General features: G+C 40.3%; 1 protein-coding gene and 1 long non-coding RNA gene across 4 annotated transcripts; one reads left to right on the forward strand and one right to left on the reverse strand.

The window, feature by feature from the left end:
* Window positions 1–14,180: 14,180 nt before the first annotated feature.
* Window positions 14,181–49,846, reverse strand: ZNF157 (zinc finger protein 157). 3 transcript variants are annotated; one of them, XM_079123537.1, is made up of 5 exons: window positions 49,604–49,846; window positions 40,992–41,179; window positions 16,865–16,991; window positions 16,491–16,586; window positions 14,181–15,797 (listed from the first exon to the last, which is right to left on the reverse strand). In XM_079123537.1, the coding sequence occupies exons 2-5, from the start codon at window positions 41,160–41,162 to the stop codon at window positions 14,572–14,574; spliced, it is 1,620 nt and encodes a 539-aa protein (XP_078979663.1). In that variant the 5' UTR covers window positions 41,163–41,179; window positions 49,604–49,846; the 3' UTR covers window positions 14,181–14,571. The 3 variants fall into 3 exon arrangements, with proteins under 3 accessions (XP_078979663.1, XP_078979665.1, XP_078979664.1); XM_079123539.1 differs by having other exon boundaries at window positions 16,491–16,672; XM_079123538.1 differs by lacking the exon at window positions 49,604–49,846 and adding an exon at window positions 49,454–49,583.
* Window positions 16,225–23,645, forward strand: LOC306651008. Its single transcript, XR_013761083.1, has 3 exons — window positions 16,225–16,714; window positions 19,751–19,822; window positions 22,061–23,645. It is a non-coding gene; the product is annotated as an uncharacterized lncRNA (long non-coding RNA).
* Window positions 49,847–58,834: the final 8,988 nt, after the last annotated feature.

The following is a 58,834-nucleotide window of genomic DNA, read 5'->3' on the forward strand; positions in this document are numbered from 1 at the left end:
TTCCCATTAGAAATCACTCTCCATTTTTATATTGCTCCCCCCGTAGCCCTAGACAACCACTAATCTACTTTTTGACTTTATAGATTTACTTACTCTGGATATTTCATATAAATGTAATAATATAATATGTGGTCTTTTGTGACTGGTTTCTTTTGGCGAACATGTTTTCAAAGATCACTCATGTCATAGCATTTATCAGTACATAATTCCTTTTTTCATGTATGTATGGTTCTGGAGACTAAGTCAAGAATGCTTAGGCAAGTGCTGTACGACTGAGCTACATCCCCACCCCTTTTTATTTTATTTTGAAACAGGGTCTCATTATGTTGCCAAGGCTGGCCTTGAACTTGCGATCCTCCTGCCTCAGCCCCCGAGTCACTGGTTTGTACCTCCATACCTGGTCATCATTCCGTTTTAGCATTAATTAATATTCCATCGTATGCATATGCCACATTCTGTTTATCTGTTCATCAGTTAATGAACATCTGTGTTGTTTCTACTTTTTGTCAACTATGAATAATGCTGCTGTGAATATCTGTGTACAAGTTTTTGTTGGGTGTATGTTTCCCTTTCTCTCAGGTGGATATCAAAGAGTGGAACTGCTAGATTACATGGCAACTGTATGGTTAATGTTCTGAAAAAAACAACAAATGCCAAACTGTTTTCCAAAATGGCTGCACTGCTTTACATCCTATCAACAATGTAAAAGTGTTCCAATTTCTATGTATCCTCACCAACACTTGTTATTGTCTCATTCTTTATTCTATCCATCCTAGTGGGTGTGAAGTGGTATCTCATTGTTTTTTTTTTTTTTTTGATTTTTTTTTTTTTTTTTTTTTTTTGGCTGGGGGTACTGGGGATTGAACTCAACCACTGAACCACATCCCAATCTTATTTTGTATTTTATTTAGAGACAGGGTCTCACTGAGTTGCTTAGCACCTTGCTTTTGCTGAGGCTGGCTTTGAACTTGAGATCTTCCTGCCTCAGCCTCTCAAGCCACTGGGATTACAGGTGTGGGCCACCATGCCCAGCTGTGTTTTGTTTTGTTTGTTGTGCTAGGGATGGAACCCAGGGCCTGCTTTATGCAAAGCAAGTGATTTACATTGAACTACATCCCCAAGCCTGATTATTTTTTATTTTCATTCCCCTAATGGCTAATGACATTCGGTATCTATTTATGTGCTTACTGTGCATTCATATATCTTCTTTGGGGAAGTATTGACTTAGATCCTTTGCCCATTTTTAGTTGGGTTATTTATGCTTTTATTATCCTAGTTTGAGTAATTTATGTATACTGGATACAAATCTCTAACCAGATATATGATTCACAAATTTATAGTAAAGTTTTAAATTGTGATGAAGTCCCATTTATCTATTTTTTGTTTTATGGAATTTTTTTTGGTATCACATCTAAGAAGCCATTCAGGGGCAGCATTGGAATGCCGATCTGGCTCTGGTATTCTTATTCTTAACTATTATACTACACTGAATATCTAGAAATTAAATCACTGTTAGTAATATTGTACTTTAAATTCTTATCATGAGAGTTTCATGTTTTGGTCTGAAAAATACCCATGGGGCAAAGACATTCCATAAGCATCCTCCAACCCTAGCACAGACCTCTGAAGTATACTGGGTAGGGATGTGATGCCATTTTTGAAGGAGGACTGGTACCCAGGTTACCCACTGAGATGGATCCCATCTCACATCTCTTATGTCTGTGACCGCCCCCTACATGTGCTACCTCTCAGCTATCACAGAGTCTCTGCCAAAGAGACTCGCACACAGACACGCTGAATGCTGGAGAGTACTCACTCTTAATGAATTTTCTAAAAGGGTAATGGAAGGAAACATAGTGACTCCAGGGCTATAGATGTCCTGCCAGGAGGCCACACCAGGGCTCTGAAGCAGACAGCCTCTCTATAGGAATTGCTTCCCTGTGGCAAGGATCTTACTGGGACTAAGATGCTCCTTCTACAGCCTGCAATTTCCACTTGCTCTTTAATGTCCCCAGCCACATCCAGTGGATACAGTTGTCCCCCTTATCCATGGTTTTACTTTCCACATTTTCAGTTATCTACAGTCAATCACAGTCTGGAAATAGTAAATGGAAAATTCCAGAAATAAATATTTCTTAAGTTTTAAATTGCCTGCCATTTTGAGTAACATGATGAAATATTACACTGTAGTGCTTGTTACAGTTTATTGTTATGTGTCCTATTTTATTGCTATTATTAATCTCTTACTGTGTTTAACTTATAAATTAAATTTTATCATATGTATGTATAAGAAAAACACAGTATATATAGAGTTTGACACCATCTGCAGTTTCAGGCATCTGCTAGGGGTTGTGGCATGTATTCCCTGCACATAACAGAAGACTAGGGGCTGGGGTTGTGGCTCAGTGGTGGAGCACTTGTCTAGCATGCATGAAGCACTAGGTTCGAGCCTCAGTACCACACATAAATAAATAAATAAAAATAAAGGTCCATCCTTAAAAAAAAAAAAGAAGACTACTCTACAACAGTCTTTGGGGTTGAAAAATAGTTGAGGAGACCAGAAAACATCAGTAGGAAATCTGAATATTGCCAGGATTGGGGTAACAAGGGTAAGGGAACCTATTCTAGCTATTAGGGAGCAGCTACAAAGAGGAGGAGTTCAGGACTGAAAACACATACCAGGAAACTGGAAAATAGTCATGGGGTTCAAAGACCAGTTATGTAGTAACATGAACAGTCACTATGATTATCAAATAGCCAGAGGGGCCAGAGAACATTCCTTTAGTTAGAGGACAGGCAGAGAGATGATATAACAACCAAATGGAAGAGAAAACCATCCCCAAATGTCGTGTAACAGCGAGAAATACCTAATCGGTCAGCCAGAGAAAACAGGGAACTGTGTCTAGGACTGAGGGAAGAGTCAGAGAAACAAGAAAATAGCTGGAGGCACACAGGCAAAGCATTCAGATCTGAGGAACAGCAGGACTGTCAAACATCCGGAGAGACCACAATAGTCCTCCTATTTGGAAAACAGTCAAAAGGCCTACAAAACAGCCAGAGGCAAAGAGGATAGACCCCCACAGCCTAAAAGACAAGGAACCCTTCCTGAAGCTTAGTGAACAGTCAGAGAAACAAGAAAATAGCCTGAAGAACAGGGGAACCACCAGAGTCAGAGGAAAAATTACAGTGATGGAAAGAATAGCCAACAACCCAGCCTACAGAGATCAGGCAACACTGAGTGGTCCTAAGATAGAGTCACCAGAAGCTGTGTGGCATCACCATAGAGATCAAGGTCACAGTTCTGATGACCAGCGATGATTCAGCAATGATGAGAACTGACATAGTATCAGCACACATGGCTATGGGAACTCATGGGAGCTAGAAACATTGTAATGGTGGCTAATATGGCATCGCTTGAAACCCTAATGGACTTTAATGAAGGATAGCCTCCAATGCACTCCTGGTATTATGATGCAGTCATGAGATCAGTATACTGCACTAGGGGACAATGGAGCATTAACACACACCCGGATGAGGCCAGTGAATGACATGATATTGTAATGGAGACTAAACTACTTTAGAGGTGGCTGATGGCTAAGAAGCAAAGTGATTAAGGGATAATGTGGGAACAGCAGACACTGGGCTGATTTTTGTTGTCATCGTTGTTTTGTTCTGTTTTGGTTTTTGGAACCAGGAATTGAACCCAGGGGCACTTAACCATGGAGCCACATCCCTATCCCTTTAAAAAAAATATTTTATTTATAGACAGGGTTTCACTAAATTACTTAGGGTCTCACTAAGTTGCTAAAGCTAGCTCTGAACTCTGTGATCCTCGTGGCTCAGCTGATTTTTTATGATGTTCAAAGACCCTGTACTTATCACCAAGATTAGCAGACATCGTGAAGGCATTAATGTAGAATTGTGAATGAGAATCATAAGGCAAACATTCTATAGGAGTGGCTAGTAGTCAGCAGTCATGGCATCAGGCCTAATAGTGACAGGCTCTGAGGTAGGGCAGCATCACTATGCTGGGGCATCATTGCATCCAGACACACTAACAGCAGCTAGTGGAGGATCAACAGGCACAGTGATGGAGAGCATTGCATGGTCAGCAAATGCTGTGATTGGGCTTTGTAAGGATCAAAGACACTTTTCGTGACTGCTGGGTGACCAGCAAGGTGAGGCTAATGTGGACTCAGCAAATACTGTGCTGGGAACTCATGGAGGTTGAAGTCTCTGCTCTTGTGACTAATTGGGAATCAGCTGACAGAGTGATGGTAAGCTAGGGTACAATCAGCAAATACATTGCTGTATCCTTGTGGGTGTCAAAGAAACTATATAGTTGCCTGATGGAGGATCAACAGAAACCATGATAGGGACTAATGAGGGGTCAGTAGACTTTAGGAGGTGAATGATACAACCCCCATAGTTAAGGGGGGTACTCTTCAGACACAATGACTGGACTACCATATGGACCAAAAATATAGTGATAGTCCCTGAAGGGGGTCATACTATGTACTGATGACAAATATGTCAGATCAGCAGAAACACTGATGGAGTGTAATGTACTATCAGAAGACACAGTAATGGGGGCTGATTTAGGGAAAATAGACACCACCATGTCCTCAAGGTTAAAGAACCTTTAAACCTGGCAAACGTGAGATCAGATGACAGAGGGACAAGGTCATATGAGTTCTGCAGACACCAGGACTCAGAAGGATCAAATTCACCATACCGGTGCCTAACGGGGAACAGTAGACAGACCTTGATGCAAGAATACTATAGAAGACATACATACTGTAGATGCATATGCAGGGATGGGATCTAATGTAGGGTGAGCAGACGCTGTGATGACAACTCAGTGGGTTAAATACTTCATACTCACAGCAATGGGGCATCAGAGGACAAAATGGTGAGGGCTACCATAAGGTCAACAAACACTACATTAAGTTTGAAGGAAGGCAATAAGACACATGGCTATGAGCTGATGGGAGGTCACTGTAACCATTTTGTTTTTTTGGTTTTTATTTTTTAATTATTTTTTATTTTTTTATTTTTATGGACTGCATTGTGAGTCATTGTACACAAATGGGGTACATCATTTCATTTCTATGGTTGTTCACGATGTAGATTCAAACCATTCGTGTAATCATACATGTACATAGGGTAGTGATGTCTGTCTCAGTCCACCATTTTTCATGCCCCCCTCCCTCTGATTTCCTTCTACATAATCTAAAGTTCCTCCATTCTTCTGTCACTCCCCACCCCCCTGCCCCCATTATATATCATCATCCACTTATCAGGGAAAATATTTGGCCTTTGGTTTTGGGGATTGGCTTATTTCACTTAGCATGATATTTTCCAATTCCATCCATTTATTTGAAAATGCCATAATAATAATATTTCTTATGGCTGAATAATATTCCATTGTGTATATATACCACAGTTTCTTTACCCATTCATCTGTTGAAGGGCACCTAGGTTGGTTCCACAATCTAGCTATTGTGAATTGAGCTGCTATAAACACTGGTGTGGCTGCGTTACTGTAGTATGCTGATTTTAAGTTCTTTGGGTATAAACCAAGGAGTGGGTCAAATGGTGGGTCCATTCCAAGTTTTCTGAGGATTCTCCACACTGCTTTCCAGAGTGGCTGCAGCAATTTGCAACTCCACCAGCAATGTAAAAGTGTGCCTTTCCCCCATATCCACACCAACATCTATTATTGTTGTGTTCTTGATAAAAGCCATTCTAATTGGAGTAAGATGAAATCTTAGAATTGTTTTAATTTGCATTTCTCTAATTACTAGAGATGTTGAACACTTTTTCATATATTTATTAATCGCCTGTATGTCTTTTTCCATAAAGTGTTTGTTCAGTTCCTTGGTCCATTTATTGATTGGGTCCTTTGTATTTTTAGTGTAAAGTTTTGTAAGTTCTTTAAAAATTTTGGAGATAAGTGCTCTATCTGAAGTGCATGTGGAAAAGATTTTCTCCTCTATTTTCACATTATTGATTGTATCCTTTGCTGAGAAAAAGCTTTTTAGTTTGAATCTATCCCATTTATTAATTCTTGCTTTGATTTCTTATGCTTTGGGGGTCTTGTTGAGGAAGTCTGATCCTAAGTCAACACGATAAAGATTTGGGCCTACTTTGTCTTCTATTTGATGCAGGGTCTCTGGTCTAATTCCTAAGTCCTTGATCCATTTTGAGTTGAGTTTTGTGCAGGGTGAGAGATAGAGGTTTAATTTCATTTTACTGCATACAGATTTCCAGTTTGCCCAGCACTATTTGTTGATCTTTTCTCCATTGTATGTTTTTGGCTCTTTTGTCTAGTACAAGGTGAGTGTATTTATGTGGGTTCATCTCTGTGTCTTCTATTCTGTACCATTGGTCTGCCTGCCTATTTTGGTGCCAATACGAAGTTGTTTTTGTTACTGTTACTCTGTACTATAGTTTAAGGTCTGGTATTGTGATACCTCCTGCTTCACTTTTCCTGCTCAGGATTGTTTTGGCTATTCGAGGTCTCTTATTCTTCCAGATGAAGTTCATGATTGCTTTCTCTATTTCTATGAGGAATGTCATTGGAATTTTAATTGGAATTGCATTGAATCTGTATAACCCAATTTTGTAGAATGGCCATTTTGACAATATTAATTCTGCCTATCCAAGAACATGGGAGATCTTTCCATCTTCTAAGGTTTTCAATTTCTTTCTTTAGTGTTCTGTAGTTTTCATTGTAGAGGTCTTTCACCTCTTTTGCTAGAATGATTCCCAAGTATTTTATTTTTTTGAGGCTATTGTGAATTGAGTGGTTTCCCTAATTTCTCTTTCAGAGAATTCATCACTTATGAATAGAAAAGCATTAGATTTATGTGTATTGATTTTATATCCTGCTACTTTGCTGAATTCATTTATTATTTCTAGAAGTTTTCTAGTGGAGTTTTTTGGATCTTCTAAATATAGAATCATGTCATTGGCAAATAGTGACAGCTTGAATTCTTCTTTTCCTATTTGTATCCCTTTAATTTCTTCAGTCTGTCTAATTGCTCTGGCTAGTGTTTCAAGGACAACGTTTAACAGAAGTGGTGAAAGAGGGCATCCCTGCCTTGTTCCAGTTTTTAGAGGGAATGCTTTCAGTTTTTCTCCATTAAGAATGATGTTGGCCATGGGCTTAGCGTAGATGGCCTTTACAATGTTAAGGAATGTTCCTACTATTCCTATTTTTTCTAGTGTTTTAAGCATGAAGGGGTGCTGTATTTTATCAAACACTTTCTCAGCATCTATTGAAATAATCATATGGTTTTTAGCTTTAAGCCTATTGATGCGATGAATTACATTTATTGATTTCCAGATGTTGAACCAACTTTGCATCCCTGAGATAAACCCCACTTGATCATGGTGCACTATCTTTTAATTTGTTTTTGTATGTGATTTGCCAGTATTTTGTTAAGGATTTTTGCATCTATGTTCATCAGGGATATTGGTCTAAAGTTTTCTTTCCTTGATGAGTCTTTGTCTGATTTGGGTATCAGAGCGATACTAGCCTATAGAATGAATTTGGAAGGGTTCCCTCCTTTTCTATTTCCTGGAATACATTGAGGAGTATTGGTATTAGTTCTTCTTTAAAGGTCTTGTAGAATTTGGCTGAGAATCCATCTGGTCCTGGGCTTTTCTTGGTAGACTTTTGATGGCTTCTTCTATTTCAGTGCTTGAAATTGATATGTTTAAATTGTGTATGTCTTCCTGATTCAGTTTGGGAGGATCATATGTCTCTAAAAATTTGTCAATGTCTTCTATATTTTCTATTTTGTTGGAGTATAGATTTTCAAATTAGCTTCTAATTATGTTATGTATTTCAATGGTGTCTGTCATAATCTTTCCTTTTTCATCACAAATTCTAGTAATTTGAGTTTTCTCTCTCCTCTTCATTAGCGTGGCTAAGGGTTTATCAATTTGGTTTACTTTTTCAAAGAACCAACTTTTTGTTTTGTCAGTTTTTTGAATTGTTTCTCTTGTTTCAATTTCATTGATTTCAGCTCTGATTTTAATTATTTCCTGTCTTCTACTATTTTTGGTGTTGATCTGTTCTTCTTTTTCTAGGGCTTTGAGATTTATTAGGTCATTTAGTTGACTTTTAATTTTTTTAATGTATGAGCTCAATGCAATGAACTTTCCTCTTAGTACTGCTTTCAGAGTTTCCCAGAGATTTTGATATGTTGTCATTGTTCTCATTTACCTCTATGATTTTTTAATTTCTTCCCTGATGTCTTCTGTTATCATTGCATCATTCAATAGCATATTATTTAGTCTCCAGGTGTCAGAGTAGTTTTTGTTTGTTATTTTATAGTTGATTTCTAATTGTATTCCATTATGGTCTGATAGGATACAAGGTAGTATCTCTGTTTTTTTGTATTTACTAATGGCTTCTTTGTGGCATAGCATATGGTCTGTTTTGGAGAAGGATCCATGAGCAGCTGAGAAGAAAGTATATTTGCTCAATGATTGATGAAATACTCTGTAAATGTCCATTAAGTCTATATCGATTGTACTATTTAGTTCTATAGTTTCTTGTTCAGTTTTTGGAAGATCTATTCAGAGCAGTGTGTTAAATTCCCCCAGTATTATTGTGTTTTGGTCTATTTGATTCTTAATATTGAGAAGTGTTTGTTTGATGTACATAGATGCTCCATTGTTTGGGGTATAAATATTTAAAATATTTAAAATATCTGCTGATTTATGCTTCCCTTAAGTAGTATGAAATGTCCTTCTTTATCCCTTCTGACTAACTTAGGTTTGAAGTCCACTTTATCTGATATGAGGGTGGATACCCCTGCTTTTCTACTGGGTCCATGTGCATGGTATGTTTTTCCCCATCCTTTCACCTTTAGTCTGTGGATGTCTTTTTCCATGTGAGTCTCTTGAAGGCAGCATATTGTTGGGTCTTTCTTTGTAATCCAATCTTCCAGTCTATGACTTTTGATTATTTAATTTAGGCCATTAACATTCAGTATTATTATTGTGGTATGATTTGTATTCCTGGTTATTTTGGCTTATTTTTGGTTTTTAACTTGACTTGGTTTCTCCTTTGATTGGCTTTTCCTTTAGGGTAGTTCCTCCCTTCGCTGACTTGTATTGTTATTTTTCACTTCCTCCTCACCAAATATTTTGCTGAGAATGTTCTGTAGTGCAGGCTTTCTATTTGTAAATTCTTTTAACGTTTGTTTATCATGGAAATATTTTATTTCATCATCAAATCTGAAGGTTAGTTTTGCTGGTTATAGGATTCTTGGTTGGCATCCGTGTTCTTTCAGAGCTTGAAATATATTGTTCCAGGCCCTTCTTGCTTTTAGGGTCGGGCTCAGAAATCTGCTGATAACCATATTGGTTTCCTCTTACAAGTAATCTGATGCTTTTCTCTCACAGTCTTTAAAATCCTTTATTTTGTATGTGAGGTATTTTCATTATAATGTGACTTGGTGTGGATCTATTGTAATTTTTTGCACCCGGTGTTCTATAAGTCTCTTGTATTTGATTTTCCATTTCACTTTTCAGGTTTGGGAAATTTTCTGATATTATTTCATTGAACAGGTTGTTCATTCCTTTGGTTTGTATCTCTGTGCCTTTCTCAATTCCAATAATTCTTATATTTGGTCTTTTCATGATATCCCATAATTCTTGGAGGTTCCATTTCATTATTTCTTACCATCTTCTCTGTTTGGGCAACTTTATTTTCAAGATTAAATATTTTGTCTTCATTGTCTGAGATTCTGTCTTCCACCTTCCACGAGATCCATTCTGTTGGCGATGCTTTCTATTGAGTTTTTAATTTGATATATTGTTTCTTTCATTTCAAGTATATCTGTTTGTTTTTTTCAAAATCTCTATCTCTTCATTGAAGTGTACTTTTGCTTCCTGCATTTGCTCTTTTAACTGTTTATTGGAGTGATCATGCATTGCCTGCATTTGCTCTCTTATCTCATCTTTTGCTTTGTGGATCATTTTAATTATCCAGATTCTGAGCTCCTTTTGTATCATTTCTACTGCCATGCTGTCATTGAATTCTATCAAAATAGCATCTTGATTTGTTAGGGAAACTTTCTTCACCCGTTTTTTCATATTGTTTCTGTATATTCCCCTCTAGCAGTGAAGATCTGAGGTTGAAGTTTCCCCCATGCAGGCTTATTGTGACCCTGCAGTTTTCCAGTACCTCTCCTTTGAGGGGGGAGATCAATATTAGCAGCATCCAATACAAAGAAAATGCAGCCCTGAACCAGATAGCCCCTATAAAGACTTTAACATTATTGTAATAAACAGGATGAGTTCAATTATTATTTACCATATTTCTAGTGGCCAATGAAGAGGATGGGGAAGGGTGTAGGATGTAAGTGAGTAAATAGAGATACCTGTCAAAGGGACTCCTGTCTCCTGTAGGTGTCTCAGGAAGGGAGCTGCCCCTCCAATGATGGTGGCCACGCCCTCAGGAATATTTCAAAATGTCTGCACTAGCCTCCAAAGAAGCTGGGGAGATGCAGCACAGGGCATGCCGAATCAGTGCAGGGGCAGGGGTAGGACGGGTGCAGTGTCTGGCATTTGTCTGCAGTGGTCACTATGGCCATTTTGAATCTAAAGAACAGCAAGCCACAAAACCAGCTTGAGGGAGAATCACCAGTCTTATCAGAGGACTGATAAAACTTGATGTCAGCTAATGGGGGTCAGCAAGAATTGTAATGGAAGCTCATAAGGATGGCAAGACATGGTGCTAGGAGCTAATGGGGGTGTGGCAGATTCTGCTAGGGTGTGATCAAACAAGGTTTTGTGGGCTAATGGTAAGTCAGCAGACATTGTGCTCTGGTCTGCAGAGCTAATGGGGTTTTAGTGGACACTGGGATGGTAAGTCATGGAGGTAAAAACTACTGGGGTGGGGCTAATGTTAAGTTGGGAATAGATTGTGATTAGGCTACACTGTGGAGTGGAGGAGTGCTATGGTAGTTAATGGAGGGTCGCATATCCCAGCAGGGGCCTCAGAAAAGGTCATTTCCAGGGATAAAGACAATTCTGAAGCCTTAAGAGGATGGGGTTTTCCCACTGTCAGAGTTTTTCATCTGCTTTAGTGGCTACAGTTCCTAATTTTCTCCCAGGAAACCCAAGTCTGACTCCTGATATGAGAACAGAACACTTTTTATTGTTTTGTTTTCAAATTTTAATTGAGACATAATTTATATACAATGCATATATCTTAAGCTTGCCCATTTGATGACTATTGTATACACCCATCAACACACACTCCAATCAAGATATGGAATATTTTTGTCAACCCAAGATGTTCCCTCTTATCCCTTATGAGTTAATATCCACCCCCAGAGGCACTCATTGATCTGTTTTCTGTTCTCAACTAAAATACAAAATAGGACTGGGGATGTGGCTGAGTGGTCAAGTGCCCCTGAGTTCAATCCCAGGTACCCCCCACAAAAAAGAATTGATGAAATGGCATTTTGATACACTTAATACTTAGTAAACAAGAATAAAGGCATACTGTGTAGAAAATACAGGAATGATATGTTCAATATATGTTCACTATATGCTGTAGTGTGGGGTATTTGAGGATCAAGTGAAATGCCGTGTGTCATCATAATCATGGAAGATTCAGGAAAAAAGCAAAGCATTGATCTACTATGGCATAATGTCACCAAAGGCTAAAGGTAAAGTATTCGTTTTTCTTTTAAAAGGTATCATAAGAAAACATTCTCAGGCTGGGTGCAGTGGCTCATGCCTGTAATCCTAGCAGCTCAGGAGGCTTAAGCAGGAAGATCACAAGTTCAAGGCCAGCCTTGGTAATGTAAGAGGTCCTTTCTCAAAATAGAAAATTTTTAATAAGAGCCGAGGATGTAGCTCAGTGGTAAACACCCCTGGCTTTAATCTCCAGTACCAAATACAAAACAAAATAAAACTCAGAAAAAGTTGAGAAGGTACCACAATCAGACACCCACTAGAGGACACTCTATAAGGGTATTTTTCAGGCAAAGAGGAAAATTATCCTGGATGGAATGCAGAAAGTAAAGAAGAGGAACCAAGATGGCAAATGTGTGAATAAAAGGAATATTGTCAATATAAAAAAGATGTTTATAAGGAGATGTGTGCCACACATACACCATAACACATCATTATATTTTGAAATACACATATCTGTGTGTGTGTATGGGTAAAGTTACTATTAAAAATTTAGAGGACTAATATTAAGTGCTGGTGATGATGGAAACTTGTCAGACTTAGCCTGAGAATATAAAATAATCCAATTCAAAGGGAAAAATTCAATACTTAATAAAGTTGACAAACTTTGATACACATCAATCAGGGCCCAGTCAAGACACAGAAACCACACCACTATTTTCATGGAGAAAACTTATTTTAAGTAACTTAATTACTTATGAAATTGGGTTATTCCCACAGGTAACTTAAGAGACAAAAAGAAAAACTTTATCAGGGAGGTAGTAATTGCAGAAAGCAAGCAGGTTAGGAGAGTAACAAAAGTATGACATTGGAATTATTACAAATCAGAAGGGTGGAAGAGGAGTCCGATGTGGCTGGGAATCATGCCTCTAAGGAGGTTGCATGAGCCAGATGATGCCTATGTCTCAAAGCGGGTGGGGTCCCATAAAGTTGAATCTGTGGGAATGGGGAAACCTCAAGTTGGAAAAAAAACTGCTTCTATGACAAGGAATTCTGCTGCCTAGTGAAGAAGCAGTGCTGGGTGGACACACAGAAGAAGGGGGGAGCTAACAGGAAGGAGCAAAAGGACCAAGTTCCTTTTTTCTCCTCCAACCCCAAAATTTATATCTAATATCTCTTTTTGGCAGAGAGCAATTGGCAATGCAGAAATGTGGTTTTTAGACTCACAAAGCACAATCTAGAAGGGTGGGTTTGGAGCTGGGACACAAGAGCTTTAATAACTGCTGGCCGAGGTGACACATGCCTATAATCCCAGCTACGTGGGAGACTGAGGCAGGAGAAGCACAAGTTTGAGGCCGATCTGGGTAGTTTAGAGAGACCCTGTCTCAGAACAAAACAAAAAGGGCTGGGGATATAGTTCAGTGGTAAAGTGCCCCTGGGTTCAATCCCAAGTACCAAAAAAAAAAAAAAAAAAGCTTAGTAACTGGCACATTGCTACACCCTATGAACCATCAATTCCACTTCTAGGTTTAGTCACAAAACACAGAAACAATACAATGTTTATCACAAGGAGAATGGAGAGAGGAATATATAAGCCAGACTTACATTTAACAACATGGATAGATCTTGAGAAGGTAGCAGCACCATATGAAAAAAAAAGTCAGCTACCAAACTTTATCTGCAGTGTGACACCATTTGTGTAATGATTTAACAAGACCATGTAGTATTATACATTGCAGCCTTCATTCTGTACAAAACGAAATCTCAAGGGAGATTGAAATTCTAAATGTTGGAAAAAACTCTGAAGAGGAAAATATAAGTGAATAGCATCACTTTGAAACTAATGAGAGAAAAACATAAAACTTCAGCAGAAGAATTAACAAAATGAACCAGCCACAGTCTGGGAGAAGACATCACAATACACATGACTGAAAAAGGATTTTTATAATCTCATATATTAAACACCATTTAAGCCAGGAAATAAAAGATGAACAGCCTATTAGAAAACTGTGAGCATGCCAGGCACAGTGGCACAGGCCTGTTATCCCAGCACTTTGTGAGGCTGAGGAAAGAGGATCACAAGTTTGAAGCCACCATTAGCAATTTAGTGAATTCCTGTCTCGAAATAAAAAAATAAAAAGAACTTGGGATGTGGCTTAGTGGTTAAGCACCCCTGGGTTCAATCCCTGGTACAAATAGAAAGGAGAGGAGAGGCGAGGAGAGGAGAGGACAGGAGAGGAGAGGAGAGGAGAGGGGAGGAGAGCAGAGGAGGGGAGGGGAGGGGAGGGGAGAGGAGGGAAGGAAGGAAGGAAGGAAGGAAGGAAGGAAGGAAGGAAGGAAGGAAGGAAGGAAGGAAGGAAGGAAGGAGAAAGAAAGAGAAAAAAGAAAAGAAAAAAAAAAAAAAAAGAAAAAAAAAAAGAAAGAAAGAAAGAAAGAAAGAAAGAAAGAAAGAAAGAAAGAGAGAAAGAAAGAAAGAAAGAAAGAAAGAAAGAAAGAAAGAGAAAGAAGTGAGCACCAGCTACTTGGGAGGCTAAGGCAGGATGATTGCAAGTTCGAGGCCAGCCTCAGCAGCTGAGAGAGACCCTGCCTCAAATTAAGAAGGGCTGGGGTTGTGGCTCAGTGGTAAAGTGCCCATGGGTTCAATCCCCAGTACCAAATAATCAGCAAGGAAAGAATGTGAACAGTCTATGCATGGAAGGAAAACTCAGAAGGGTAAAACGGGTAAGATATTCCACTTCATCACCAACTGGGGAAATACAAATGAAAATAACAATGAGCTGCCCCCCAGGGAGATCAGGAGCTAGTTTTTTACATCAAGTTAGGTGCCACACTGTGACAGGGGTATTCTGAGTGCTCTAGTATTCAGATGCCCCAAGGGGCTTGATCCAGTGGTGTGGGGAGTCTTTACGGAGGGGTTTTCTCCATTGCACATGGCAAGGGCCGGCCTAAGTGAGTTCTCTGGTGTTCTGTGAGGTGTGCTTTCCGGCAGAAAGCCTTCCCACACTCTTGACATTCAAAAGGTCTCTCTCCCGTGTGAATTCGCTGATGCTCAATGAGGCGCGATTTCACGTAGAAGGCATTTCCACATTCGCTGCATTCATAAGGTTTCTCTCCTGTGTGAGTTCTCCGGTGTTGCCGAAGGGACTTCCTCATACTAAAGATCTTCCCACACTCAGTGCATTCATAGGGTTTCTCCCCTGAATGCCTTCGCTGGTGCTCGATGAGGCGTGCCTTCACATAGAAGGCGTAACCACATTTGTTGCATTGGTAAGGCTTCTCTCCCGTGTGAATTCTCTGATGGACCCCGAGAGAGGAGTGCACGCTGAAAGATTTCCCACATTCATTGCACTGATAGGGTTTCTCACCTGTGTGGGTCCTCTGATGATTATTGAGAGTCATCTTCATTCGGAAGAATTTCCCACATTCCGCACATTCGTAAGGTTTCTCGCCTGTGTGAATACTCTGATGCTGATTTAGGGATTTCTTTGCACGGAAGTTTTTCCCACATTCCCCACATTCATAGGGTTTCTCCCCCGTGTGAGTTCTCTGGTGCTGGGTGAGGGCTATCTTGACTCGAAATGTTTTCCCACATTCACTACACTTGTAGGGTTTCTCCCCCGTGTGGGTTCTCTGGTGAATGGTGAGAGTTGCCTTCTCGGAAAAGGTTTTCCCACATTCCCTACATTCGTAGGGTCTCTCACCTGTGTGTGTTCTCCCATGTAGAATGAGTTGTGACTTCCGGCCAAAAGATTTCCCACATTCAGGACATTCAAAGGGCTTCTCCCCTGTGTGAGTTTTCTGATGGGCAATGAGATATGATCTGGCGCTGAAGGTTTTTGCACAGTCGCCACATTCATAAGGTCTCTCCCCGGTGTGTTTTCGCAGATGTTCAACGAGGTTTGACTTCCTGCAGTATGCCTTCCCACATTCGTGACATTCAAAGCTTTTATCTCCAGTGTGTGTTCTTTTATGTTGAAGGAAGCCCGTGTCCTGGTGGAAGCCTTTCCCACATCCATTATATTCAACATTTTGATTCAGAGTTTGAATATTCTGATTCTGAAGCAGGCTGTTATCCAGCCTGAGGGCATTAGCCTCAATAGAGCTGTTGCCACACAGCAGCGACAGAGATCCTTTAAAAACAAACCAGAGTGTCACTTTTTCACCTAACACCCTCAAATGCCTTTTCCTGTCATAGTGTAAAATTAAACTCCTTAACATAGTCTTTAAAATTCTATATAATTTTGGCCCGCTGGTAACTCACCTCTTAACATTCTTTCCCTCTTTTGCCCTGAGCCTTTTTACAAGTCCCAGGAGATGTCACTTAGACTAGACTTGGCACTCAGTTCAATCTGCCCACAACATTAAAAAAATTATGTGGTTCAGGCACAGTGGGGCACACTTGTAATCCCAGCAATTCAGGAGGCTGAGGCAGGAACATCATGAGTTCAAAGCCAGCCTCAGAAATTTAGCAGGGTCCTGAGCAACCTGGCAAGACCCTGTCTCTAAATAAAACAAAAAGGGCTGGGGATGTGGCTCAGTGGTTAAGTGTTCCTGAGTTCAATCCCCAGTACCAAAAAAAAAATTTTTTTTAAGTATTGGATAATTTTATAAAAATCAAGATAAAACAGCAGTGAATTGTGACTGTGATATTGGGGTATGTAATTCAGATGTCTAAAGTAGGTGGACCATGTGTCCTTATTTTCAAAGAGCTCAGGCCTAGCAAAAGAGATTCCTAGAAAATATTGCACAAGGATACCCTTTGACCTGAATTCCTGGGATATCGCTCCCACTGTGTTCCATATGTCTGGTTCTTGCTCACTCACCTGAGTAACCATGGCCTGAGGATTCCTCCTCTAATATCCACAGCTCTTCTCCTCGCTCAAACTTGAAGATCATCTCTGGTTTGGCCACGCAGAGGCCTGTTAATGGGAAATGGCACAGGACGTGGGCCAAGATGTCTGAGCTTTGGGGCCTCTGATGAAGGAGGAAGGTGCATCTTCATGAGCTGCACAAGGAAGGGGGCCCATTTAAACCATTCATTGGGGAGGTGAGCACACACAATTCTTCCTGGTGCCCTAAACTGTCCTGTCAGGTGTGATCCTTGAATCTAAAACTAAAATATCACTAAACTCTACAGAGACTGCATGTGTTCTAGTGATCACATGCTACCAGGAGTTACAAAGACAAACATCCTCACCCACAGATGCCAGGTTGCTGTAGGTCTCCAGCATCACATCCTTGTGCATGGTCCTCTGAGCAGGATCCAGCCTGTGCCACTCCTGTCGGGTGAAATCCACAGCCACATCCTCGAATGACACGGATCCCTGTAACAACAATCTCCAGTGATCAGAATGGCATGCATAAATTTAAAAAAAGGTATGTGAGAACTGGTCCTTTCAATGGAACCTTATTGAGAGCATACTAGAAAGAGCCATACTGGATACCTGATTCAGTGTCTTACTTGATATTATACTTTGTGGGGGAAGGAACCCTGAAAGGCCATGCCACTGTGTTCATGTATTAATTCATGAAGAAAAGATTACTATACTACTGAATTAAGTTTGTGTGCCTGGTTCTGAGCAAGTTTCTGGGGAAATGAAAATGAAGAAGCCATGGAATCTGCACACAGTGAGTTCACACAAGCAACTCAGTGAGACCCTGTCTCTAAATGAAATACAAAAAAGCGCTGGGGATGTGGCTTAGTGGTTAAGCACTCCTGGGTTCAATTCCTGGCACCAAAAAAAAGAAAGAAAGAAAGAAAAAAGAGATGCTGAGAATAGCAGAATGAGAGACAATGGATCAAGGGAGAAGAAAGTGATAGATCTTGGGGCCAAGCAGGAGCATTTATGGAACATACCAATGGAAATGTCCAGCTGGAATTTAGGAGAGAAGGCTGGCATAGAGCAAGGTTTGGGAGACAAGATCATTTCACTATTAGCTGAAGCCACCAGAATGAATTGGGGAGCTAAGAAAGATCAAGGATTGGAGAGAAGCATCAAATACAGATTCTGAGAGGACACCAGTATGCCATGAAGATTACAAGGCAAATTTTTGAATGGTAGGGACAGAACCAGGAAAGTGTGGTGTCTTGGAACATAAACCAGGAGACAGTTTCAGATAACAGTGCTACTTCCAGTTTAAGATAGATAGTGTGACTCAGTGGTAGAGTGCTTGCCTAACATTCCCAAAGTCTTGGGTTCCACCCTCAGCACTTCCATAAGAAAAGGATAATGGATAAGAACATATCCATTTACCTCCCCTATCTTTAAAAGCTAAAAGAAGACCTTTGCACTGGGGGTGTAGCCAATGGTAGAGAGCTTGCCTAGCATGCATGAGGCCCAGGTTCCATCCTACCACCACCAAAAAAATTTATGATCTTAGGAGTAAAATGGAGGTCCCCTGTGAGACAGAAAGACTAGGAAAAATCCTGTTTTTTTTTTTTTTTTTTTTTTTGCTTCATGCAGTCCTGCCCACAACAAAGCCTAGTCTCAACACTGCAACCCAGCAGCAGGAGTCACCTTGAACTAAAGAGAGTCCTATTCTCTGATCAGAGACTATAGGAAAGACCACCATTGCTTTTATCCTATTCTATCAATGGCTGGCTCTGAAAGCAAACCTAGTTGGGAAATCATGGGTGCCAGAGTAGAAAGACTAAATCTCTAGCTGTCTAGCCATCCCAGGGCACTACAGTGGGAGGAGGTGCAGGGGCAGGGTAGAGACTGCACCTAATAACAGCTTCAAAATATGTGGAGAAAAATGGAAAGAATTGGAGCTGGAGATGGAGCTTAGGGTTAGGGTACTTGTCTAGCATGGGCAAGGGCCTGGGTTCAATCCCTAGAAAAGAAAAAAAAAATGAAAAGAACAGGATGGAGAAGTGAACAACCACAATGATGACTGGAGACTTCAGCAACTCTCTCAGGAGTAAGAAGAACCAGTAGACAGAAAATCAGCAAGGATATGGAGAAATTGAACACCACCAATCAACCAAATGACTTTATAGAACACTGCACTCAGAAGACAGGTCCTTCAAGTACACATGGAATATTCACCAACATAGACCATATCCAAGATCATAAAACAATCCGCAATAAATTTAAAAGAATTGAAACCATCCCAAGTTTACTCTCTCACAATAAGGGAATTAAACTAGATATCAATAATAGAAAGATGCCTGGAAAATTCCTAAATATTCAGAAACTGAAGAAGATATTTTTCCATGCACAAGGCCCTGGGTTCAATCCCCAGTACTTAAAAAATCACACACACTTCCCACTGATTGTGGTAGGATGCTACTCAGGAGGCTGAGGCAGGAGGATTGCTTGAACCCAGGAGTTTGAGACCTGCCTGGACTACATAGTGAGACCCTGTCTCTAGAAACAAACAAAAGAACACACTTCTAAATAATTCATGGTCCAAAAATAAAGTCTCAAGGTAAATAAGAATACTTTGTACTGAAAGAAAATTAAAATATGACATATCAGTATTTGTGGGATATAGCTAACTTAGTGCTGAGATGGAAATTTATACCAAGAAATACAGTGAAAAATTCTGAAATCAAAAATCTAAGCTTATTTCTTATAAAACTAGAAATGAGAGTAAGATAAACTCAATGCAAGCAGAAGAAAGAAAATGATAGGCAAGTGAAATTAAATATAGGGGAAACAATAGAGAGAAATTAATGACACCAAAAGTTCATTTTTAAAAAAGATTGATGAAATTGATTAACTTCTTTCTGGACTAAGAAACAACAAAAAAAAGAGAGATCAATTATTCATATCAGAAGTAGAAGAGGAAATATCACCATATATTCCATAGACACTGAAATGAGAAAAGGAGATGAACACCTCTATTCACATAAATTAACAACTTAGATGAAATGGGCCATTCCTATGAAATCCATAAAATACCAAAACTCACTCAAGAAGAAACAGATAACTTAGAGAAGTATCTATTAAAATTGAATTCATAGTTTAAAACCTCCGGAAAAAAAGAAATCCCCAGGCCCAGATGGTTTCGCTGATCAATTCTACCAGCTATGTAAGGAAGACACATTCTACATAATCCCTTCTTTTCTATTTTCTAGAAGAACACTTCTCAACTCATTTCTCTCCCCAACCTCTGCTGCCAATTAAATCCAGGACCTCACACGTGCCAGGTAGGCAATTTACTCCTATTGAGCCACATCCCCAGCCCTCAATTCTCAACTCATTTGCGGGGGGGTCAAATTATCCTGATTATAAAACCAAAGACATGACAAGAAAATTGCAGTCTAATATCCCTCATAAACACAGAAGAAACCTCAACAGAAAGTAAATGAAATCCAGAAACATGTAAAAACATATAGTCTGATGAGTTGAAGTTTAACCAAAAAGTGCAAGGCTGGCAGAACTTTTAAAAATCAATATAACCTACCAATTTAAGAAATGAAGGGCTTGGGGTGTAACTCAGTGGTGGAGTGCTTGCCTAGCATTCAATTCCCAGTTGGGGAGGATTGCTTAATTCTGTAAAGTGAGATTATGAGAAATTTTCCAATTAAAAATTTCTAATTCTGATCATTTGTTTAAGATAGTATCTATCAGGTTTCTCAATTATAAAGTTACCATTTTTCCATATATAATTAATGAGCAGTCAGTGGAGACATACTGAGATTATGTAAATATTTTATTCTTTATTAAATGTTCATCTAATAGTTCTGCATCTCTCAAAGATTTTTGCTTGACTCTATTATTACTTGTTTGACTACTACTAGTTGCCAAGATATTTTCAAATATATATTTGGTCTCCAATCCCTGCTTCCTGACCTACAACTCCTAAAATCCTTGGAATTTCTGGAATGATAACAGTTTTCTACATGCTTATGGGGTGACTGGTGGCTGGGGGCCCCTAGATATCTTCAACAAGAGTATTAGAAAGCTGGAACCAGGGACTGAAGAAGTAGCTCAGCAGCAGAGCACTTGCCTAGGATGTGCCAGGGCCCTAGGTTCAATAACCAGCACCATAAAAAAGAATTAGAAAAATTCCTAATGGATGCTGCAGTTTGGAAAGTAGGGGTTGATGGAGTTGAGGCTAAAGTTTATGGGAGAGTTGGTATATCTGAACAGACTTTGTGTGAAGTAGCTTTATCACCTTTACCTGATTGTTAGGGGGATGAACATTGTATCTCACTGGGAAATTGTTATGATTTGGATATGAGATGTCCCCCAAAGGCTCCTGTATTAATGTAGGAATATTCAGAGGTGAAATGATTGGATTATGAGGACCTTAACCTCATCAGTCCATCCTGGTTTGAATGGACTAACTGGGTAGTAACTACAGGCAGGTGGGGCGTGGCTCTAGGAGGTGGGTCACTGGGGATGTGCCCTGGAAGGGCGCATCTTCCCTATGGCCCCTTCCTCTTTCTCTGCTTCCACACAGTCATAGGTGGAGCAGTACTTCTCCATCATGTCTGTCTACCATGATGTTTTGCTTCACCTTAGACCCAGAGCAATGAATTTGGCTCACCATGGACTAAACCTCTGAAAGCATGAGCTAAAATAAAAATTTCCTCCAAGAGGTTCTTGTCAGGTATTTTGTTCACCATAACCAAACACTGACTAATGTAGAAATGTTTCCCCTATTTGTACAGTAAAACAGAAAACATGTAAATCCACCCTTGGGCTAGGGTATGGTCCAGTGGTCCAGTGCTTACCTAGCATGCATGAGGCCCTGAGTTTGATCCCCAGCAACATGCATATACACATACACACACACACCAGAACAACAAAACAAAAAATCAGACAAATAATATGAATTTAACATACTAAATGAGAACCAATAATATTGCCAAAGCCCACAAGGTACAATAGAATATGGACTGCTGGTTCAGAAAAAAATGTGGAGCCTGTCAGCACCTCCCAGTGATGGCTACTGGGACTTTGAACTTTTTCCATTCAAGGGGCATTTCTTACCTTGCTATGAAACATTAATTGAAGCCACCTCTATGATGGAAGGACATGAAACAATCTTAAAACCTGAAATGCCAACTATGTCCTAAGCAATGTCAGAGAAATTCTAATGAGGAGAGAAGTGCCCAGAAGAGTTAGACAGCAGCTGGGCACAGTATTACCCACCTGTAATTCCAGAAACTTGAGAGGCTGACGCATGAAGACTGCAAGTTTGAGGCTAGCCTCAGCAACTTAGTGAGACCCTATCTCAAAAAAAAAAAAAAAAAAAAAAAAAAAAAAGGAAGGGATGGGGATGTAGCTCAGTATAGAGTACTTGCCTAGTATGTGCAAAGCCCTGGGTTTCATCCCCATTATCTCCAAGAAATAAAATTTAAAAGTTTCATAGTAAAATGGAAATGATTTATACAGGAATATGCAACCAGGGGAAATGAAAGACTCTTCTGCCCTAGGACTAACTCTGAGCTGTATGAGGAGCTGCAGGATTCTGGAACAGTGCCATATAAATAGCCATCAACAGACTGACAAAGAGCTGCTAGGTTCACGGATGGCAGTTCCAAGTGAATGGACAACATCCTGAATATTGGAAGGTCATCATCATGACTGAGGAAGGTAAAAACAAATCAGCTGGGTGGGCTGAACTGCATGCTGTTTACCTAGAATTGATGGAAGAACTGAAGGGTGGTTAAAAAGCCCCTGTGTTTGGGCTCTTACTCACTCATGAGCAATGGTCAGTGGCCTGACCAAACACTCAGGTAGGGAGGCAATAGAAACCTGGCTATGAAAGTGATACCCACGTGGAGCACACACTACAGGAACTTGAGGGATGTATCCAAGTGGGCCATGTCAATGCCCATCAAAAGAACCCCCTTCTGGGTCTTCAGGCTATGAGCCCTACCCACTGCATGTCAGCTCCAGGCAGCAGCAGGCTCTCAGTGCAAGACACTGGAATTCTTATTTAGATCAAGTTGTTTTAGGATTACTCTTCTGTATCATAATTTTGGAATGCTCTTAAATTCTTGAGTTTTAAAATTATACCCACTGGGAAACCAAGGTTACACTATAATCACTTCAGGCATATACTTCACTAGTTTATGCTTAATTTTTAATTTCATTTTCAAGAGTCAAATGCCAGCCTTTCCATTACAAGTGTCCATTGACCCATAAAAGGATTCCCTGTCCCTTCAACGTTTTCTGTAAGATGCTGAGATGTGTCTCACTACCAAGTTGGAGTCTGCGTGAGCACAGGATGCTGACCTCCTCTCCTGCTGGGCAAGGGTTTCATGTGACTTCTTTTGGTCATGGATATGATCATTTGACCTTATGTGACTGTCAGGCATGGTTTTGTTTCCTGTTTCAATCTGTTCTCATTCCTTATACCCGATTATCTCCTACAATGAGCCCTAGCAGATACCAGACTCAGCTTCTCTCGTGCCTCTTAGGAGCTGTGTGTGTGTTGATGTGGGCTGCTGCATGTCATTTTTGAGTTGGGCTCACCACGCTGTGTTATTTTTATGATCATATGTGAAGAGACTCTGTACTACCAGTAAAATTTACTCTCCTAAAATGTGTGGCCTTGGATCTGTATTAAACGATGTCATCCATGTTCATGTAAAAAAAAAATGCCTGGGAATGTTTGCTTTCTGTACCCAATTCAGTGAGCTTTGCTTTCAGGTCATTCTTTGTCCAAATATATTCAAGTCAACCCTATGACAAATAGTTATTCCAATAAATGTAATGAATGAATCTACTAAAAGAATAAAAGAACCCCCTTCTAGGTTCACAAGGTGACGGAATAAACGAGCAGAAATCCCCATGTGCTCACCTGTGGCCACCTGGGTCCATGAACTGAGTGGATATAGGGGAGTGAAAAGATAAGCTGAATCTAGACATATTCTTCTTGCACTCTTTGAGACACAAAATGCCAATAAGAACTGTTCTGACTCCCAGCAAAAAGGACTGCAGATGGCTATATGGCAGATTCCCAGGTGCAAAGGCCTTAAACTTAGAGGGCAAGTTAGACTGATGCTGGCAGCTTTGGGGGTCTTGACAGATTGTAAAAGATACTAAAGTTAGAAAAATTGCTCCCTTCCTCACCTGTTGATTTGAGGAATGAGGAACCCAAAGTGGCCATCTGGAAGTCTTAGCTTCCAGTTCAGTGGAATCACTGTTGTGTCACCTTGTGGAAGCATTTCTTCCTTTGGAAATAAGACCTCTACACCAGCAGAGCACAAGGTCACAGTGACAGGAAGCTCTTCTTTTCCTGCAAAGATTAGGTATGTGACTCATGAATCTACTAAATTATCTTATCAGAAGCCAAGAATAGAGATGAGAATGTCCAGGAAAGATCTGTGGAGGACTGTTTTATCAAATGGGGATGTACACAAGAGAACCACAGGCTTTTGAGAATGTTAATATCAGTAGAAACCCTGCCAGCTTAAACTTAAAGGGGCAGAGACAGGATAAATGACACAGGTCTGTCAGACTTCCAAAATTTCACTAACAGGAAATGGGCCATTAAAACTACCTTGTTGGAGATGAATGGATAAAGAAAACGTGGTACATATACACAATGGAATATTACTCAGTCATAAAGAAGAATGAAATTATGGCATTTGCTGGTAAATGGATGGAACTAGAGACTATCATGCTAAGTGAAATAAGCCAATCCCCAAACGCCAAAGGCCAAATGTTCTCCATGATATGTGGATGCTAACTCACAATAGGTGGGGGGAGAGGGGTGAGGGTTCACTCGATTGGAAAGGGAGGAGTGGGAGGAAGGGAGGGGGGAAGGGAATGGGAAAGACAATAGAATGAATCAAATATAACTTTCTTATGTTCTTATATGAATACATGACCAGTGTAACTCCACATCATGTACAACCACAAGAATGGAATCTTAATTAGAATAAGTTATACTCCATGTAGGTATGATATGTCAAAAGACATTCTACTGTCATGTATAACTAAAGAGAACAAATAAAAATTTTTTAAAACCTACCTGGTTGAGTTCTGCTTAAATTTAGACAATGAACTAAACAATAAATCCAGCCATGATATGTAGTGTATTGATTTCTGTGATATCAATACTCTATGGCCAATATCAAACTATCAATGTGATATTATTTAATGTGAGGTTGGAAAGAGATATACTATAACATAGTATTTCCATTATTGTGGCAAAATAAATGTAACCTCAAAGAATAAAATCACAATAATTTTTAAAAAATTAAAATAAAACTACCCTGGCTGGGGGTGGGGATCTAGCTCAGTAATAGAGAGTCTGCTTTGCATATGGAATGCCCTGGATCCATCCCCAGCACAAAAGCAAGAATACAACACACAAAAACCTACCTGATTGTAAGCATGTTTTACCTTCAAGAAAAGGAAGTATAACTCCAACAGTAGAGTTGTAGAGGCAGAGCATGGAGGCTCAGACCCAGAGGCAGAGGCCAATGGAGCCAACACTGACAGTGCAAAGCCTGGAAATACTGCCATGGGTCCAGAAGGTGAAGCCACTGATAGTCCAGAGGGCACAGCATTCAGCCACACATTATTTTCGGGCCTTGAAACTTAATATCATCTTGCCCACTGGATTTAGAACTTGCCTGGCATCAGTGACCCCTTTATGCCTTCCAATTCTCTCTTTTGAAATGGGAATGTCTATCATATGTCTGGTCCACCATTGTATTTTTGAAGCAGATAACTTGTTTTCCAGTTTCACAGATCCATGGATGGAAACCAATGCTGGAATGAGTTAAAATTCTTGGGGATGTTGGGATGGGGTAAGTTTATTTGCATGTGGGATGGATACAAATTTGGGGATACAAATAGGATGGACTGTAGTGGATTAAATGGTGCCTCCTCCCAAGAGACATATCCATATCCTAATATCCAGACCTTATAAATGCTATCTTATTTGGAAAAAGGATCTCTGAAAATGTAGTTAAGGATCCTGATTTGAGATCATCTGGGATTACCTGGGGTGGATCCTAAATCCAATGGCAATTATCCTTTTTAACAGACAAAGATGTTTAACAGACAAGATGGAGAAGAGAGTTATGCTATGGTCCCAGGGTCCCATTCAGGTCACCATCACAGGTCAAGAGGAGCTGCATGGTCTTCACGGTGTTTGTAGCAAGTGAAGATGAGCATTCTACACAGATGCTGCAAGCTGGGAAGATGAGAAAGTGACAGGAGCAACCTCAAACAGTTCTGCTACTATTAAAATACCAAAAGATGCACTAAAAATTGAAACATCAGTTCCAAATGGGAGCCAATCAGAAAGTTTAGTCTCTCTTTTATCCCTAATTTGAATCCAAGAACACTTCTGAAAACTCTTAGTCCAGAAATATAGTTTTGTGAACTGGGGGTGTAGCTCAGTGGCAGAACACTTGCCTAAGCGTGTGCCAGGCCCTGGGTTCCATCCCCAGCACTACACACACACACACACTCTCTCTCTCTCTCTCTCTCTCTCTCTCTCTCTCTCTCTCTCTCCCCCAGACATGGGTAGTTTTGTGACATATCACCCATCTTTCGTAAGCTAAGGCAGAGATACTTCAAAGGGGGAGGTGGTAAACACCATTTTTGTTGCCACTCAGGGACCTTGTGGAAGTTTAAATCAAAGATTTACAGTCAGGGTGAACAGATTAATGAAAACACTTGAAGAGAAGGAAAATTTCCTGTAATCCCACTGACTTGGGAGGCTGAGGCTAGAGGATCGCAAATTCAAAGTCAGCCTCAGCAACTTAGCGAGGCCCTCAGCACCTCAGTGAGACCCTGTCTCTCAATAAAATATAAAAAAGGGCTGGGGATGGGGCTCAGAGGTTAAGCACCCCGGGTTCAATTCTTAGTGCCAGATAAAGAGAGAGTAGAAGGAAGAGGGGGAGAGAAGGAGGAGGAGGAGGAAGAAGAGAAAGAGAAACAGAAAAAGTAGGACTAAGAGTGTAGCACAGTGGTAGAGTGCTTGCCTAGCATGTATGAAGCCCTCCATTCCATTCCCAAAACTATAACTTGTGTAAACTTGTAAGGCGCCAAACCTGTTGTTGCTTTGCTGAAAAAGGGCAAATATGGGATTCAAAAGGGAATCTTATATGCTGAGCATGGTGGTGCATGCCTGTAATCCCACTGACCCACAAGGTTGAGGTGGGAGGATCACAAGTTTGAGGTCAGCCATGGCAATTTAGCAAGACCCTCAACAACTTACCGAGATCTGAGATCGTGTCTCAAAATAAAAAACAAGTGCGAGGAATGTGACTTGGTGGCAAAGGGACCCTGGGTTCAATCCCCAGTACCAAAAAAAAAGGAATCTTATGCAAGAGAAATAAGCACTATTACAATAATTCAATTCTATCTGCCTAATGGTTCTTTGTTTACAAATCAGGCCTTTGGCCTTTTTAAAATTTATTTATTTATTTATTTGTTTGTTTGTGGGTCTTATGCATGCTAGATAAGTGCTCTACCAGTAAGTCACACCTCCAGCCCTTACAAAGCAGTTCCCTTTGGAAGTTTCTCAAGAAGCACAGTCGTTTGTTGCCTAGGCAGGAAGATTGGTGACTTCCAGATACACTCTTCCAGTGGAGACATTTGGACACTGTCTGGACAGAACTTCATCCTTTCCTAGTGGCTGAGAAATGCTCCTTCCACACTGACTCTTTTGAGAACACCATAAGAACACAAATTGTGCACAATCTAGCAAACCAGGGGGGAAAAAAAGGCCAGATAAAAGTCCTAGAAAAGCACAGGAAAGACTTCAAACAGGGAGGGAAGATAAGACTGAAGATTCAAGATGATGGAAGATGACAGTGAGGATGAATGTAGTTACAGTGCAAACTATGCAAATTCTGCTCAGATACAAACAGGTATAGTACATGCAATAAACATAATTTCTTATAATATTACATTCTCTTATAATATCTATATTAAAAAGTATCTTTTTTGCAGTGCTGGGGATGGAACCCAGGGCCTAGGCAAGTGTTCTACCATTGAACTGCACCCCCAGCCCTACAGTGTCTCTTTAATCCTGCTCAGTGGGTGTAGGTTTATCAGTTGGACAAGATGGTGCACGCCTGTAATCCCAGCAGCTCAGGAGGCTGAGACAGGAGAATTGTGAGTTCAAAGCCAACCTCAGTAACTGATTGAAGTCCTGAGCAATTGAGTAAGACCCTGTATCTAAATAAAATACAAAGAAGGGCTAGGGATGTGGTTCAGTGGTTAAGCGCCCCCGGTTTCAATCCCCAGTACCAAAAAATAAAATAAAAAACAAAATAGTCTAACTCAGAAAAATCTAAGATGAAATAACTAAGTATGTCCTCATATATCTACTGCTAGAAGGCTACAAGATCAAAAAGCCCAACACAACTTTCTTCCATGGGCTTCTTTACGCAGTACTTCATACATCTATTTTCCATAGGCTCTTGGATTTTGTTTAAAGGTAGTCTGCTCTAAAACTCTTTTTTTTGGGGGGGGGACTGGTGATTTAACCCAGGGTCGCTTTACCACTGAGCCATACCCCAGCCCTTTTCATGTTTTATTTTGAGACAGGGTCTCTCTAAATTGTATAGGGCCTCACTAAATTACTGAGGCTGACTTTGAACTTGCAATCCTCCTACGTCAGCCTCCCAAGTCACTGGGTTTACAGGCATGTGCCACCACACCTGGCTTGCTCTAAAACTCTTAAGCCCACAATCAATTATCCAGGTATATCACTGAATGATTTGTGGATCCAAAGCATTTTTGTTACCCCATCAGATGTTAACTTGTTTATCTTTTCTCTTATCACTCCTGTCAGAAAAAAACTGGGTTTTTTTTTCCTTTCTTTTCTTTTCTTTTTTTTTTTTTTTAATACAGGGGATTGAACTCAGGAGCATTTTACCAACTGAACGACATTCCAGGCCTTTTACATTTTTTAATTTTGAGACAAGATCTGGCTAAGTTGCTGAAGCTACCCTTGAATTTGTAATCCTCCTGCCTCAGCCTCCCAAGTCACTAGAATTACCACACCTATCAAAATCTTGTTTTTAATCTTAAACATGGAATTAAAAATCTTTTCTAGGGGCTATGGTTGTAGTTCAGTGGTAGAACACTTGCCTAGCATGTGTGAGGCACTGGGTTCAATCCTCAGTACCACATAAAAATAAACAAGCCAGGCGCACTGGTGAATACCTGTAATCCCAGCAGCTCAGGAAGCTGAGGCAGAGGAATTGAGAGTTCAAAGCCAACCTCAGCAAAGGCAAGGTGCTAGGAAACTCAGTGAGACCCTGTCTCTAAATAAAATACAAAATAGGGCTGGTGATGTGACTCAGTGGCTGAGTGCCCTTGAGTTCAATCCCCAGTACCCAAAATAAATAAACAAAAATTTAAAAAATAAAAAATAAAAAGGACTGAGGATGTATCTCAATGGTACAGTGTCCTTGGGTACCAAATTTTTTTTTAAAAAGAATTGAAAGCAGAGTCTCAAAGAGGTATACTTAGCCAAAGGCAGTAGCACACACCTGTGATCCCAGCCACTTCAAGCTGAGACCAGAAGATAGTGTATTTGAGGCCAGCATGGGCCACACAGCCAGGCCTCATCTCAAAGGTGGGGAGAGGAAGATCTGTATATCCACATTCATAGCAACATTATTTACAATAACTAAAATGTGGAAGCAATTCAAATGTCCATTGATGGATGAATGGAATATTATTCAGCCTTAGAAAAGAAAGGAATTCTGACCTATTACAACAAGGATGAAACAGGAGGGTATTATGCTAAGTGAAATAAGCCAATCACAAAAAAGATGGTACTATTTGATTCCATTTACACGAGATACACAGAATAGTTCACTTATATGAAATATAAAGTCATAGAGACAGAATAGAATGGTAGTTGCCAGGGGAACAGAAGAGGAGGAAATGGGAAGTTAGTGTTTTATAAGTACAGAGTTCCAATCTTATGAGTTCTGAGGATGGATGCTAGTGATGGTTGCACATTATGAATGTTTAATAGCATTGAACTACCTATACAGATATTTTATTGTGTATTTTATCAAGAAGAAGCAAACGGTAAGTTGTGAACTTCGATGGAGAAGTACAGCCTCTAGGAGTTGATGGCCTCAGTCTTACAACTCTGAGGAAGCCAATTCTGTCAACAACCTGAATAAGCTTGAAAGAAGAGTCCTGGCTCTGGAAAAAGATCACAGCCTGGCCAATATCCTTTCATCCTGTGACACCCTGATCAAAGGAATCAGCTAAGCAGTACCTGAAATCCTGACTATATGCATGGTGTTTTATTTCTTTTTTATTTTAGTTGTAGATGGACACAATACCTTTATTTCATTTATTTACTTATATGTAATGCTGAGGATCAAACCCAGTGTCTCACATGCTAGGTAAGCGCTCTACCATGGAATCACAACCCAAGCCCATGAATGTTGTTTTTAAAAAAGAAAAAAACCTGGCTAGGTAGTGGTCATTTCAATTCTTCTTGGGAAGATCTGGGAAGGCAAAGTTTGGAGAGGTAGAGGCCTGATGATAAGGGGAAAGTTGCCACATACATCCTAGAATCATCAGCCTCTAGACAGCATTACTAGGGAGAGTGTGAAGAGGAGGTTTCACTGCCACACACTGAATTCCTTAGAATTAGGTGATCCCGCCAGGCACACTGGTACATACCTGTAATCCCAGTGCTGCAGAAGGGTGAGGCAGGGGGAATCACGAGTTTAAGATCAGCCTCAGGAACATAGGGAGACCCTGTCAAAAATTTTTTTAAAGAACTGGGGATATAGCTCAATGATAAATGTCCCTGGGTTCAATCCCCAGTACTACTACTACTAATTATTATTAATTATTATTAATTACTAATAATTATTATTAGTAGTAGTAATCATAATTATTAACAATAATGTCAGTAGTAGAAGTACTGGGGATTATTAATAATTATAATTATTATTATTTAGTGATCCCTTCCTGGGGTACAAAACTTCAATTTCTAGAACAATATCTTAAACAAATAATCATGGATATGCACACACAAAATAATGAACTTAGGAATTTCACTACTAAATTGCAAATTACACTGAAAATCTATTGATGATTCAAGTACTCAAAGGATAAAATGATATGTAACCATTAAGATTATGTAGAAAATAGGGCTGAGGATGTAGCTCAGTGTTAGAGCACTAGCCTGGCATGTGGAAAGCTCCAAGTTTAATCATCAGACTACACACACACACACACACACACACACACACACACTATCCATTTAACTATATATAGTATAATGATGATCTACATATAGTACAGGCCTATAATCCCAGCTAATCAGGAGGCTGAGGCAGGAGGACTCCAAGTTCAAGGCAAGCCTGGGCAATTTAATGAGACCCTGTCTGAAGAAAATAAAGTAACATAAAAAGATACTGGAACAAATTGACCAAATTATATTTTTATATTGCATGCATATACAAACATCTTAAAATGAATTCCACTACTACGCATAATTATAATGCACCAATAAAGAAAGAAGGATAAAAATTAAAAAAATTAAAAGGGTTAGGGATGTAGCTCAGTGGTAAAGAATTTGCCTAGCACTTGGGAGGCCCTGGGTTCAATACCTGCCAAAAGCCAGGTGCAGTGGCACACACCAGTAATCCCAACTCAGGAGGCTGAGGCAAGAAGATTGAAAATTCAAGGCCAGCCTCAGAAACTAAGCAAGATCCCTGTCTCAAAACACACACACACACACACACACACACACACACACACACACACACACGAGTGGGTGTATGTAACTCCATGGTAGAATGACCCAGTTTCAATCTCCAGTACTGTCAAAACAAAACAAAACAAAAAGCTACCAAAAACTTTTTTCAGAAATAAAACATGGAGCCAGGTGCAGTGGTGCACACCTACAATCCCAGTGGCTCAGGAAGCTGAGACAGGAGGATCACAAGTTCAAATCATCAATTTAGTGAGGCCCAAAGTGACTTAGCAAGACTGTCTCAAAATAAAAAATAAAAAGGGCTGGGGTTGTGGATCAATGGTTAAGTGCTACTGGGTTCAATCCCTGTGAACAAAAGAAAATAGAAAGAAAAGAAACATGAATGCAACTGGAAGACATTAATTATGTTAAGTGAAATAAGTCAGGCACAGAAAGTCAAATACAGCATGTTCTCACATATCTGGGGAAGTTAAAAAAAATAGTTGATCTAGCCCCACATTGTGGCACACACCTGTAATCCCACAACGACTCAGGAAACTGAGGCAGGAGGATTGCAAGTTCAAAGCCAGCTTCAACAACTTAACAAGACCCTAAGCAACTCAGTGAGACCCTGTCTTAAGATTTAAGCTCAGTGGTTAAGCACCCCTGGGTTCAATCCGTAGTGCCAAAAAAAAAAAAAATTATCTCAAAGAAGAGAGTAAAATAGTGGAGACCAGAGCCTGGGGGCAGGAGGAGAGAGGATGGTTAATGGACCCACTGCACGTTTAGATAAGAGGAATAGAGGAATAAATATATTTTTGATACTTGGGATTAAACTCATGAACCCTGAGGTACTACACCACTGAGAACATCCCCTGCTCTTTTTGTTCTTTTTTTTTATTTTAATTTATCTATTTATTTGTTTATTTGTACCAGGGATTGAACCCAGGGGCACCTAGCCACTGCTTTACATCCCCAGCCCTTTTTAATTTATTTTTTTTAATTTTGAGACAGGGTCTCACTAAGTTGCTGAAGCTGCTTCAAACTCGTGATCCTCCTGCCTCGACCTTCTGAATTACTGGGATTACAGGTGTACATCACTGTACCCAGCTCCCCTTCTTATTTTTATTTTGAGACAGGGTCTCACTGAGCTGCCAAGATTGGCCTTAAACTTGCAATCCTCCTGGTTCAACCTCCCAAGTCGTTGAGATTACAGATGTGCACCACCACACCTGGCAGGAAGTATAACTTCTCATGTTCTGTAATACAGTAGAATAACAATGGTTGACAACAATTAATTACATATTTTAAAGTACCAAGTAGAGAAGATTTTAGATGATCTTAACACAAAGAAATGATAAATGTTTGAGGTGATGGATATGCCTATTACTTTCATCTGATCATTGCACATCATATTCATTTATTGAAATATCACCTGGTATCCAATAAATATGTATATTTATTATTTATTTAATTTTTTTCTAGTATTGGGTATTGAACCACAGATATGCTTTACCACCCAGCCATTTTTTATTTTTTATTTTGAGACAGGGTCTAAGTTACCAAAGCTGGCTTTGAACTTGCCATCCTCCTGCCTCAGCTTCCAAAGTCACTGGGATTACAGGAATGAACCACCTGGTCTGGCTTCAATTTTTAAAACTTTATAAAATAAAAACAAACTTAACAGATGCCAGGTAGAGTGGCACATGCCTATAATCTCAGCAAGTTCTGAGGCTGAGGCAGGAGAATCACAAATTCAAGGCCAGACTCTGTAACTTAGTGTAACTCTAAGCAACTTAGAGAGATACTGTCAAAAAAAGGTATTTTTACTGTACTTGCAACTTGAATATAAGCTTAAAATAGTTTCAAATACAAACTATTAAAACAAAATCTATTCATCAAAACAGCATCAAAAAGTAAAGAGTCAGATGTGGTAGTACACACTTGTATCCCAATGACTCACAATACTGAGGCAGGAAGATCACCAGATGGAGACCGGTCTGGGCAACATAGTGAGTCCCTGTCTCAAATAAAATTTAAAAAGGGATGTAGTTCAATGGTAGAGTATTTGCCTACCATGCATGAGACCAAGGGTTCAACTCCCTAGTGCTGCAAGAGAAGAAAAGAAAAAGAATCGTAAAAGTCAAAAGATACTGGCACATTATTAGCATCTCATTCAATCACTGATAATCACTCTGATCCTTTATCATATCATGAAATTGTCTTCTAAGCACAGCCACTCAGGTTTGTAGGCTTCAATTCTTTCTTGTCACATTCCAAATGCAGGCATGGTCTCAGCAACATATGGCTTCACCCACTCAGGTACCACAACAAATGAACTAAAAAGCAATGTCTTCTCTTTCTTTGAGCCTCTTTTGAGGTGTTAATATTGGATTTCCTTCATATAACCCACTTATCCATTCCTTTATCCTCAGCTACTCTCCTTTCTCCTCTCCATTTTTATACAAAACTTTTCCATCTCTGAAAGGGCTTAGTGGTTAATTTGAATTGTCAGCTTGATGGGATTAAGAGATGCAGATGATTAAGAGGTCTCTGGTTGTGTCCATGAGGGCATGTCTAGGAATGACTGGAATGTGAAATAAGAACTAAAGTGGAGACCCTCCCTAAGCGTGGGCAGCACTGCCCAATAGGATGGAATAAAAGCTGGAAGAACAAGGAAGCGGATGCTCTTCTTGAACAGGTTCTTGATCGCTGCTTTGATCATCTGAGGATGTCAGACTCTCACTTCTTCACCCTTTCAAAAAGGACTCTGCCAGTGATTCTCCAGGTACTTTCCAGAAGCCTTGGTCTTGGACTAGGGTAGCACTGTTGATCTTTCTTGTTCTGGGGCTTCTGCGTCTTGGACTGTGCAGCTGTCGGTTCTTCCCGATCTCCAGCTGCAGACAGCCATTGTGGACTATCCAGCTTCTGGTCACAAAAGTCAATCTAATACATCCTCTTTTAATAATCATAATTCCTGTTGATTCGGTTCCTCTAGAGAACCCTGACTAATATAAAGGGACAGTAGGGTTAATCACTGTGCTGGTCTAGATTGCAAGCAGAATACTAGTCTAGCAAGTACCTCCCTTAGTCCACTTGCACTCAGATACGGTAAGGTCACATAAGTACAGAACTAGTGAGCTACTGTACCACTAGGCAATATGGCTGCATTCACTGTTGACCTCCATTTTGCCAGATAAGGTGAAGATAAAAACCAGCCCTCAGGAATCTGACACCCATCAGGTCTTAAGAATTCTGACATAAAGATTTAAAAATATAGTTAAAGTTTCTTGCTTAGGATTCATCCCTGCTGTGGCATTACTAGTTGTAGCCCTGGTCCTGCTACCACTGCATCAGGTAGGAAAGAAGAAAGTCAAGGTGATATGGGGGAAAAAGAGAAAAGCATAGCATCCAACAAAAAAGCAGAATCTATTTGGTGGGGACACTTCCTTTTTCCCCCTTATGTTGAGGATGAGCAAACATTTGAGAAGTATAAGTCAGTCCTCTGTGTTTGTATCTCCTCCAACTCCTGTTTTAAACATCTGGGTTTCAATTGTCTGCTGCAATTCACTGCACAAGGATTGAATGCATTCCTAGGTCTGAAGAAATGTGACTCAGGGGCCCAAACTGGTGCAATATTTTCTGTTGTGCATATTTTATAGCACTGTGAGCATTAAATATACCACTGGGTAAGCAAAGACCAGTTAAGAGGCAGTGCCTATTCCTGTCTGCACCTATTAGTGGCCCTAGGGGCTATCACCAATTGTCTGACTTGACAACTATGTTCAGGATCTTACCCCTGGGGAATCTGGCACATAGATATTTACTGTCTCTGTCTTTTTGTTGGCAAACAGAACAGTTCTTACTGGTGTTTTGTGCTTTGGAGGGTACACAAAGAATTATAGTTGTCCCTTGGTATCCCTAGAGGATTGGTTGTAGGACCCCTGCAGATACCAAAATACACAGACACTCAAATCCCTCATATAAAATGGTGTAGTATTTGCAAAGATCCTTCATTTGCCTCCTCTATGTTTTTGTGTTTTGTTTTTTGCAGTGCTGAGGATCAAGGTCAGGATCTTGCACATGCTAGACAAGCACTCCAACACTGAGCTATACCCCCAATCCCTCTTGAAATCATCTCTAGATTACTTATAACACCTAATACAATGTAAGTGCCATGTAAATAGTAGTCATGCTGTATTGTCTAGTGAATGGTGACAAGAAAAAAAAGTGTGTACATTTAGTACAGACGTTATTTTTTCCAAATATTTTCCATGTATGATACCATGCATATGTGGCATACACAGGACCAATTTTTACACTTAGAATCTCCCCCACCTCTGCATTGCTGCAAAACTCCCTATTCCATGGACCCAGGTGGCTACTACAAGCAGGCATACAGGGATATGCTTGTTGATTCTATTCACCTTCTAAAGCTGAAGGGGGTTCTTCTGGTGGGCATCAATGTATCTCACTTTAATGCACCCCTAAAATTCCTATAGGGAATTTCCATAGGGCCAAGAATGGCCAGTATTTCATTGCCCTTCTGCCTGACTATATGGCCAGCTCCCTGGCCACAGCCCATGAATCAGTAAAACTCAAACACAGGGGTTCTCAATTTTCAATTCTTTCATCATTGCTAGCAAGTAATAAAGCACTTCGCCCAACTCAGTTGATTTTCATTTACTTTATTCAGTCACAACTGTAGCCTTCCAAGTCAGGATACTGTCCATTTACCTTGGAACTATGACCCACAAACCAAGCAGCTCTTATTTGGTCAGTTGAAAGCAGGGACACTGTCCAAGTGACAATAGAATCTGCCACCTCATCACATATCAATTGCAAGAAAAAAGAGTTTACTGATGCTCATAAATATGCTAACTCCCTACATTCCCCTGGTAGCATAAGCCTGCACAAACCATTTGGAATTTATTATGGAATTCCTCAGGGTACGGCCCTCCCCATTAGTACATTTCTCCATCATTTGAGACATCATGGATATTTTAGATCTCAAAATTAACGTCCTTCAATCATAGGGACAGTTTCAGTTAATATCTATCCAATAGCAAGCTAGTAACTGTCCCTCCATTGAAAATTCTCTAGTCCAAAATCCTAGTAGTTACCACTGGGAGGCGCTCATGGGCTTTTGCCATAAGCTCCAGTCCATATTCTACACAGGGCTATTGTGCAGAGACTTTGTTTTTATCAGCACCCCAGGTTCTATTCTATACATTGTGGGTTTGGACAATCTTATTGGTTCCCATTTAGTATCTCCAAGTAATAGTGCTTGAAGGGTGAATTTACAATACTAGGGAAGGGAAACATTCCACAATCAGATACGATGTCCATCTCCATAATGCATTCAGGTAAAAGAGATGCAACTACTTCTCATAAAGCCTGTTCAAATAGACCAGTTCTTCCCCACACTTTTACTGTAATCCCATTAACCCTTACATTCCTATGTGTAACTCCATTAGGATTTCACCAACAGGTTCTGGTTTCAGGATGCCAGGTAGGGCAAGTGTTCCCCCATCAGACATAATATCCATAACCATGGAACATTCAGGGAAAGCCCATTTGAGCATGCCAATTTTCATCACAACTTCCACCTTAGTCCTATCAACCTGTACATTTCCATATTCTCTCAATCCAATTGTAGCCCATGCTAGTGCTTCAGTGGATTTTGGTACCTCAGTGAATGAGGCTCCAATGTCAAGGAGTACCAGAAACTCCATTTTTCCACCCACTTCACTCACTTCAGTGCATAAGGCTTTGGGTCCCCACTGAGGGGTGAAACCAAGAAAATCTTCATTTTGGGTCAATTTTTTTCTTGATTAATTTGCTTCAGACAGTTGAGGGTGGGGTTCTTATTGTAATCTTTCCCATCTGACTTTTTATTTTGTGCTTTATCTTATTTTACTTAATTTTTATTTGACGTGCTGGGGATGGAACCCAGAGCCTCCTACATGCTAGCCAAGCACTCTACCACTAAGCTATATGCCCAACCCATGCCTTGTGACTTTTTAAATTTCTCCAAACTGGAATAAATAAGCAGACTTGTTTGGGGTCCTTTAATGTTTGGGAATAAACAGCAGATTCCTTTGATCTAACCAACCTTCCATAGAGCTGTATTAAGAATTTTGTCTCAACCCCATGAGTATCTATTTTATTCATCCCAATTTTTCATAACTATCTGAAGATTTCTCCCTTGGTCAATTTAACTCTACCCTGTTTCCCCATTTTCTTCTTAATCATCTTAATGGTTTTATTAGCATATGTAAGGCCCAGGAAGGGAGATTATATAGCAAATTTAATGAGGCTTCCATTTCTTAATTATATAGCAGTAAGTTTGCTCAGAGTGCCCACACAAAAGCCCACTAGCCTGCTATGGTACTGGGGATTGAACCAAGGGGTGCTCTACCACTGAGCTACATCCACATCCCTTTTCATTTGTTTTGAGACAGGGTCTCACTAAGATGCCCAGGCTGGCATCAAACTTGCAATCCTTGCAGGGGTGGTGGCACAAGCCTATAATCCCAGCAGAGGCTGACTCAGGAGAATCATGAGTTCAAAGCCAGCCTCAGCAACTTAGCAAGGCCCTAAGCAACTCAGTGAGACCCTGTCTCTAAATAAAATACAAGCTAGGGCTGGGAATGTGGCTCAGTGGAGTGCCCCTAGGATCAATCCCTAGTACCAAAAAAAAAAAAAAAAAAAAAAAAAAGCCTTGCAGTCCTCCTGTCTCAGTCTCTTGCAAGTAGCTGGGATCACAGGCATGTGTCACCAGTGCACCACTGCACAGGGCAAAAGGAGTCACCTTAACCATAGGGTAATGGGCACAGTCAGCAGGTGGATACCCTGATAATGATAAAGCCAGTCTCACCATGACTTGTATATGAAGCATAACTGTGGTTTCATTTGGGATGTTCCACTTGCCAGTCACAGGGGGAAGTTCCCCCTACTCAGGAAAAACACACTTTACAATGGCTTTTGTTGAGTGGGCTAGGTTGGCTGTTCCCTCATGAGTAACTTTCTGTGTCTGGATCAAGTCTAGATATTGGTGATTGTTCCATAGTGAGTCTTGCATCAACCCAAACATGCTCTTCCACTCTGCAGCATTTGAAAGCAAAGATACTGTTTACAAATTAGTTATTCTCACAACCCACATCAGTAAAGGTTCTTCAGAAAGTTGACCATACTAATCTACAAAATAGACAACTCCTTTACACCATACCACCTGGCTTCAGTAATTTCTAGATTTTGCCCTCCCTCAGAGTTGGTAACCAGAGGTCTTAGAGGTACTCTCTGTTGTCTGAGCATGATCTTTCCTTTTGGGGGTGACTGCAAGGTTAGTAGTCAAAGCTCCAACTAACCAAAATCTAAGTTTGGTCCAACAACAAGATCTGATCCAGCATTTTCTTTTGAAAAAAATTTTATTGGTGTATGATAACTACATAATAGTGGGATCCATTAGGCCATATTTGTACATGCACATAACATAATTTTTTCAATCTTAGCATTCTCTCTTTCATTTAGTTATTATAGGTAACAAAACCCAAAGGTTTGTATATTTTGCACTTTTTCTTATTAGTGTGCATTTCCTTATGCATCCAGTGAACCAACTACCCAGGAGCTGCATTTAGTATAAATTCTATTGGTAAATTTTGCTTTGAGTACATGATTCGAACACATACTGTTACAAATCTTTTTACTCCAAACAGGGTCTTTTTCTCTCTCAGAATTGTGGAAACAATAACAAAACCAAGCAACAAAGGAAGTCTTATTCTTTACCAAGAACAGAAGCAGAAGCTGGGTGCAGTGGTGCATACCTGTAATCCCAGAGGCTTGAGAGGATAAGGCAGGAAGATCGTGAGTTCAAAGCCAGCCTCAGCAACTTAGCAAGGCCCTACGTAACTCAGTGAGACCATGTCTCTAAATAGAATATTAAAAATATAAAAAAGGGCTGGGGATGTAACTCAGTGGTAAAATGCCCCTCAGTTCATTCCCCAGTACCAAATGATAATGATGATGATGATGATCATCATCATCATCAGTGGTTGCCAGAAGAGGCATGGGCAAAAGAAAAGGATGAAAAGCTGAAGCACAGGTGAAACTGTTTATATGAAACTGAAATAGTGGATATATGTCATTAACCATTTATCAAAACCTATAGGTCTCCGTAGTAGAGCACTTGCAAGGCCCTGGGTTCCATCCCCAGTACTAAAATAAAAAAGTACAAAAGAGTGAACCCTATCATAAATGGCAAATGTTAACTAATAATAATATATCATTATTGGCTCATTAAGTATAACAAAAGTAGCACACTAAAGCAAGATATTCATAATAGGGGAAGTTGGGCAAGGTGGGCATGCCTGTAATTCCAGCAGCTCCAGAGGCTGAGACAGGAGGATTGCAAGTTCAAAGCCAACCTCAACAATTTAGTGAGGCCCTAAGCAACTTGGTAAGACCCTGCCTCAAAATAAAGTTATTTTTAAAAAGGGGCTGGGGATGTGGCTCAGTGGTTAAGCAACCCTGGGTTCAATCCCCAGTAACAAAAAAAAGGGAAAACTGTAAGAGGTAGAAGGAAGAAAACAATATACTGAACTATATATATTATCTTCTCAATGTTTCTATAAATCTAAAATGGTCATTATGTCTATTAATTCCACTCAAAATGCGCTGTTGCTTAAAATCCAGCAATTGCATTATCACGTATTTATCACACACAAAAGCCTTACATGAACAATCACAGTATCCTTGTGTGTGTGGTACTGGGGATCGAACCTAGGACCTCACACATGCTAAGCATATGCTCTCCTACTGACCTACATCCCCAGCTCAAAAACATAGCATTGGGGTTGGGGATACAGCTCAGTTGGTAAAGTGCCTGCCTCACATGCACGAAGACCCTGGGTTCAATCCCCAGGGCATCTGGGGATTTAAAAAAATAGCATCTTTATTCCTAATAGCCAAAAGCTAAAACCACCATGATGTCCTTCAATTAGTGAATGGTTACACTGTGACACATTCACACTATGGAATACTACTCAGCATTTAGAAGGAACTATTGCTACACTGCAATGTGGATGAATCTGCAGAAATTATGCTGAGTCAAAGAAGTAAATTCCAAAAGGTTATACTACGTGATTCCATTTATTACAGCATTCTTTTTTTTTTTTTTTTTGTTTTTTGGTACCAAGGATTGACCCCAGGGGAGCTTAACCACTGAGTTACTTCCCCAGCCCTTTTTTATATTTCATTTAGAGACAGGGTCTCACTGAGTTGCTCAGGGCCTTGCTAAGTTGCTGAGGCTGGCTCTGAACTCTTGATCCTCCTGCCTCAGCCTCCCAAGATGCTGGGATTACAGGCATGTACCACCATGCCCAGCCTATTATAACATTCTTGAAATGGCAAAATTATATTGTATTAGGAGACAGATAAGAAGTTGCCAGAGGTTGAGGGAGTGGGGATGGAAGGGGAGTGGTCATGGCTTTTAAAAGGTGACATGAGAGATCCTTGTGGGATGGAAATATTCTGTATATCAATATCCTGGTAATGATCTTGTACCAAAGTTTAACAAGATGTTACCATAGGGGGAAACTAGATGAACAGTATACTGCATTTGAATCTATAATTATTTCAAAATAAAAACAGAACTACAAAAATAATAAAATAAAAAAACAAATAGAAAAACGTAGGCTCCTCCTCACCTCAAATGGTCTTCCAGGTTCTCCTGGAATCTGGGTAGGGAACCTCTGTGGTGATTTCCCATTAGCTGGCATGTTCATCCTGGGCCTCAGCCCCTCTTCCAAAGCTGGAGAGATATCTTTATGTGGGCAATTCTGCAGCCTCCAGTAAGGTACAAGACCCAATGGCTCCATAGAGACACCAAGAAATCCTAAAAGGAACCAGTTTCCATATTATCAGCGTTGTTTCACTCTCAGCCCATAAAGTTCAACAACTCCTACTTTGAGTATTACTAAGTGTGGATTATGAAAATGATAATGAAATTTGGAGTCAAATTAAGAAACTTGGAGTCCCTTACGTTTTGAGTGGCTCTGCAGAGTGTTTCATACTCTACCAAGCCAACCTACTCCTCAATTCCAGATCTGAGTTTGAAGGGAAGGTAGTGAAAGAATGGACATTTTTTTTAAGCTGTCTGTTTTATCTCAACTCCCTAAGGTCTCCCTCCCAGTGACGGGAACAAAGCCCTTAAAGCTGTTCCAGGAAATAGCCCCAAACAGAGAGTAAAAGAGTAATTGGAGCAAGATAGTATTCAGGCAGTTAAGACACCAGAATCTACACCCTGTTGTAAAACATTGTGAAACATGTTGTATGTTATCAGCAAACCCAGACCCCCTTTGAAATTTCCCGGCAGCTTTGTTCCCCTTTTCCCTTTCATGTGCGACCCCTCCCGATGTGTGGTCTCTGCCTTTATAAACCTACAAGATTTTTTGCTCAGGACTCGACTCCTCGACTCCTGCGTGAGTCACGAGTTGGGTCCCAGCATGCTGGAATAAACACCTCTTGCGATTTGCATCAAGTGACGCCTCCTGCGGTTGATTGGGGTTGCCGTCCATCCATGGGACAGAGTTGGGGTTTCCTTTTTGGGGGCCTTACATTTGGGGGCTCGTCCAGGATAAGACAGCCCCCCCTCATCCGCAGAGTCGACCTTGGAGGTAAGAAGGGGTACCCCGAAGTTGTCTGTCTTTGTCTTGTGTTTTGTTAGTTGGTCTGGTTCTGTGAGCGCACTTTTGGTTTGGTTTGGCAACCATTGGGTGACTCGTGAGAGTGGCCGAACAGTGGTCGGTAGATGTGCCTGGAGGGCCACAGGTTGCAGCCCTGGGGGATGCCCCAAGGGTGGAGGAGAGCCAGGGACGCCTGGTAGTCTCCATCGGTAAGGGCACTGATCGGGTTAAGATCGCGCCTGTCTGATTCTGATGTGTGTTTGTGGCGGACAAGGTGGAGGAAGAGTTGGAACAACTGCAGGGTTCTCGGCCAGGGCTACTCTCGGGTGGACCCCAAAGGTTTCTTCTCCGGACTCCCCCTCCCGACAGCCCTGAAGGGTAACTTAGCAAAGTAGCTTCAGTCTCAAAAGTAATGAAAAATAAGGTCTCATAATTTTCTTTAACATCCAACCTGTCCTGATGAGATGGCTAAAATGCCTTAGACACAAAGTTTCTGTTAAAACCTGTTAGATCCTTCCAGATCTCAGTCAAGGCTTACATTGAAATATAAATAAAAGAAGCCTAAAGGCTCAAACCCAAGAAAAAAAAGAGTAAAAAGAGTCTTTAAAACTCCAGCAAAGTAAATGCTATGGTACTTTACTAAAGTAATTAATGGCCGTATCATTTTTCCAGGACTCTTGTTTTTTTTTTAATTATATGTTTTTTTGAGCTCATGATTTTTTAATCAGTTCTATTTTTATTCAACTAGAGTTTTTGAACATCTGTTACACTGCAATGGAGATTCACCTATAAAGTTACAAAGCTTTTGATTTTGTGTTATTTGTATGTTGTGCTGTCTGATGTCATGTTTTGTCTGTATCAAAACTGAGCGCTCCTAAAATTAAAATTTAAAAATGGATCCAGATACTTTTAATTCACGTGATTTAAAAAGGTTCAAATTGGGTAAACTAATAAAAGTAAAATGTCTTTGAAAATAACTCAAGTCTCTAGGTGGTCAAGCTAATAAAATATTGATGTTAATAAAGTGTCTAATATCAATTGTTTCTAGGACTTTTCTTCAACAGGAAAGAGACAGCAAATACTGTACAGGACACTTGTCTGATATCTTGGTTTTTACAGAATCAGTGAATTAGAGTTAACATGTATGGGATTACTCAAATGTGTTTGTAGAGACATCTGATTAATTTACAAAGTTAAAATGCTAATTGTTAAATAACATCGAGTACTTTTAACTCCTTAAATTCCATGGGGTATCATACTTAAACATTATTGGTGTTTTCATAGGTTGGTAAATAAAAGGGTTTAAACTTGCTTTGTGTCATCACTAAACTAAAAACAAGGTTACTAAGAGTTATGTCCTAACAAGTGTAATTCTATATACAAAGGGTCCCAAAAGTTTCAACTGTGTTTCAATTAGAGTACTATAAACAACAGAATATTTAATCTTATTAAAATAGAGTAATGTATCTAAATTCAGAAATTTTGTAAGAGTTGTTTCAGAATGTGAACAAAAAGGGGTCAACAAATAGGAAAGAGAAAATAAAAGGTTCTGGGTATGGAAATATATTTAGTAAAAGGAAAAAGGAAATGTTTCTGGGTAAGAAAGTGCTTGTGTGATGAAATACATGAGGGTCTAAGTAAGTGCTAAGAAAGTCTGTGTAAGTAAAGGGCAAGTTTCAACAAGTTTGTGTGTAACTAAGTTGGTTATATGTATGTGAGACAACTAAAACTATTTAAGGTTTTCCTAAGGTGAAATACTAATGTTCTGATATAAACCAAAGTTTAATCTATATGGTAGAATGACATGGTAAAATGACAAGGATTTGAAACACTAATTTACTCTTAACTTTGTGTCTATTATTCTTTAGAACATTAGTCTTAAAAATTGGGGTGTATACAATTATGGTTAAACAACTGTTATAGAGTATTGTACTATGTTCCAGAGTCTACATTTTTCTTTAAAAACTAAATTTGGTAAGATAAAAGTGTCAAGGTAATTGTGAAATGGTCACTAGTTGTATATTAAATGTGTTCATATTTTTCAGGTACACAAGTTTTTAAAGCAGGGAATTTATCAAGCTCTGCTATTCTCCAAATTAAACTTGTCTGTAATGGTAATCTTAAACTTATAAAGAGTAAATTTTATTGGGGATTTATTTCTATCATTTAATGTTCTATTATAGGACCTGCTATCAATAGGGTATGTGTAAAATTTGTCACTTTTTACACTGAGATAAAGAATTTCAAATGTAAATGTATTTCTAAACATTAGAGTCTGATTTGTTTAAAGGTTAATATTGTGAAACATGAAAACATTTTGCCACTTAATCACACAAAAGGAAAGTTAAAAGCTCTCTCAGCCTTTCTTTGATTCATGTTTTAGATACTATGTTAAATTGTGTTAATTATAAAGTTTATATAGACTCAGGAAACAGTATATGTAAACTACTTAATGATATTTAAGGAAGAAGCAAAGATCAACATCAGAATTAGAACACTTAAGATCTGTAAAGAGCCACGCCTTACCTGAGATAAGGCTCTGCCTCCCACCTCACTGTGTAGAATAGCTCCAAAATAAGTCAGACTTCAGCTTATTTAAAGTTATAGTCAAAAAAATTGGTTCCTGTTGTAAAAGTACTGTGATCTCAAATAGGGGATAGAATGTGGTTCTCAATCAAAATTCAAGATAGCTATTATACAAGCTGAATATATTTTTACTCTTGCTAATTTCATTTTGTAAAACTGTTACCTGTTAATGTTTTGCAGAAGTAGCTGCTTCAAGAACATACAACCTAGGTAACTTGTGATAATAAGCCATCACCTATAGAACAGATAGTGGTAACTTCCAGTACTAATACAGACTCCAGTTAGATAAAAGGGTAAATAACTGTGAAGTTATGGACATTAAAGTTAAAGCCCAGTACTCTTACTTTATGACTGGTGAGACTGGCTTGCTGGATGATTAAGATCAAACTTAGAGATTGGAGTTAAATACAGAGGTCAAGAAAATTCCATATTTGGGTCTTGCCCTCAAAGTCAGCCTGAACTCACGGAATAAGAGGACTTCTCTAAGGAACGTTGCAACTCTGGGTCACACAACCTCCTGATCAAGGAGATTGTTGAGACTAGAGGATGAAAAATCACTCAGTGCATCTGCTGCAGAGGAGGGTCATGGAAAAAGGGAAACATCCCTTGATGCTTTCAAAGGAAGTCACCTCATCAAGAGACCCTGCCTAACCAAAGTCACTGGTGGAACTAGGAAGCCGCTCTTAAGTTCTCTATGAGTGACCCCTGTGGGAACTCAGCTGACTCTTTAACAAAACAGAAACCAGGTCAATTTGACCGGCTTGATCTTAGACACCCAGCAAAACAGTTAAAACCAAAGTATAGCCATTCTTGGGCATTTAAAGGAAATAATAGTTAAATGTAACTTAAGATGTAGCCTGATAACTATCAAGAGAAACTGCCAGAGTCAGAAGTCTTTAGTCAATGTAAGGCCTGCAGACCTTCCTAAGCTACACAGGTAGACTTAATCTATGTTTGCTAGTATGATTATCTATTCCTAAGTAACAGAAGTATAGAGATCTCTACTAAACACAGGTTATACCAATAAAGGGATATTTTACAAAATCAGATGACATTAAGTAGCTTAACTCTATTTTCTGGGGACATCTATGACATTAAGAGTTAAATGTTGTGTTTACATTCCTGATAACCTGGACAATGTTAAAGTCCCCAAATGACGGCCTTGTCCTCTCCAGCCTTTGCTAGGCCTAGTTATGGGAACAATTTCTCAGTTCTTCCACCTCCTGGTAGAGGAGATTGACTTCTGTCATTTTCATGATACTCAGTGGCATGTTTCAGATGCTGCAACATTTACTTTGTACTAATCTCCTTTCAGTACTCATCTCTTTTTGTTCTTCTATCATAGAAGCACCCACCCCCAGATGACTTTACAACCTGCTCTGCCCCAACCAGACTTCTTCCTTGGACCCCTCGATTGACCCGATTTTTTAAAAAAGGAACTCCAAACTGCTTGCCCCTCGCTGCCCCCTTTCAGCTTCGAAGACCGACCGACACCCCTTTTTATTTCCTTAACAAGCAGTTAGGAGTTCCTAAAGCTAAAGGGGGAATGAAGCCAGAATTGGGAACAGGTAGTTAGTGTAGAAATAGGGGATCGGGTCAAATCGAGGAAGTGGAGGCCATAAAGTCATCTGCCTCTGCAAGTTGGAGACTGCCCCTGGAAGAATAGAATGTCAAGGATCTCCGGAGGCCACTGATTACCAAATTTACCTGCCTTTATCAAGGACTGTTTATCAAGGACTGCAAACAAGGGGCTGCTAATTGGTGCCCCCTGGGCCCTTGCCTGCCTGAAAAGTCAATGGCATCGCCGCCTGGATTCATGCTTTGCATGTCAAGCCTGCACCACCACCAGACCCAACGTGGAAAGTGGAAAAATTGGACAACCCCCTCAAGCTCCACATCCACCGTGTTCCTGCTCCTGTTGACACACCTCCTGCCAATAAGTAGTCCCAACCCTCATGCCCCCCAACGACTAACATGGCAGGTCCTCTCCCAGACTGGAGATATAATATGGAGCACCACCAGGGAGAAACCCCTTTGGGCTTGGTGGCCATCCCTAACCCCAGACATCTGCGCCTTAGTAGCTGGGTTAGATAATTGGGATATCCCTACCCTGACTTCTGAGGAGGCCCGTAGACGTTGGCCAACATCACCCAGGCCTTTTGGGGGAACAGAATACCGCCTAGTTGAAGGGTACAACCCAGGATGTAACTACCCACACTCCCGTGACAATCTAAAACAGACCCCTTTCTACGTCTGCCCCCGGGATGGGAGGTCACGAAATATGGCAAGGACGTGCGGAGGTATAGACCATTATTATTGCTCTGCATGGGGGTATGAGACTACTGGCAACACTTATTGGCGCCCCACCTCCTCCTGGGATTTAATAACCGTACAGCAAAATCTTACGGCAGCCAAATGTAACAACCAGGGGTGGTGTAACCCTCTGAACATCTCCTTCACGGAGTCACCTTCATCAGGGAGAGAGTAAGTGCTGTACAGGTACTAATGCTCAGGCAACAATACCAGTCCCTCCACCAAGGAAATAGCTTTGGAGAAGAGTATATAGAGACAGAAGTTCCATGATTAGAACTTACCAAAAAATAAAATGGGGAAATGAAAGAATGGACATTTTTTTAAGCTGTCTGTTTTATCTCAACTCCCTAAGGTCTCCCTCCCAATGACGGGAACAAAGCCCTTAAAGCTGTTCCAGGAAATAGCCCCAAACAGAGAGTAAAAGAGTAATTGGAGCAAGATAGTATTCAGGCAATTAAGACACCAGAATCTACACCCTGTTGTAAAACATTGTGAAACATGTTGTATGTTATCAGCAAACCCAGACCCCCTTTGAAATTTCCCGGCAGCTTTGTTCCCCTTTTCCCTTTCATGTGCGACCCCTCCCGATGTGTGGTTTCTGCCTTTATAAACCTACAAGATTTTCTGCTAGGGACTCGACTCCTCGAGTTGGGTCCCAGCGCGCTGGAATAAACACCTCTTGCGATTTGCATCAAGTGACGCCTCCTGCGGTTGATTGGGGTTGCCGTCGATCCATGGGACAGAGTTGGGGTTTCCTTTTTGGGGGCCTTACAGTGGAAGCAGGGCACAGAATGGTGAAGCTCCATAGGGTAGGCAAGGAAGGGACTTGTTCCTGGGGACCTGGTGAGTGACTGCAGGCAGAAGACTAGCAATCTGAGTGAAAATGTATGGGTAGTCTCTTCTGCCACCTTTTGTTATTTTTCCATTTTAACATTTAAAATCTTTCTCCCTCTCTGAAATTTTTTTTTTTTGGCTGTAATGGGGATTGGATTCAGGGGTGCTTTGCCACTGAGTTACATCCCCAAACTCTTTGTTTTATTTTGAGACAGGGTCTTGCTAAGTTGCTGGGGTTGGTCTCAAATTTGCATTCCTCCTGCCTCATCCTCCCAAATTCCTGGGATTCCAGGTGTGCAACACCACAACCAACTGAAAAAAAAAAAAACTCTCTTAAATTCTACAGGGAATATTGAGTCTTTTCTCTCCAAAAAATGTAAACATTAATACTGTTATTTATTACATCAACACATTAGGGAGGGGTGACATGCTGTTACTAACTTAAACCCCAAAAGCATCTAACACAATAAACAGCCATACTAATAAAAGCTCAAACTAAAATTAGGGAAGAAGAAAATAAGTTAAATATCACAAAAATCACTTATGAAATTGAAACATAGCCCTGAAATATTATACCAAAAAGTATAATGATGAAACTATTACCATTGAAATTAGTATAAAGGGCTGGGGGTGTAGAAGAGTGCATGCTTAGTATATGTGAGGCCCTGGGTTCCAGTCCTACACCACAAAAACAAAAAAGAAAAAGAGGTAATCCTAGCAAGGCAGGAGGATCAGAAGCTGAAGGTCAGCCTCAGCAATTTAGCAAGACCTTGTCTCAGAATAAAAAATAAAAGGGACTGGGGATGTGGCTCAGTGGTAAAGTGCCCCTGGGTTCAATCCTAGCACGCATGTGCACACACACACACACACACACACACCACACTCATACAAAATGATAGGAATGCCCGCTATCTCTCAAAAATTGTTTTGTGAGCTCTAGATAAAAGAGTCAGAGTAAACATTGAGAAGAAATGAAAATGTAGCTTTCTTTGCCAGTGATATGATTTTATACATAGAAAACTTATCAGACTTGCTATCATTCATAAAGTACAGTGATAAGGGACTGGATACAAGATAAAATGGTAACAGCAGATAAATTTTTCCCTATAATAGCAATGAGCAAATGGAAAGTGAAGAAAAATCTATTAATAATTATCATAGCAGGAAATATATAAAACATGTAGGAATAAACTTGTTAAAGGAGCTTAAGAAGTTTTAACTTTTTTGACAGCTAGAGGTAAACATCTGTAATCTCTGAGACTCAGGAGGCTGAGGCAGGAGAATTGCAATTTTGAGGCCGGTATCTACAAGTTGGTGAGACTGTATCTCAAAACAAAAAATAAAAAAGGGCTAGGGAATGTAGCTCAGTGATAAAGTACCCTAGGTTCAATCCCAAGTAACAGAGAAAAAATAATTTTTTTAAAATGATGCCAAGGGGCTGGGTTTATGGCTCAGTGGTAGAGCACTTTCCTAGCATGTGTGAGGCGCTGGGTTTGATTCTCAGCACCACAGATAAGTAAATGAATAAAATAAAGGTCTATCAACATCTAAAAAATATTTTTTTAAAGTGATGCTGCAAGGGGGCTGAAAACAGACTACCTCAGAGGCTCCCAACCTTGACCCCCAGACTCCCATTCACTGGATCCTTTAATTCACCAGCAACTGACACACAAAACCTTACAGTTTATCCTTCCCAAAATACAACAAAGCCATCACCTCAAAATCACCTGAGAGACTGTCACGCCATATACCTTAATGCACTGACTTTGGTGCCACGCGCCGAGACTTAAACGGCCTCTAAGGACCATTTCCGTTTCCTGTCCTCACCCCAGACACCGCACCTTCTAGGACTGTTGGTTTTGCACCCAATCATAAGAGTTGAGAGGTTGCAGTCTACTCACACTTGAACAAGGTGTTGTTACGGATCGGCAGAGACTTTGGTCATGAATGGCGTTGTCAGGAGATCAACATGGCCGCGCTAAAGCTTTTCTCCATGAGAGCCGCCATCTTCGCACCCAATTCCGTACAGCGGACTGTTCCACAGAAGGCGGAGTCGAGGGGGTGTTCAGGTGTAGTAACCTTGCGAAGGCAAGCTTCTGGTAGACGCTGAACTTTGGAACTGAATTCTGTAGATCTGTGCAATGTTTAGTGAAATAAAGTTGCCTTCCCTTCCGGGAGCATATGAAGGTGTACCCTGAACTCCAAGGTAGACACATGGAGCAAGAGGGGAAAGGACCCAGGGTGGTACAGTCCTCTCCTTGGCGCTACCACTGGAATGAGAAGTCAGGTAAAAACAGTACAGGTTCCCTCCTGGGCGATACCACTGGAGAAGAGAGGGGAAGAGTCAGGGTGGTAAGTCTCCTCTAAATGTGCTGCAATTGCTGTAGAGGGGACTTGAATCCCCCTCAATTTCCATTGCCTGGCTAAGAGGATAATAGCCAGGAATAATAAAAATAATAGCCTTCTACGTGGACAACCAACGTTTTTCAGCAAATTGTCAACAGAAAAATGTTTAGATGCGACTGGGGTTGTGACTCAGTGGTAGAGCACTTACCTAGCAAGTGTGAGGCACTGGGTTTGATTCTCAGCACTGCATATAAATAAATGAATAAAATAAAGGTCTATCAACATCTAAAAACATATTATTAAAAAAAGAAAAGAAAAATGTTCAGAAAGCATTATGAGTATAGTTTTGGTGAAAATGTACCTCCAAGTACATGTCCCCACCTCTTGCCACCTACCAGGTTACAGCTGATTAGAGTCTCCTATGTGGAAATTCAGGAGCTGCTACTGAATTATGGATGTTCTTTACACGTGAATCCCTACACATTCTTCAGAACCTAGTCCAAATGTATACTCCACCAGGAAGCCTTCCCTGACTAGAGGTAGGGGGATATTTTCCCTGCTGAAGTTGTTTCAGAACCAGCAGGTAGGCTCTGGCTCAGCTTGGGTATGGATTGCTAGTACCCTAAGGACATCTGAATACTCTCCCTTGGCCATAGCTCAACATTAAACCCACTTTCTTTGTTCGTCTAGCAGTGTTGGTGAGTTGAATGGAAGAGATAATGGCATCTATGAGAATGCTGCTACAAGGCATACACTTTCTACAAAAATTCCCAAAATTTATTATTGTTGTGACTTCTGGTCAACATCTCAAATCCTGGACTCTGTTAACTCATCCACCACCAGTGCCTCTGTAGGCTGATCTTAAACAGATCAGACTAGGTGATCTAAGTGGTGCTTTCCTATAATCCCAGGGTCTCTGGAGGCTGAGGCAAGAGGATTGTGAGTTCAAAGCCAGCCTCAGCAACTTAGTGAGGCCCTAAGCAACTCAGAAAGACCCTATCTCAAAATAAAGTATTTTTTAAAAGGGCTGGGGATGTGACTCAGTGGTTAAGTGCCCCTGGGCTCACTCCCCAATACTATAAAAGAAAAATGGCAAACTCCTCCAATGCCTATGTCTATTAATGATTCCTGCATTTTCATATTGAATCCAAACTTGTGTGGTGTGTGTGTGTGTGTGTGTGTGTGTGTGTGTGTGTGAGAGAGAGAGAGAGAGAGAGAGAGATACTAGGGATTAAATCCAGAAGCGCCACTGAACCATGCCTTCAGCCCATTTTATTTTTTATTCTGAGACAGAGTATCACTAAATTCCTCAGACTGGTCCTAAATTTGTGATCCTCCTGCCTCAGCCTCCTAGTTGCTGGGATTACAGGCTTGGAACCACCGTAACAACTCGAATTCAAGCTTCTTGTTATGGTTTGAATCTAGAATGCCTGTGCAAAGTCTCGTGTTCTCAGAAATGAGGCTTTGGAGGAGTAATTAGATTATGAGGTTTCTGATCTCATCCGTGGCTTAATCCATTGATGGCTGAATGGACTACGGGGAAGTGAGACCCAGTTGGAGGAATCAGGTCACTGGGGTCCTGCCCTGAAAAGAGTTATCTTCTCTCTCATCCCTGAAACCTTCGTACCAGAGAGCCAAAATTTATCTTCCCTCCTCTAAGTTGTTTTTCTCAAATATTTCTCACAGCAACAAAAGATTGACTGTCACACTTCTGCTTGCTAACTCGTCCTTTATAGATGTACCCTTCTTTTATAGATTGAGACTGGGTATCTATTAATTTTCCCCTATGAATGCCTCTCAATGCCTCTCTGTTCTAGATCTCATCTATGGAGCCAGGATTAATTTTTTTTACCACAAAGGTCCTTTTGATTAGATATCTAAACCAACCTCTTTAGCAAATGTCTGAGTTTAAATTCAAACCAGAGGTACAATGATGTTTTTAGACTAACAGAAGCCCAGGGTAAGGAACTGGCCCAGAGAGCCACTGACAGTACAAATTTATTCATAGAAGACTTCTTACAGGCCTATGTTTTCGGCCTATGAAACAAGATGGTTTTTGGAAAAATGATTTCTGAAAAAATCATTAACAGAAATTTATAGATAAAACCAGGGAGTCTGATGATGGAAAAATTAATATTTTCTTGGAATACAGACTTGGCATAGTTAATGGAAGACTCAAGGTCAGAAATTACGGTATATCAGACTAGGTCTCTCTTTATCTTTCTCTCTTCATATCTCCATTCTGGGGGAAACCAGCCACTGTGTCATAAAGTCATTCAGATGGTCTTTTTGTTTGGTGGTAGGGATATAACCAAGGGCCTTGTGCATGCTAAGCAAGGGTTCTGCCACCAAGCTATATCTCCAGCTCTCAGATGACCTTCAGAGAGGCCCGTGTACCAAGCACTCCTGTTAATATCCAATAGGGAACTGAGACCCCTAGCCAATATCTTTTTGTGTATGTGTTTGTGTGTGTACCAGGGATTGAATGGAGGGGCCCTTAACCACTGGGCCACATCCCCAGTCCTTTTTATTTATTTTAGACAGGGTCTTGCTAAGTTGCTTAGAGCCTCACTAAGTTGCTGAGGCTGGCTTTGAACTTTCAGTCCTCCTGTCTCAGCCTCCTGAGCCTCTGGGACTATAGGTATGCACCACCACACCCAGCTGTCAACAGCTATTTGAGTAAAGTAGCTTAGAAGTGAAACCTCCAGCAAAAACATTATGAGAGACCCTGAGACAGAACTACCCAGGCAAGCCACTTCCAAAATTCTTTATACCCTTTATACCACAGAAACTGAGAAAATAATGTTTGTTTTTTTATGTTTCTGTGTTTGGGGATTATTTGTTATGCAGTGATAAATAGCTAATATAGGCATTTATTTCATTAAAGTCTTGGTTATTTGTTCATTAAGTATTTACTGCATTAATTTTGACTTTTAAAAATATTGCTTCAAACAATAAATGTTGATGAGGATATGAGGCAAAGAATACATTCATATGTTGCTGGAGGGACTGCAAATTGGTGCAACCACTATGGAAAGCAGCATGGAGATTCCTCAGAAAACTTGGAATGGACCCACCATTTGACCCAGTTATCCCACTCCTCAGTTTATACCCAAAGGACTTAAAGTCAGCATACTATAATGCAGCCACATGAATGTTTATAGCAGCTCAATTCTCAATAGCTAAGCTGTGATGCCCTTCAACAGAAGAATGGATAAAGAAATTGTGGTTTATTTACACAATGGAATGTTACTCAGCCTTAAAGAAGAATGAAACAATGCCATTTACCAGTAAATGGATGGAGCTGGAGACTATCATGCTAAGTGAAATAAGCCAATCCCAAAGAACCAAAGGCTGAATGTTTTCTCTGATATGCAGATGCTAATTCACAATAATGGGGGTGGCTAGGGAAGAACAGACGTACCTTGGATTAGATAGAGGGGAGTGATGGGAGGGGAGGGGTCCTGGGGGTAGGAATGATAGTAGAATGGATCAGACATTATGACCTATGTGCATAAATGATTACATGACCAGTGTGAGTCTACATTATGTACAACCAGAAGAGTGAGAAGTTATACTCCATCTATGTATGATGTGTCAAAATGCAGTCTACTGTCATGTATAACTAATTAGAATAAAAACTTTTTAAAAGAAAGTATCGCTTCAAATATCTTTAAATTTTGACCTTGTGAATACTTCACTTGCCTCACTCTAGTCTTAGTGAGCCTAGCACAGGGCACTTGTTCTCTAAAATCACAGACTACATATTTTTCTGTTGCCAGGAAGATTTAACTCACTTTGACATAGAGAAACAGCCTTGATTTTCAACCCAGGTTCAGAGTTTCTGAAAATGGGTAACTGAAGCCAATATTTCATATCTGGCTTTACTTTGGTATTTCTGAAGAAAAATGGCCCTGAGTCTACTTCACATCCTACACCAGATGTTGACCCTTTAACATTCCAACCCGTTTTGTTTTGGGCTTATCAAAAACACTGTTTCAGTTAAACTGTAGCTAAACTCTACTCCTTTAATTAATGTGCTCCTACACTCTATAGTAATCCCATTTCTTCCTTTGGTGACACTAAGGTGATGAACCATCTCTGTTTGCCTAGGACTAAGGGGTTTACTGGAATAAGGTCACATTCAATGCTAAAACCAGGAAAGTCTTGGGCAAACTGGAACAAGTTAGTCATCCTGGGTGAGACATCCCACAGTTCCTATGAGATTTGGTCTCCCCTGATGCAGCAGATTAATAAATCTATTTTGCCAGGCATGGTGGCACATGCCTATAATCCCAGTGGCTCAAGAGGCTGAGGCAGGAGGATCTCAAATTCAAAGCCAACCTCAGCAAAATTGAGCCACTAAGCAACTCAGTGAGACCCTGTCTCTAAATAAAATACAAAATAGGGCTGGGGATGTGGCTCAGTGGTCAAGTACCCCTGAGTTCAATCCCCGGTACCAAAAGAAAAAAAAAGCCCATTTTATTTAGTCTATGTATGTGACCCTGGTGGTATCAAGGTCATTAATGTTGGAAAAACTCACAAAGGTCAACATTCTTTGTCATTGTCTTTTTTTTGTGTGTGGCATTTGGGATTGAACTGAGGGGTGCCCTGCCACTGAGCTACATCTCCAGCCCTTTTTATTTTTTTATTTTGAGGCACACTGAAACTAGGCCTAAGTTGCTGAGGCTGGCTTTGAACTTGCAATCCTCCTGCCTCGGCCCACCAAGTAGCTGGGATTACAGGTATGTGCCACTGACCTGGCTTTTATTATTATTGTTGTTATTATTATTTCAGTTTTTCTTTTACAATTTTTTTTTTATACCGAGGATTCAACCCTGGCAACAGAGGTCAACTTGGAGTTCATTCCTGGTATACACTGATGGTAGAAAAATTAACAGATCTGTTTCTGATTCCATATTAGAGAGGCATTGGTGAGGGAATAATCCATTGAATATCGAGTAGCTAAATCATACCAGAAATGATTTGATGGTGGAAATGTTATCAGAGAAGCTCTAAATTTGAGGTCAGACTAAAGCAACATGGTCCAGAGGTGGTGGAAATGTTAACAGGGATCCAGATTTTAGATTTTGACAAGGGAATCACTGATAGTGGATTAAGTAATAGATGATCAAGTTCAAGGGCTAACCATGTGAGCAAAGGTTGTAGAAAAGTTAATAGAAACCAGCAATTTGAGATCTCATGTCTAGACCCTAAAGGAGTGGAGATAGATGATGCAGCTGGCCAATGGCTGTGTATGGGAGGTGGGATCTGGTTTCTGGTTTCTGGTGGCCAATGAAAGGAAGCAGCAGTCTGTTACTAGGGAGAAGCCCCTGTTGCTATGTGGAGGGGCCTGAGTTGCTACAAATAGCAAATGACTTCAGAAGTTGGGCTTCATTCTCTTCAGCCTATGGTAGGTAATGGCTAGCTATTAGTAGTAACTAACCCCTGTTGCCATGTGAGGCAGCCAAAATGTAGCCTGAGAAGCTGTAGACAGAAGGCGCAGCTGCCAGTGGCTGAGTGTAGAAATCTGCTTCTTATCTTCCCAGTAAATATGAAGTTGTCTGCTCTATAAATCAGCAGAGGTCCCCATTGTCACATGCAGGGATGGGGCAGGGGATTGCCTGAAGGGGCACAGATAGCCCAGTTAGCCAAGCCCAGGATGAGGGAAGTGTAAGTGGGTGGGGTAAAGCCTAAAGTTGCAATGGATGGATGGCACAGCTAGCCAATGGCTCTATGCAAGAGGCAGGTCTTAGTCTCTAGGACCAATGAAATGCTAACATCCCTATCACTGGGCAGAAATCATTTTGCTGTTCCAAATTAGTCTACCTTCCTATAACCATGGATTCTGCATCGTGGATTCAACCAACTGCAGATCAAATATTCGAGAAAAAATGCTTCATCCATACCATAGACTACAGAGTTTTTTCTTGTTATCATTCCCTAAATGACACAATTTAACAACTATTCATAGTGTGCTTACATTGATTAGGTGTTATAAGAATTTAGAGATAACAAAATATCTAGGAGGATGCATGTAAGTTATATGAAATTACCACCCAGGCTGTGGTTGTGGGTCAGTGTTAGAGCGCTTGCCTGGCATGTGTGAGGCACTGAGTTCGATCCTCAGCACCACATAAAAATAAATAAAGTTAAAGAAACTGCAAAAAGAAGAAAAGAAATCACTACCACATTTTCTATATGGGACCTGAGCATCTGGGAATTTTTACATGGGGGGTGGGTTGTGAGGTGGGGAGGGTTCTTGGAATGAACGCCCTGCAGTTACCAAGGGAAAGCTGTATATCAGTAAAAATGAAACATCTCCTGCCTGGGGGCTCTAAATTGCTTTGACGCAGAGCCAGCAGCCTCAATTTTCAACCCAGGTAGAGGAAATGGATGAGATCCAACGTGGGGCTGCAGATAGATGATACATTAAAGAGAAACAGAAAAAGAAATATGTGAAATTGATATATTTTGCTTATGCTATATAACCAAAGCATTATTTCAAAATTAATGAGTTACCTCGCATTAATTCTGTGGTCATGAGTCTGTCAAATCAGATGCATATTTTTTACTGCTGGTGAACCTCAATTTGTATGCTAAATTTTCATCAGAAATACTTCATCTGTACTTAAATTTCACAAAATTTATCATTGAAAATGTGGATTAACATTCACAATTTGATCCAAATACACTTTAACAGTTTTGCAATAATTGAATTGGGTATTTTAAATTAATTAAAACAAATGAATGTTTAAATCCAGTTCTTCCATCTCAATAGTTTCATTTCAAATGTTCAATAGTCACGTGGCTGTGTGTGCAAGATTGGATAGTACAATTCAATACAACATGCCATGGATGGTGGTCCTACATGGTATTGTGAAATATGTATTTGGTCTTTGTCCATATTTCCATATATATATATATCCCTCCTCTCAAGTGGAGTACCTACTATTTTACAGTTCATATTCCAAGCCACCTTTTAATTTTTTTCCACACGATATTTGGGAAAGTATTTCTTTGCAGGCTTAAGAACTTAATACACAGAACAGCCCATAGCATATACCTCTTCTCTTGCAACTGGTCATTTTCTTCAGTTTGCACAACTTGTCCAAGTCCATGCACACAACTCCAGTTGATTTATTTTAAATCCTGGAAGATATTTCACAGAATGGCCTTAATACTATGTCTCCATATAGTTCCCCCAGAGACAGATCTGATTTCTATGTTGTTTTTAGTCTTTTCCTCTTACAGTCAGCATATCAGGTAAGAAGAGACGTCTCCAAAGAAGGGTCCAAGGAGTTCCTGGAGAGAAGAGGGAACTTGACTCAGGACTAGCAGGGATCTTGGCAGACATGATGGAAATGAATTTCAGTAAGCACCAGTCAAAGGCATAGACAGAGGTTTATTTAGGAAAATAAAAACATATGCAAGGAAGAATGAGGGCAGTCTCAAGAGAGAGACACCTTTGGGGTAAAGTGAAGATTATGCATTCAAGGGAGAATGCAGCTATATCCAGAGGGAGAGACAAGCTTTGCTCCTGTTTCCTGGCACAGGGCTCCTAAAACCATGGACTCTCCAAAGTACTAAGAGTATCTTTTGTATGCCAATGAGATGACTGGAGGCTGGGGGCACTAGCTCAGTTCCAGAATGGGGCTGGTCATCAGAAAGATGTAGTCAGGATCAACCCCTCCCCACCTTCCTAGGAGATGAAAGAAGCTGAAGGATAAATTGATCACCAATGACCAACAATTTATTGACCGTGCTTATATAATGAAGCTTCCATAAAAACACAAAAGGACTGAGTTCCAAGAGCCTCCAGATAGCTACACACATGGAGGTTTCTAGAGCAGGCACAGAGGCTCTGCATGTCCTGCATTATGCATCTCTTTCATCTGGTGTTCATCTGTATCATTTCTTGAGTGTGGTACTGGGTTTTAAACCCAGGGCTCTTTGGATACCACTCAAGTACTCTACCACTAAGCTACATCGCCAGCCCCATTTGTATCCTTCATAATATCTTTATAATGAGTGAGTAAGAAGCCAGGTACCATAGACCACACCTGTAATTTCAGCAACTCAAGAGACAGGCAGGAGAATAACAGGCTCAAGTCTGACCTCACCAAAGACCCTGTCTCGAAACAAAAAATAAAAAGGGCTGGGGATGTAGCTCAGTGGTAAAACACCTCTGGGGTCAATCCCCAGTACCACAAAGAGTAGAAATTTAAAAATGAATAAATAAGAAAAAGTTCTGTGAGCCACTCTAGCTATTTATTTATTTATTTATTTATTTTTCACTCCTGGGGATTGAACCCATATGCATCTACTGCTAAACTGCATCCCCAGACCTTTTCTTATTATTTTGAGACAGGTTCTCACTAAATTGCCAGGTTGGCCTCCAAATTGTGATCCTCTTGTCTCAGCCTCCCAAGTCACTGAATTATGGGTGTATGTCACCCCACCTGGCTTGCCCTAAAAGATTAATTGAATGCTAGGAGGGCATCAGGGGAACCAGATTTTTACCTGGTCAGTCAGAAGCACAGTTAGAACAATATGGAAAGTGGGCACAATGGTGCATTCCTGTAATTCCAGAGACTCAGCAGGCTGAGGCAGGAGGATCTCAAGTTGAAGGTCAGTCTCAGCAACTTAGCAAGGCCCTCAGCAACTTTGTGAGACTCTGTCTCTATATAAAGTTAAAAAGTGCTAGTGGTAAAGCGCCCCTGAATTCAATCCCCAGTACAGCAAGTAGATAGATGATAGATAGATAGATAAGTAAAACTATGGGG

Source organism: Sciurus vulgaris (genome assembly GCF_902686455.1).
Source record: "Sciurus vulgaris genome assembly, chromosome: X".
Classification (NCBI taxonomy): Eukaryota; Metazoa; Chordata; class Mammalia; order Rodentia; family Sciuridae; genus Sciurus; species Sciurus vulgaris.

What these genes read in the sequence shown, in the direction of transcription:
- ZNF157 (XM_079123537.1), bottom strand. Translation starts at nt 41,162, where the DNA reads ATGGAGCCATTGGGTCTTGTACCTTACTGGAGGCTGCAGAATTGCCCA. An exon ending in AACCTGGAAGACCATTTGAG is followed by an intron (nt 16,992 to 40,991) that starts GTGAGGAGGAGC and finishes TTGTTGTTACAG; the next exon opens with GGATCCGTGTCATTCGAGGA. An exon ending in CTCAGGCCATGGTTACTCAG is followed by an intron (nt 15,798 to 16,490) that starts GTGAGTGAGCAA and finishes TTGTTTTTAAAG; the next exon opens with GATCTCTGTCGCTGCTGTGT.